Source organism: Coregonus clupeaformis, chromosome 14 (genome assembly GCF_020615455.1).
Source record: "Coregonus clupeaformis isolate EN_2021a chromosome 14, ASM2061545v1, whole genome shotgun sequence".
NCBI classification, from domain to species: Eukaryota; Metazoa; Chordata; class Actinopteri; order Salmoniformes; family Salmonidae; genus Coregonus; species Coregonus clupeaformis.
Window position 1 is genome coordinate 26,898,715 of NC_059205.1, and position 71,667 is coordinate 26,970,381.

General features: G+C 43.7%; 3 protein-coding genes and 2 pseudogenes across 5 annotated transcripts; 2 read left to right on the forward strand and 3 right to left on the reverse strand.

Moving 5' to 3' along the window:
* Positions 1–4,096: 4,096 nt before the first annotated feature.
* LOC121581083 (angiopoietin-related protein 1-like) lies at positions 4,097–21,302 on the reverse strand. Of its 2 annotated transcripts, none has more exons than XM_041896457.2 (5): positions 21,220–21,302; positions 10,896–11,762; positions 7,217–7,410; positions 5,342–5,612; positions 4,097–5,212 (listed from the first exon to the last, which is right to left on the reverse strand). In XM_041896457.2, exons 2-5 carry the CDS (start codon positions 11,695–11,697, stop codon positions 5,025–5,027), a joined length of 1,455 nt encoding a protein of 484 aa, XP_041752391.1. In that variant the 5' UTR covers positions 11,698–11,762; positions 21,220–21,302; the 3' UTR covers positions 4,097–5,024. The 2 variants fall into 2 exon arrangements, with proteins under 2 accessions (XP_041752391.1, XP_041752392.1); XM_041896458.2 differs by lacking the exon at positions 21,220–21,302 and adding an exon at positions 12,526–13,223.
* A 10,356-nt stretch (positions 21,303–31,658) lies between these two features.
* LOC121581082 (transcriptional adapter 1-like) lies at positions 31,659–42,214 on the forward strand. 2 transcript variants are annotated; one of them, XM_041896455.2, is made up of 8 exons: positions 31,659–31,774; positions 34,625–34,716; positions 37,804–37,869; positions 37,969–38,066; positions 38,197–38,409; positions 38,650–38,801; positions 39,360–39,516; positions 39,732–42,213. In XM_041896455.2, exons 1-8 carry the CDS (start codon positions 31,701–31,703, stop codon positions 39,882–39,884), a joined length of 1,005 nt encoding a protein of 334 aa, XP_041752389.1. In that variant the 5' UTR covers positions 31,659–31,700; the 3' UTR covers positions 39,885–42,213. The 2 variants fall into 2 exon arrangements, with proteins under 2 accessions (XP_041752389.1, XP_041752390.1); XM_041896456.2 differs by lacking the exon at positions 34,625–34,716 and having other exon boundaries at positions 31,690–31,774; positions 39,732–42,214.
* Positions 42,215–46,346: 4,132 nt separating this feature from the next.
* Positions 46,347–48,223, reverse strand: LOC121581081 (transcription factor AP-1). The gene has a single exon (XM_041896454.2). The coding sequence runs from the start codon at positions 47,825–47,827 to the stop codon at positions 46,877–46,879; it is 951 nt and encodes a 316-aa protein (XP_041752388.1). The 5' UTR covers positions 47,828–48,223; the 3' UTR covers positions 46,347–46,876.
* A 4,415-nt stretch (positions 48,224–52,638) lies between these two features.
* Positions 52,639–58,187, forward strand: LOC121581080 (annotated as a pseudogene).
* Positions 58,188–70,336: 12,149 nt separating this feature from the next.
* LOC121581332 overlaps positions 70,337–71,667 on the reverse strand; it is a 5,271-nt pseudogene continuing 3,940 nt past the window's right edge.

Here is a 71,667-nt window from a genome sequence, read left to right on the forward strand (position 1 = left end):
GGGGTGGCAGGTAGCCTAGTGGTTAAGAGTAAGAGCGTTGGGCCAGTAACCCATAAATTGCTGGTTTGAATCCCTGAGCTGACAAATCTGTCAATATGCCCTTGAGCAAGGCACTTGCAGTGACTAGTGTTCCATTTCTTAAAGTGGCCAGTGATTTCAATAGGCAGCAGCAGCCTCTAATGTGCAAGTGATGGCTATTTAACAGTCTGATGGCCTTGAGATAGAAGCTGTTTTTCATTCTCTCGGTTCCTGCTTTGATGCACCAGTACTGACCTCGCCTTCTGGATGATAGCGGGGTGAACATGCAGTGGCTCGGGTGGTTGATGTCCTTGATTATGTTTTTGGCCTTCCTGTGACATCGGGTGCTGTAGGGGTCCTGGAGGGCGGGTAGTTTTTCCACCATTGGGGTGCCAGAGCAGCGAACAGTTTTGACTGGGCTGAGCGGGAACTGTGCTTCCGCAGAGGTAGGTGGGCCAGCAGGCCAGAGGTGGATGAACGCAATGCCCTCGTTTGGGTGTATGGACTGATCAGAGCCTGAAGGTACGGAGGTGCCGTTCCCCTCACAGCTCCGTAGGCAAGCACCATGGTCTTGTAGCAGATGCGAGCTTCAACTGGAAGCCAGTGGAGTGTGCGGAGGAGCAGGGTGATGTGAGAGAACTTGGGAAGGTTGAACACCAGACGGGCTGCAGCATTCTGGATGAGTTGTAGGGGTTTAATGGCACAGGCAGGGAGCCCAGCCAACAGCGCGTTGCAGTAATCCAGACGGGAGATGACAAGTGCCTGGATTAGGACCTGTGCCGCTTCCTGTGTAAGGCAGGGTCGTACTCTCTGAATGTTGTAGAGCATGAACCTACAGGATCGGGTCACCGCCTTGATGTTAGCGGAGAACGACAGGGTGTTGTCCAGGGTCACGCCAAGGCTCTTCGCACTCTGGGAGGAGGACACAACGGAGTTGTCAACCGTGATGGCGAGATCATGGAACGGGCAGTCCTTCCCCGGGAGGAAGAGCAGCTCCGTCTTGCCGAGGTTCAGCTTGAGGTGGTGATCCGTCATCCACACTGATATGTCTGCCAGACATGCAGAGATGCGATTCGCCACCTGGTTATCAGAAGGGGGAAAGGAGAAGATTAGCTGTGTGTCGTCAGCGTAGCAATGATAGAAGAGGCCATGTGAGGATATGACAGAGCCAAGTGACTTGGTGTATAGCGAGAATAGGAGAGGGCCTAGAACTGAGCCCTGGGGGACACCAGTGGAGAGAGCTCGTGGTGTGGAGACAGATTCTCGCCACGCCACTTGGTAGGAGCGACCGGTCAGGTAGGACGCAATCCAAGAGTGAGCCGCGCCGTAGATGCCCAACTCGGAGAGGGTGGAGAGGAGGATCTGATGGTTCACAGTATCAAAGGCAGCAGACAGGTCTAGAAGGACAAGAGCAGAGGAGAGAGAGTTAGCTTTAGCAGTGCGGAGAGCCTCCGTGACACAGAGAAGAGCAGTCTCAGTTGAATGACCAGTCTTGAAACCTGACTGGTTTGATCAAGAAGGTAATTCTGAGAGAGATAGCAAGAGAGTTGGCTAAAGACGGCACGCTCAAGAGTTTTGGAGAGAAAAGAAAGAAGGGATACTGGTCTGTAGTTGTTGACATCGGAGGGATCGAGTGTTGGTTTTTTGAGAAGGGGTGCAACTCTCGCTCTCTTGAAGACGGAAGGGACATAGCCAGCGGTCAATGATGAGTTGATGAGTGAGCTGAGGTAAGGGAGAAGGTCACCGGAGATGGTCTGGAGAAGAGAGGAGGGGATAGGGTCAAGCGGGCAGGTTGTTGGGCGCCCGGCCGTCACAAGTCGCAAGATTTCATCTGGAGAGAGAGGGGAGAAAGAAGTCAAAGCATAGGGTAGGGCAGTGTGAGCAGGACCAGCAGTGTCATTTGACTTAACAAACGAGGATCGGATGTCGTCAACCTTCTTTTCAAAATGGTTGACGAAGTCATCCACAGAGAGGGAGGAGGGGGGAGGGGGAGGAGGATTCAGCAGGGAGGAGAAGATGGCAAAGAGCTTCCTAGGGTTAGAGGCAGATGCTTGGAATTTAGAGTGGTAGAAAGTGGCTTTAGCACCAGAAACAGATGAAGAAAATGCAGAGAGGAGGTAGTGAAAAGATGCCAGATCCGCAGGGAGTCTAGTTTTCCTCCATTTCCGCTCGGCTGCCCGGAGCCCTGTTCTGTGAGCTCGCAATGAGTCGTCAAGCCACGGAGCAGGAGGGGAGGACCGAGCCGGCCGGGAGGATAGGGGACATAGAGAGTCAAAGGATGCAGAAAGGGAGGAGAGGAGGTTTGAAGAGGCAGAATCAGGAGATTGGAGGGAGAAGGATTGAGCAGAGGGAAGAGATGATAGGATGCGATAGTTTGCCGCCGGTAATGCGTTCGGCAGACCGCACCACCCTCTGGAGAGCCCTGCAGTTGCGGGCGGTGCAGTTACCGTACCAGGCAGTGATACAGCCCTACAGGATGCTCTCAATTGTGCATCTGTAAAGTTTGTAAGGGTTTTAGGTGGCAAGCCAAATTTCTTCAGCCTCCTGAGGTTGAAGAGGCTCTGTTGGGCCTTCTTTACCATACTGTCTGCGTGGGTGGACCATTTCAGTTTGTCAGTGAAGTGTACGCCAAGGAACTTGAAGCTGTCCACCTTTTCCACTGCGGTTCCGTCGATGTGGATAGGGGGGTGCACGATCATCTCCTTTGTTTTGTTGACGTTGAGTGAGAGGTTATTTTCTTGGCACCACACTCCCAGAGCCCTCACCTCCTCCCTGTAGGCTGTCTCGTCATTGTTGGTAATCAAGCCTACTACTGTTGTGTCGTCTGCAAACTTGATGATTGAGTTGGAGGCGTGCTTGGCAACGCAGTCATGGATGAACAGGGAGTACAGGAGGGGGCTGAGCACGCACCCTTGTGGGACCCCAGTGTTGAGGATCAGCGAAGTGGAGATGCTGTTTCCTACCTTCACCACCTGGGGGCGGCCCGTCAGGAAGTCCAGGACCCAGTTGCACAGGGCGGGGTTCAGGCCCAGGGCCTCAAGCTTAATGATGAGATTGGAGGTTACTATGGTGTTGAATGCTATAGCTATAGTCAATGAACAGCATTCTTACATAGGTATTCCTCTTGTCCAGATGGGATAGGGCAGTGTGCAGTGTGATGGTTATTGCATCGTCTGTGGATCTATTGGGGCAGTAAGCAAATTGAAATGGGTCTAGGGTGACAGGTAAGGCAGAGATGATATGATCCTTGACTAGTCTCTCAAAGCACTTCATGATGACAGAGGTGAGTGCTACGGGGCGATAGTCATTTAGTTCAGTTACCTTTCCTTTCTTGGGTACAGGAACAATGGTGGCCATCTTGAAGCATGTGGGGACAGCAGACTGGGATAGGGAGAGATTGAATATGTCCGTAAAAATGATTTTCGCAAGCTACCTGGAACATATCCCAGTCCGCGTGATCAAAACAATCTTGAAGCGTGGATTCTGATTGGTCAGACCAGCATTGAATAGTCCTTAGCACAGGTACTTCCTGTTTGAGTTTCTGCCTATAGGAAGGGAGGAGCAAAATGGAGAGATTTGCCGAAAGGAGTGCGGGGGAGGGCCTTGTATTAATCTCTGCCTTAATCTTTGGATCGAGTTTTCCACAACAGCATGTTTAATTGTCTTTTTGGACGTCTGAAAATATGTCTATAAAACAGTACAAAGAGCCTGTTTGGTTTATTCTGACTGGTTTATATTAAAGTCAGATGACTTAAACTCGAATATTACCCTTCATCTTCTGTCCATGTGTGTCAAATATGCAGCAAAGCTCATTATAATAGGATGTTTTATTTAAGTTTATGGATGTCCCTTTCCCATTGACTTTAATGTGTGATACGGTATGTGTTTTGTAGTATGCCGTGTGCTGCAGACCCATCAGTCAGAGGAACCCGCTGGTCTCTCCTTTGGGGTCAGTTTCCCTCCAGATCCAGCCTGTTCTACCGATGATTACAGACCACAGGGAGTCGTGACTTTTTCTATATATTTTTTTTTTTAAACATACAGCCAAAGCACTTTTGTATGGAAATAATGTGCATTTCTCTGTATTTAAAAGGAAGAAAAAAAAGACAACTTAGAAATGTGGACATATTCCATCCCAGTTCCCCCCCTCTTCCTTTTCCTTTCCTTTCTCTTTCCCTCTCCCCCTCTCTCCCTTCTTCCCTTCACTCTATCCTGTGGCTTTCAGCAATGTGTTTCTCGTTGTCTGTTCCGATACCTCTCACTAACTCTATGCTTCGTCTGCATTTTTTAAGTCTCCAAAAACCACACAAAACAAACCGTAATTCCTTTTCTTTTTTTTCGTAATGCTTGTTTTGAATATGGCTCGTATTGAGATTGAATCAACTGCAAAATGAGAAAAACGTTAACACAGGCTACAGTACATAAGTCAGCTGTGAAAGCACAATACATGATGCATGATCCACAAATATAGACAGTGAGTAGAAAACCCAATGTTTGCTATAGGATAATATACAGCTTCTCCATGGCGCCTGGTTTATTAAGGGACGTAAATCATAAAGCATCACAAGATGGAGAAGTTGAAACAAAGTAGATTGAATGCTTACATAAGATGTTATTATTACATCTAAAGATATTTACACACCTCTAAAATAGGCAAGCTTTTACCTCTAGCGACATACACAGATTCAATTCCATACCATGTGGTAAGTTGTTTTGTTCTCCATGGTAACTCCTGGCTCTAAGTCTGGTGCTGCCAGTGAGGCCCAGACATTAGTAGTCTCTAAAGGAAGAGCTGAGGGTCTCGAGACCTGCAGGAAACATATTTTGTTTGCCTGCAAATTAGCTTCACATGTAAAATACTTTACCACCTCACAATACTTTACCATCCCACAATGAGGTAAGAAAATGTTTGTACTCAATGTCTGTGAGTGAGTAGGTTTGAGATAGGCAGTACTGTACATGTGTTGTTTGAGGGATAGTATGGTCATGTCTCTCCCTCTGTAGTCTCAGTCTATAGGTCTAATCATCATGCGGACTCCCTTCATAGAGTAGAATCCTCCACCGTAGTCTGCCCAGAAGATTCCGTCCTTGAACTTGCTGCGGTACACCCCGCCGGTGTACCATACACCGTTCAGATTGGCCTGGCCACAGGAGTTGTACCACCAGCCTCCCTTATGGACGTGTGCACAGTTACCTGCATGGAGATAAAGTAAACAGCCCATTAGTTTGGCTCATATGCTTTCTTTAGGACCTACTGTATATCTTAGGTATTTAGCCAACGGTATATCCATTGATTGATTGATCAATCGGTTGATTGACCCACCTGAGAAGGCATCCTTGTCTCTGTCCAGTGTGGTGAACTGCTTGCCGTTGTGGCTGCTGAGTGAGTCGCCAGCGTTTCCCTGGTAGGTGCCCAGCCTCAGGCGGTAGCCCTCGTTCTCATGCTCCAGGTGGAAGCTGCTGTACTCAGCATACACCTTCTTCCCCACCCAGTCCTCCAGCTCCACTAGAAGTCTGTAGTCTCCCTGCTTCCCTAAGTTGTAGATCCCCAGCAGCCCCAGCCAGTACTCCCCATCTATGTTGCCAAATCCATTCTAAGAAAGAGAAATAAAAAGTTAGTTGTTGGTTTTGTATAGTCTTGAGTGGTTCAAAAATAGGAACGTTAAAAAAAGTAATACTATAATTACATTTTTGTCAGAAAGTACATTTGGAAGACACGTGCATCTAAATCACTTTTTGGTCTGTCCAAGTGAACAATTTTAATCTTCTTTGGCCATGATAATATATACAAGACAATCAATAATTTGATATTCAAATCAGAGAGATTGAATTACTGCGCTGTAATTAAAGTAGACTACAGATGAAACTGAGGACATTGTGGGATCCATACTGGAAAATAATAATTAAGCTTCTGTCTTAGAAATGCTTCCAAGGTTCATCTTTCAATCCCAAACAACTGTTGGAATCTCTGCTAATGGTGATGATGCTGGCCCCTGCATGTGTGTTGAATAACAATGACCAATCTGTATCTGGCTGTTTTCCTCAGAGCACTCCAACACTAAATAGCTGTGGTCTGGCTTGGTTTCTGATTGCGGATTAACTAGTCCAGCCGGGAATGATCATGAACGATCTGGAGGGGTTTTGTCCTGGGCCTCCTAAATCAAATCAAATCAAATTGTATTTGCCACATGCGCCGAATACAACAGGTGTAGACCTTACAGTGAAATGCTTACTTACAAGCCCTTAACTAACAATGCAGTTTAAATTTAAAAAATATGTATAAAAAAATATATAAGTCAAAAATAATAAATAACTAATAATTAAAGAGCAGCAGTAAAATAAAAGAACAGTAGGGAGGCTATATACAGGGGGTACCGGTACAGAGTCAATGTGCGGGGGCACCGGTTAGTCCACTGGTGCTGTGTGTATGTATGTATGTGTGTGTGTGTGTGTGTGTGTGTGTGTGTGTGTGTGTGTGTGTGTGTGTGTGTGTGTGTGTGTGTGTGTGTGTGTGTGTGTGTGTGTGTGTGTTTGCGTGTGTGTGTGTGTTTGCGTGTGTGTGTGTTTGCGTGTGTGTGTGTGTGTGTGTGTGTGTGTGTGTGTGTGTGTGTGTGTGTGTGTGTGTGTGTGTGTGTGTGTGTGTGTGTGTGTGTGTGTGTGTGTGTGTGTGCGTGTGTGTGTGTATTTGTGGTGGATTGGTGGTGGGAGATAAATGTGTGGTGGTGAAGCAAATCAATGTCGAGGAGAGTGATTAATCTCCAGCTAAACATACGTTAGCTTGCCTAGCAGAGCTACAGTATATGGAACACTGAATCACCAACCAAGAAGCAAGGCCAACGCCGATACAGTTAATCTCCTCACAGTAAGACGTGCAGTAAGATGTGCTGGATGGATGTAGCTAGCAGAGCTGTGGTGGTTTGGAAAGTAAACGTTAGAGATTGAGCGGTGGAATATATCGTCTTGCTGGGTCTTCTTATCTTTCATGATGGCAATCTCAAACGAAATCACTTCAGCAATAATACGCTGACACACACACACACAATACATTATATTATAAGTGAAAACACAAGGGGTTCAGGCCTTGGAAAGGATCCTGAGGCACCAGACCAGACGAGTTCCTTTGGATAGGTCATATAACGGCACCATTGTTGTCTCTGGCTTAATGGTTTTCGATGTCTTTTGCATTTTTCATCATTACCTTGTAGGCGTCCCAGTTCCTGAAAAAGTTGATAGAGCCGTCCCTCCTGCTCTGGATGATGGTCCAGCCTCCGTTGTCCAGGCCCTGCTCACACCACACCTGCATGGGCTTCTCCGCCTCGCCAGGTTTCAAAAGGTACATACCACTGGTGCCATGGCCAGCTTCCTGGGCCTGGAGACAGTCCCTGAAAGGACCTGGGGAAGGATGGAGGGAGGGAGGGATGGGGGGAGAGATGGAGGGAGAGATGGAGGCATAAAGGGAGAGATGGAGGGATGAAGAGAAATGGAGGGATGGGGAAGAAATGAAAGGACAGAGGTAGAGACAGGAATTTGTCAGTTACAGACTGCTAATCACAGACCAGATGTAGGCAGTTAAACCAGTGATTTGTTTAGAACCCATTGAGTATTAGGATTTATCTCTATCTACCATTAATTTGTTATAAATTTGTCTTAGAGCAGATGTGAACAGTTAAACTATTGCGTTTGTTTAATGTGAGATGAATCTTTGCCTAGTTTATAGGTGAGGATCGCTATTAGTCTCAGCAAGTGGTGGTAAAGTAAACCAGATGTGCTGACACTGTGGTCAGGGGAAACCATGTCATTCCAGCCTCGTTTCTGTCCATGCTTAGCATGAGAGGGAGCAGTCCTGGAGAGGGTTCACTTTCATACACAGTTGCCTTCAAATCCCACACGCTTTATTATTCTTGGGTCGGGACAATCTAAATGTATCAGGAATTAGGGTTGATGTAAAATCACATAGGCTGTTTCTTTTTCTTTTTCTTTTTCTTTTTTCTCTTTTCAGAATGTTACAAAAAATTTATTTCCATCGAGGTCTGTGTTCTTTCTGGTGAGCAGCACCAAACCTAGTTCTAGCTGAATATGCAAATGTTACATAATAAAAAATCTGACTAAGAAGAAAATGAACACACGTCTATGTTTTATCCTTGGTACCAAACAACCAACCAATTATACAACCCACCCACCCCCTCACCAACCACCTCACCCACCAACCTACATTACATGACCAAAAGTATGTGGACACCTGCTTGTCGAAAATCTCATTCCAAAATCATGGGCATTAATATGGAGTTGGTCCCGCCTTTGCTGCTATAACAGCCTCCACTCTTCTGGGAAGGCTTTCCACTAGATGTTGCTGCGGGGACTTGCTTCCATTCAGCCACAAGAGCATTAGTGAGGTCGGGCATTGATGTTGGGCGATTAGGCCTGGCTCGCAGTCAGCGTTCCAATTCATCCCAAAGGTGTTCGATGGGGTTGAGGTCAGGGCTCTGTGCAGGCCAATCAAGTTCTTCCACACTGATCTCGACAAAACATTACTGTATGGACCTCGCTTTGTGCACGGGGGCATTGTCATGCTGAAACAGGAAAGGGCCTTCCCCAAACTGTTGTCACAAAGTTGGAAGCACAGAATCGTCTAGAATGTCATTGTATGCTGTAGCATTTCCTTTCAACGGAACCATGAAAAACAGCCCCACCATTATTCCTCCTCCACCAAACTTTACAGTTGCACTATGCATTGGGGCAGGTTGCGTTCTCCTGGCATCCGCCAAACCCAGATTCGTCGGACTGCCAGATGGTGAAGCGTGATTCATCACTCCAGAGAACGCGTTTCCACTGCTCCAGAGTCCAATGGCGGCGAGCATTACACCACTCCGGCCGACGCTTGGCATTGCGCATGGTGATCTTAGGCTTGTGTGCGGCTGCCTGGCCATGGAAACCCATTTCATGAAGCTCACGACGAACAGCTATTGTGCTGACGTTGCTTCCAGAGGTAGTTTAGAACTCGGTAGTGAGTGTTGCAACCGAGGACAGACGATTTTTACGCACTACAAGCTTCAGCACTCAGCAGTCCCGTTCTGTGAGCTTGTGTGGCCTACCACTTCATGGCTGAGCCGTTGTTGCTCCTAGACATTTCCACTTCACAATAACAGCATTTACAGTTGACTGGGGCAGCTCTAGTAGGGCAGACATTTGATTAAATGACTTGTTGGAAAAGTGGGATTCTATGACGGTGCCACGTTGAAAGTCACTGAGCTCTTCAGTAAGGCCATTCTACTGCCAATGTTTGTCTATGGACATTGCATGGCTGTGTGCTCGATTTTATACACCTGTCGGCAATGGGTGTGGGTGAAATAGACAAATCCACTAATTTGAAGGGGTGTCCACATACTTTTGTATATACAGTGCATTAGGAAAGTATTCAGACCACTTGACCTTTTCCACATTTTCTTATCTACAGCCTTATTCTAAAATGGATTAAATAGATTTATTTCCTCATCAATCTACACACAATACCCCATAATGGTTTTTAGAAACTTTTGCAAATGTACTACATATAAAAAACGGAAATATCACATTTACATAAGTATTCAGATCCTTTACTCAGTACTTTGTTGAAGCACCTTTGGCAGCGATTACAGCCTCGAGTCTTCTTGGGTATGACGCTACAAGCTTGGCACACCTGTATTTGGGGAGTTTCTCCCATTCTTCTCTGCAGATCCTCTCAAGCTCTGTCAGGTTGAATTGGGAGGGTTGCTGCAAGGCTATTTTCAGGTCTCTCCAGAGATGTTAGATCGGGTTCAAGTACGGGCTCTGTCTGGGCCACTCATGGACATTCGGAGACTTGTCCCGAAGCCACTCCTGCGATGTCTTGGCTGTGTGCTTAGGGTTGTTGCCCTGTTGGAAGGTGAACCTTCGCCCCAGTCTGAGGTCTTGAGCACATCCCCACAGCATGATGCTGCCACCACCATGATTCACCGTAGGGATGGTGCCAGGTTTCCTCCAGACGTGACGCTTGGCATTCAGGCCAAAGAGTTCAATCTTGGTTTCATTAGACTAGAGAATCTTGTTTCTCATGGTCTGAGAGTCCTTTAGGTGTCTTGTGGCAAACTCCAAGCGGGCTGTCATGTGCCTTTTACTGAGGAGTGGCTTCCGTATGGCCACTCTACCATAAAGGCCTGATTGGTGGTGCTGCAGAGATGGTTGTCCTTTTGGAAGGTTCTCCCATCTCCACAGTGGAACTCTGTAAGAGTGACCATCAGGTTCTTGAACACCTCCCTGACCAAGGCCCTTCTCCCCTGATCACTCAGTTTGGCCGGGCGACCAGCTCTAGGAAGAGTCTTGGTGGTTCCAAACTTCTTCCATGTAAGAATGATGGAGGCCACTGTGTTCTTGGGGACCTTCAATGCTGCAGACATTTTTTGGTACCCTTCCCCAGATCTGTGCCTCGACACAATCCTGTCTCGGAGCTCTACGTACAATTCCTTCGACCTCATGGCTTGGTTTTTGCTCTGACATGCACTGTCAACTGTGGGAATTATATAGACAGGTGTGTGCCTTTCCAAATCATGTTCGATCAATTGAATTTACCACAGGTGGACTCCAATCAAGTTGTAGAAACATCTCAAGGATGATCAATGGAAACAGGATGCACCTGAGCTCAATTTCGAGTCTCATAGCAAAGGGTCTGAATACTTATGTAAATAAGGTGTAAACATTAATTTTTTTTTATTATGGGGTATTGGGTGTAGATTGATGAGGGAAAAATTTAATTTAACCAATTTTAGAATAAGGCTGTAACGTAAGAAAATGTGGAAAAAGTGAAGGGGTCTGAATACTTTCCAAATGCACTGTATAGTGTATCTAACAATCAGTTGCCTCACCCTCTGTACTGAAGTTGCCCTGCTGATCCTTCTGGAGATCCAGGGTGCTTCCTGTGGGTGCTGGCCCCGCTCGGGAGCCCCTGTCGCTGGGGAACGCCCGGCTGTGGTCCCTCTGGATCTCGTTGGTGAATCTCGGGATGCTAACCGGTATGTTTTCCGGCACCACCTGCACCAACGGTGGGCCCTGAGGAGACTGCTCCTGCCGCTGGCCGTACACCTGCAGACAGCGCTCCTCTAGGGCAGCAATCAGAACCGACTGGTTGTTGACCACGGCGGATAGTGCGGCGTATCGGACCTCTATGTCACGGTAGCGGGCAGCCAGACGTAGGGACTCTGCTGTGGCGTTCAGAATGCGTCCCTCCAGCTGAGCCAGCTCCAGAGAGTTGTCTCTCTTCCTGATGATCTCGTGCAGCAGCTGCATGTAGAGCTGGGTTACCCTGGAGTTCATGTTCCTGCTCTCCTTCCTCAGCAACTTCATCTCGTTCACCATGTTCCCATCCACGTCCACCACCAGCTTCAGGGTATCCATCTCCCTTCTCTGTTTGGAGAGCAGGTCCCTCACCTCCGCCACGTCCAGGCGGGTCACGCGGTCCTTGTCCATGTGTAGGCCCTGGCTGGTGCAGATGGCCCCTGTGATCTTCTGCTCAGGGACCAGGAAGGTATACGAGCACTTTTTGGGTGGTTCTCCTTTGTCCTCCAGGTACCTCCGTCTCCGGGTCAGGATGGGGGATCTGAGGCCCTCACTGCTGCCCCAGATGGACAGCCCAAGCAGGACAAACAGGCACCAAATTCTGGGCCCCATGGCTAGTGGTTCCTCTTTTCTTCTTCTGCTCCTCTATAACCAGGCTGACTGTGTCACTAGTGCACCTAAAACATAGGCAGGGGAGAGCGAGTCAACATGTGGTTGAATTCTTAGCAGTGGTGTGTGCACTGCAGAGCAGACATGCAGAAATACGTTATCACAACTCCAATTCTGGCTTCAGTTCATTCTCTCTTGGATGTTTCTTCATGCTACTGCCCCTAACCAGGCTATATCATATTTCTGGGTGTGTTTGGTTAGCCCTGGTTGTCATATTCCTAGATCTCCCCTGCTTACTCAAGCTTCTCCAAACCTTCCAGATCATGTCTTTAGGTTTTAGAAAAGGGCTATACAGGACCTATGTATTATTATAAGTGGAGGGATACTGTTAAAAAATCTGTACTCTTTCATAATAAAAGTCTGAAGATCAAGTAGGATTGTTTCAGACTGAACCATTTTACTTCCAACCTATTTCTCCTGGCTGGCCTAAATATGGCACTGGCTGAATTTGGTATCGAATGAAAGAGCTGGATGTGTAGGACTAGCTTGTGAGTAATGTTTTCTGAGAATCTATTTTAGGAGGAGAGGCTCATATTGTGATCGTATTGGTCTTGACAGCACAACAAATGGAGAGCAGGGAGGTGTGATGTTAAAAAATGCATGCTAAGTGAAAGATCCCTCCTATCATATTCAATAGATTGCTTGGCTTGGCACAGGGGAGTCAGAATGCTAACAGCAGAACAAACATTATACTCATGTTACACTTCAGCCAAATAATGGAGTCTGCAGAGGATGTGGACCAAAAAGATTAAATAACTAAAGGTTTCTTACATAACCCTGATTCTATTTCAGATACTCGTTTTGATGTCTCACAAGCTCGAAGTTACCAATCACGCAGCGTCTGAGACAGACAGTTCGAGTGGCGAATGAGGTGAGCCCCTCTCCTCCATACAGGGAGCCACTTGCCCGCCAAACTGATCATTCTCGCCTCTCTTCCTTGCGTAAGTGACTGCATTCACTAAAGCTCTCCTCAGCACGACTTGATTTCTGTTTTCCTACTGAACCGTTCTCAGGCAAACCGTAAGGTTAACGCTGCCGAATGAAGAACCTCATCTCCTGTCGATAGTGTTGAGTAGGCATACGCCGTCTTGAAGGAGAGATATTCCACGCTTTCCAGAGGCTCAAAGGGTTGCTGAGAAAATGCCTCAAGCACAATAGACAGGTCCAAAGACGGGGCTAAAGGTTTGGAGACTGGGCGTAAGCGACACGCTCCATTCATGAAACGACACAACAGAGGGTGTTACACTACCACTGTTGTCGAAGCCTATATGACAGGCAGAGAAAGCGGCTAGATGGACATAGACAGTGAACTGTTTTTGGTCACACCACTTCTCACAAACACGCCACTTGTTTCATACTGTGAGCGTGTAGAAGGGGCTCCTGCACTCTGGGTAGTCTAGAAGACTCAGAGAGACAAGTCACCTGTTAAATCCACTTCAGTCAGTGTAGATGAAGGGGAGGAGACAGGTTAAATAAGGATTTTACCCACAGGGGACCCATAGGGGAGGGAATGGCCGGCAGGGGATGTAGCTCAGTTGGTAGAGCATGGCGTTTGCAACGCCAGGGTTGTGGGTTCGATAAAAAATAATGTATGCACTAACTGTAAGTCGCTCTGGATAAGAGCGTCTGCTAAATGACGTAAATGTAAATGTAAATGTAATGTTAAAACTTTGAGACAATTGAGACATGGATTGTGTATGTGTGCCATTCAGAGGGTGAATGGGCAAGACAACAGATTTAAGTGCCTTTGAACGGGGTATGGTAGTAGGTGCCAGGCGCGCCGGATTGAGTGTGTCAAGAACTGCAACGCTGCTGGGTTTTTCACGCTCAACAGTTTCCCGTGTGTATCAAGAATGGTCCACCACCCAAAGGACATCCAGCCAACGGCAGGCCAGTGGTCGAAAATGGGTCATTGATGAAAGAGGACAAAGGAGGCTGGCACGAATTATGCGGAGCAACAGACGGGCTACAGTTAGTCAACTGACAGTTCAGTACAACATTGGTTCCCAAAGACGCATAAAATAATGCACAACTCGTCGTACCTTGGCACGAATGGGGTATGGCAGCCGATGACCTTACAGAGTTTCACTTCTTTCAGCAAAAAACAAGAAACTGCGGTTGCAGTGGGCTAAGGAACGAAAACACTGGACACTAGAGAATTGGAAAAACATTGCCTGGTCTGCTGAATCCCGGTTCCTGCTGTTTCACGTTGATTGGAGGACTAGGGTATGGTGACTTTAAAACAGTTACAGAGTTTAACTGAGGAGAAAACTGAGGATGGATCAACAACATTGTAGTTACTTCACAATACTAACCTAAATGACAGAGTGAAAAGAAGGAAGCCTGTACTGAATACAAATATTCCAAAACATGCATCCTGTTTGCAATAATGCACTAAAGTAAAACTGCAAAGAATGTGTCGAAGAAATTCACTTTATGTCCTGACTACAAAACGTTATGTTGGGGCAAATCTAATACAACACATCACTGAGAACCACTCTTCATATTTTAAAGCATGGTGATGGCTGCATCATGTTATGGGTATGCTTGTCATCTGCAAGGACTACAGAGTTTTTAGGATGAAAAGAAACGGACTAGAGCTGAGCACAGGAAAATCCTAGAGGAAAACCTGATTCAGTCTGCTTTCCAATAGACACTGGGAGACAAATTCACCTTACATTAGGACAATAACCTAAAACACAAGGCCAATATACACTGGAGTTGCTTACCAAGATTACATTGAATGTTCCTGAGTGGCATAGTTAGAGTTTTGATTTAAATCGTCTTGAAAATCTATGACAAGACTTGAAAATGTCTGTCAACCAATTGTTAATAGAATATTGTGCAAATATTGTACAATCCAGGTGTGCAAAGCTCTTAGAGACACCCAGAAAGACTTACAGCTGTAATCGCTGCCAAAGGTATTTCTAACATGTATTGACTCAGGGTGTGAATACTTATGTAAACGAGATATTTCTGTATTTCATTTTCCAAAAATTTGCTAAGGTTTCGAAAAATATGTTTTCACTGTGATTATGGGGTATTGTGTGTAAATGGGTGAGAGAAAAAAATCTATTGAATCCATTTTGAATTCAGGCTGTAACACAACAAATTGTGGAATAATTCAATGGATATGATACCTTTCTGAAGGCATATATTTACATATATGTCCAGAATAAATTCATGAAATATATACATTGAGCATATCAGAGAACATTAATGTAAATATATTTTAAGGAATTTGCATGTTAAGTACCAATTTGATGTTTATGAACATTAACCCCTAATTCTTCATCTTGTGTGGAATTTGTTTTTGACTCTGTCTCTGCATTATCCACAGGGTAACTGTCAACTTGTGATTCTGAAAATGGACATTGGAGGTTAAGAAATCTGCATGGTAAGTACAGTGGTGGAAAAATCACTGTTGTCATGCTTGAGTAAAATTAAACATAAAGTACCTTAATAGAAAATGACTCAAGTAAAAGTGAAAGTCACCCAGTAAAATCCTACTTGAGTAAAAGTCTAAAAGTATCTGGTTTTAAATGTACATAAGTACAGTGGTGGAAAAAGTACAAAGTAAAAGTCAATGCTTTACATTAAAATCTTTTTTTTTTTTTACGGACGGACAGGGGCACACTCCAACACTCAGACATAATTTACAAACGCAGTATTTGTGTTTAGTGAATCTACCAGATCAGAGGATGTAGGGATGAGAACGCATATATAGGTGCGTGAATTTGACCATATTGCTGTCCTGCCTGAACATTCTAAATGTAACGAGTACTTTTGGGTGTCAGGGAAAATGTATGGGAGTAAAAAGTTATTTTTTTATTTAGAAATATATTGTAGTAAAAGTAAAAGTTGTCAAAAATATAAATAATAAAGTACAGATACCCCCAAAAACTACTTTAAAATATTTTTTCTTAAGAACTTTACACCACTAGGTAAGTATCAATTATCAATCAATCAATCAAATGTATTTATAAAGCCCTTTTTACATCAGCAGATGTCACAAAGTGCTATACAGAAACCCAGCCTAAAACCCCAAACAGCAAGCAATGCAGATGTAGAAGCACGGTGGCTAGGAAAAACTCCCTAGAAATACAGAAACCTAGGAAGAAACGTAGAGAGGAACCAGGCTCTGAGGGGTGGCCAGTCCCCTTCTGGCTGTGCCGGGTGGAGATTATAACAGTACCAGGCCATTAAGGCCAGATTTTTCTCCACGATGTTCAAACGTTCATAGATGACCAGCAGGGTCAAATAATAATCACAGTGGTTGTAGAGGTTGCAACAGGTCAGTACATCAGGAGTAAATGTCACTTGGCAGGTGGACTGGGGACAGCAAGGAGTCATCAGGCTAGGTAGTCCTGAGGCATGGTCCTAGGGCTCAGGTTCTCCGGGAGGGGAGGGAGAGAGAGATGTTCATGAACAGAATTACAGTTGAAGTCGGAAGTTTACATACACCTTAGCCAAATGCATTTAAACTCAGTTTTTCACAATTCCTGACATTTAATCAGAGGAAAAATTCCCTGTCATAGGTCAGTGAGGATCACCACTTTATTTTAAGAATGTGAAATGTCAGAATAATAGTAGAGAGAATGATTTATTTCAGCTTTTATTTCTTTCATCACATTCCCAGTGGGTCAGAAGTTTACATAAACTCAATTAGTATTTGGTAGCATTGCCTTTAAATTGTTTATCTTGGGTCAAACGTTTCGGGTAGCCTTCCACAAGCTTCCCACAATAAGTTGGGTAAATTTAGGCCAAATCCTACTGACAGAGCTGGTGTAACTGAATCAGGTTTGTAGGCCTCCTTGCTCGCACACGCTTTTTCAGTTCTGCCCACAAATGTTCTATAGGATTGAGGTCAGGGCTTTGTGATGGCCACTCCAATACCTTGACTTTGTTGTTCTTAAGCCATTTTGGCACAACTTTGGAAGTATGCTTGGGGTCACTGTCCATTTGGAAGACCCATTTGCGACCAAGCTTTAACTTCCTGACTGATGTCTTGAGATGTTGCTTCAATATAGCCACATAATTTTCCTTCCTCGATGCCATCTATTTTGTGAAGTGCACCAGTCCCTCCTGCATCAAAGCACCCCCACAGCATGATGCTGCCACCCATGTGCTTCACGGTTGGGATGGTGTTCTTCGGCTTGCAAGCAACCCCCTTTTTCCTCCAAACATAACGATGGTCATTATGGCCAAACAGTTCTATTTTTGTTTCATCAGACCAGAGGACATTTCTCCAAAAAGTACGATCTTTGTCCCCATGTGCAGTTACAAACTGTAGTCTGGCTTTTTTATGGCGGTTTTGGAGCAGTGGCTTCTTCCCTGCTGAGCGGCCTTTCAGGTTATGTTGATATAGGACTCGTTTTACTGTGGATATAGATACCTCTTTCCTCCAGCATCTTCACAAGGTCCTTTGCTGTTGTTCTGGGATTGATTTTCACTTTTCGCACCAAAGTACGTTCATCTCTAGGAGACAGAACGCGTCTCTTTCCTGAGCGGTATGATGGCTGCGTGGTCCCATGGTGTCACGTTCGTTTAAGGATGGGTCAGACCAAGGCACAGCGTGAAATGCGTACATGTTTATTTCAACGATAAACACACAAACAAAACAACAAACCAACGTAACGTGAAGTCCTCAGGCTAAACACAACACAAGCCTCTACATGGAACAAGATCCCACAACTAATGATGCAAACAGGCTGCCTAAGTATGATCCCCAATCAGAGACAACGAGCGACAGCTGTCTCTGATTGGGAATCACACCCGGCCAAACACAGAAACACAACACCTAGAACGAGAACATAGAAAATACAACATAGAACTCCACACCCTGACTCAACATACTAGAGTCCCATAAGTCAAATTATGTCAATTAGCCTATCAGAAGCTTCTAAAGCCATGACATCATCTACTGGAATTTTCCAAGCTATTTAAAGGCACAGTCAACTTAGTGTATGTAAACTTCTGACTCACTGGAATTGTGATACAGTGAATTATAAGTGAAATAATATGTCTGTAAACAATTGTTGGAAAAATTACTTGTGTCATGCACAAAGTAGATGTTCTAACCGGCTTGCCAAAACTATAGTATGTTAAAAAGAAATTTGTGGAGTGTTTGAAAAACGACTTTTAATGACTCCAACCTAAGTGTATGTAAACTTCCAACTTCAACTGTAGATGTTCATGAACATTAACACCCAATTCTTACTCATATGTGGAATGTTTTCACTGACTCTCTACATTATCTACAGGGTAACTGTCAACTTAGTCTGACAATTTGCCTTCTGAGTGGCGCAGCGGTCTAAGGCACTGCATCGCAGTGCTTGAGGCGTCACTACAGATCCGGGTTTGATCCCGGGCTGTGTCGCAGCCGGCCCAATGTCGTCCAGGTTAGGGGAGGGTTTGGCCGGCCGAGATGTCCTTGTCCCATCGCGCTCTAGCGGGCCGGGCACATGCACGCTGACACAGTCGCCAGATGTACAGTGTTTCCTCCGACACATTGGTGCGGCTGGCTTCCGGATTAAGCTAGCAGTGTGTCAAGAAGCAGTGCGGCTTGGCAGGGTCACGTTTCGGAGGACACATGGCTCTTGACCTTCACCTCTCCCGAGTCCGTACAGGAGTTGCAGTGATGGGACAAGACTGTAACTACCAATTGGGGAGAAAAAGGGGTAAAAAAAATACAACTTTCTCTGAAAATAGACAAGGTGACATAAATTTAAAAACCTTATTTTCAAAAACAGATAATTGCACAGAAGTAATTTGTACGTTATATTTTGTTTTTTCAGATGCCACCTTGCAGTGACTCCTATGCCACAATTCAACAATGGACCAAGTTATTTGAGTATATCTTTTTTTAAATTAAAAGCTTTAGTTGTCAGTTATGAGTAATTCATTCAAACGTTTCTAAGTATAATAGAGCATGCTATATTGTAATAGTGCTGAACTTTGTAGTATTATGCATTGCGCTTGAATGTAGCCTAGCTACTGTATGTAAGGTAAATAGCTCAATCTTGCATTCATTAAAATAAATGGCAACATTTATATTTTGGAATGTATTTTGCTAGCTACCACAGCATGCTGTCATATATTTACATATATGTTCAATAAATATATGAATAGCACATATAACATGCATACTACCACATGTGGATAAGTAATACATGTAAATATAATTACATATATCTTAAAAATATTTTCAAATATAAAACAATACGGCCAAAATCGAATGTTAATATATTTATGAAATATATGTGACATATATGGTCATATATGAGTAAGACATGTATTTACATATATGTATTTTAAACCCTTTGTAGTGTTGTTAGATGAGAGACGGGAGCTAGCAACACTACCGTTGTTGTAGGTAGTAGAGCTGGTGTGGTTAGCTTGCATTACAGCAAGATAGCCAGGTTAGCTTAAGCCTTGTGGCGAACGCTAGTCCTTTGTTATTGTGGTTCGCTAGCCTTGCAGCTAGTTAGTCAAGTTAGCTAAAGCCTTGCGTCGATGGCTAACCAAATCTTGATAGCTAGCCGTGTGGCGCTAGCTAAACGGAGACTGACGAGTAGAAAATGAATTCTACTCTAAGCAAAACCTTTCGTTCTGTACTCAACACTATCAACAGGAGCTGAGGTTCTACATTCGGCAGTGTTAACCTCACGGTTTGCCTGAGAACGGTTCAGTAGGAAAACAGAAATCCAGTCGTGATGAGGAGAGCTTCATTGAACGCGGTCACTTCTACAAGGAAGAGAGGTTAGAATAACTCGTTTGGCGGGCGACTGGCTCCCTTTATGGAGGAGAGGCGCTCACCTCATTCGCCCCTTGACCTGTCTGTCTCCAACAGACGCTGTGTGATTGGTTACTTTGAGCTTGTGGCCACGCCCAGGCATATCCCATAGTGAAACGTCGAAACAAGTATTTTAAATAGAACCCTCATCCATACAACACTTTTGAAAGGCGCAAAATTTGACCTACTTCACATCAATAGGCTACCCATCAAAACAAATCCCCTGGATTCAAACATACTGAGGACGCAAGGACTCAATACGTCTTGGATGGAAAAAGTAGTGGGGGCACGCAATCATTTCTGCCTGCGATCTTCTCTGAAATGCTGAGATGCATTGAAGGGTCCCGTCCTAACCATACTTAATGGGAGGGGTCCAGTAGTATTACCTTAACCAAAACCAATATGGTGGCAACATTGTTCCCTTAATCACTGTTAAAAGAGAGAAACATTGTATTACTGCCTGACGTCAAGCAGAAGGCAACGTCAAATGTTATTTATTTATGTATGTACTATTGATTGAGTGTTATTTATCTTTACCAGTCCAACCCTGGAAATCCATGTATTTCCTTTGTGTCAGGCTTTCAGGCAAATCAAATCAAAAACACCCAAAAACATACTTACAGATGGAGAATAGTTTTGAGGAAAATTGGAGAAGGAGAGATTTAGAAAGGGATATATTAGAACTCTCTCTCTCTCTCTCTCTCTCTCTCTCTCTCTCTCTCTCTCTCTCTCTCTCTCTCTCTTTCTTTTATCAAAACCCTTATTCATCATCACTATCAATAATTTAGATTCAGCGATTAACCCTTCTTAAAAGTTTGTCCCAAACCCCAATTTAGATAAGTGACAGTGTTTACACAAAAGGCTCAGTATGAGAATAGCAGGACTATTAATCTAATAGTGCGTTATTACTGCTGTACAGTATGTCTCTGTTGCTAACACCCTAGGCCTGCTGCTCGTCATCAAGTCAGCCACATTCAGAGCATTATATTTTTGATTGACTTATAAAAAACAAAACAAAGTCTCCTAAGTACATTTTCCTCCTCAGGCAGAGCCAAACCGATTGCTCATTTATATTAATGGGGCGGTTTGCAACCAAACAGGTCATACTTTGCGGTGACTGTCCTCCGATAGGCTGGCAGAGGACAGTCTTTGGGGTGACTGCCATTGAGTGCCAGTGGGTCACTGGATGTTCTGCTGTGACTGAAGTGTGTCTGTCCATTCACTGGCAGACCCAGGGGGGATGTTACTCAGTCTTTTCTCCTTACCCAGTGTTTGTCTAATGGCTCACGTTTGTAAGTTAATAAACCATTGATAACAGTTAATAAAACCTTTAACAGCTAACAAAGTGTTAATAAACAGCAGGAGTGTATTAAAATAGATTAACTATTCATTGTGGTTAATGGTTTAAGTTCTGGAAGGCTTCTATTAGAATACAAGCCCTTTGTAATGACATTTCTACAAAATAAATGACTTACATAATGATAATAGAACCCAATTTGGCAACTATGTTACTCTTGAGGATGACAGATACGATCTACAAACTTGTTGTTATCTCTCGTCTAAACAATACCGTAACTGGAATTTGCCATTGAGGATAACTCTGTTTAACTTAGTTGAAGAAAAGACAGACAGGACAAGATGGGCTACAGGAAAGCGGAGTGTGTACGCACCTGTAGCTGTGTGAAGACAGTCTATGCGTCTCACCGTTGTTTGTTTCGTCTGCTGGTCCTTGTCAGAGGCTTGTGGGGGCCGATGTCTCAGTATCAGTTGTGGCTCCTGTATAGCTGCATGCTCTTCACTCTCATGCCTTCTCCTTAGTACTGGTCTCTCTCTCTCTCTCTGGCTGGTCCAGAAAGATTGAGCTAGCCTGGGGTGATGGTATGTTTTTCACTGTAGAGTGGGAGGTTGTCCTGCCTACTACCTATGATGTCATAGTGCTTCTAAAAAAATAACAAAACTCCTCCTAACATATGGTTTCAACTGCTAATGGAAGGAAGGAAGGTATTTTGTTATTTTATTAGGATCCCCATTAGCTGTTGCGAAAGCAGCAGCTACTCTTCCTGGGTTCCACACAAAACATGAAACATGACATAATACAGAACATTAATAGACAAGTACAGCTCAAGGACAGAACTACATCAATAGAAAAATGGCACACGTAGCCTACATATCAATACATGCGGACAAACTATCTAGGTCAAATAGCGGCGAGGCGTTGTGAGGTGTAAAGGAAGGAAGGAAAGAAGGAAGGATAGAGGGAAGGAAAGAAGGAAGGAAAGAAAAAAGAAAATACCAAAATCCACTAAGCCTTGTTGCCTGGAATTGGTGTGTTGTGATGACACTTACACCCGCTCTGGATCACACATGCATACTCACACTTGCCGTTGCAGCTTAGTGCTTGGTATTTGTTTCAGTCACACTCACTCTCAATCACTTTCAACATTTCTCTCTCATACATACTCTGTTTCTATTTCTAGAAGTCCTCTTAGAAGAACTTGAAGAAGAATAATAATTATTATAACTTGTGATCTTGATTATCCAGTGGTTTTGCTGCTATAAAAGAGGTTTCTGGGAGGGATGGGTGTGTGTTTATGTGTGTTTGTCCCACAAGGCAGGGTGTGTATATTGTGGCCATCTCAGAGCTATTGGCAGCTGTGTTCATTTGATTATGGACACAATATGTGGTCTTAGCAGACAAAGAGGGCTTTAGGCAAAATGTTTGGGACATAAAACCCAAGGGAGGAAATACTTGTGAGTGTGGGAGAAGGGTCACTTGGAAGATACTGGGATAGGGACTTTCTTAAACTTTCTTGACTGCCGTGTGTGTGCTTGGGTGTTTTAGTGTCTCTCAAAGGTGGTCGTTTGTATGTAAAAATATGTAACTGTCACGGTTTCGGCCGAGGCGGCTCCTCCTCCTTGTTCGGGCAGGTTTCGCCGGTCGTCGTCTCCGGAGTTCTAGCTGCCACCGCTCTATGTTTCGTGTTTGTTTGGTTTTGTCTGATTAGTCACACCTGTTTTGTGTTAGGTCTCATTTAGCACCCTATTTAGTTTCCTTGTTGTTAGGTTAGTGTTGTGTGTAATTGTTCATGTCGTGGTTGCGCTACCAGTGTCGGTACGCTATTTTCCGTAGCTTCCTCCTTGTTGTTAGGAGAGATTTACGCACCTGTGTGTGCGCTTGTTTACGCCTGTGTGCGTCTTTTTGCCTCCGGGCTGTTTGGATTATTTTTGTGCTGAGTAAAGTCTTATTGGACTTACCCTCTGCTGCCTGCGCCTGATTCTACACCACACCTATACACAGCACCTTGACAGAATTACACACCACATAATGGAATCAGCAGGAGCACCCGTCGACACCATGGAGGAGCGTCTCCTTGGACAAGAGCACCGGATCCACCGTATCGGGCACGCCCTGGAGGGCGTCATGGACACCCTTCGTCGATGGGAGACCAGCGGGGTTCCCACCGCCGCACCATCACCTTCACCACCGGACAGCCAGCCCGTCCATCGACCGGAACCCAGTGGGATTCGGCTCTCGCTCCCGAGGGCGTACGACGGCACCGCTGCCGGGTGTCAGGGGTTCCTTCTACAAGTGGAGCTCTACCTTGCCACCATACACCCGGCGCCCTCAGGATACGAGAGCGTTTCCGCCCTCATCTCCTGTCTCACCGGCAAGGCGTTGGAGTGGGCCAACGCCGAATGGAGGGGAATAGACGCCGCCACAGTCACCTACGCGGAGTTCTCCCGTCGCTTCCGTGCGGTCTTCGACCATCCACCAGAGGGGAGAGCGGCGGGGAACGTCTATTCCACCTCCGACAGGGGGATGAGGAGCGCTCAGGCGTTTGCGCTGGAGTTCCGGACTCTAGCGGCTGATGCGGGGTGGAATGAGAGGGCTCTCATAGACCACTTCAGATGCAGCCTTCGGGAGGACGTCCGCAGGGAGTTAGCCTGCAGGGACACAACACTCACCTTTGACCAGCTGGTGGACATGGCCATTCGCCTGGACAACCTGCTGGCGACCCGCGGACGTCCCAGGTGGGGGCCTCCCATTCCACCCTCCAGCGCCTCCGAGCAGTGTCCGATGGAGCTTGGAGGTGCTGGCGCTAGAGGGAGCAGTGGTAGGAGCCCGAGGGGGGCAGTCTCCTGCACCAAGTGTGGGCGCGGAGGGCACACCGCGGCTAGGTGCTGGGGAGGGTCCCCTGGTGAGGGAGAGAGCAGGTCATACAGTGGGGAGTCCACCCAGGTGAGTAGGCGCCCTACTTACCCAGAGCTTTCTGTCGTTCACTTTACCTTACCTGTTTGTTTCCCACAGGTTGCACCTCGGTCCCAGCATAAGGCGCTAGTCGATTCAGGCGCAGCTGGGAATTTTGTAGACCGGAGATTCTGTGTTAAGTTAGGGATTCCCCTCCTTCCAGTCGAAAAACCCTTTCCTGTACATGCCCTAGATAGTCGTCCGTTAGGATCTGGGTTGATTGGGGAGGTCACAGCGCCACTTAGGATGATGACGCAGGGGGGTCATTGGGAGACGATTCAACTCTATCTTATCGACTCTCCTGCGTATCCGGTGGTACTGGGGCTTCCCTGGTTGATGACCCATGATCCTACTATTTCGTGGCGAGAGAAAGCTCTTAAAGGGTGGTCTGCTCAGTGTGAGGGGTTATGTCTGGGTGTTTCCGTCGGGGCGACCTCGGTGGAGAGTCCGAACCAGATGCCAGCACTGCACATTCCTCCTGAGTATGAGGATTTGGCGCTCGTGTTCAGTAAGACCAGAGCGGCACAGTTGCCACCTCATAGACAGGGGGATTGTGCGATAAACCTCCAGACAGGAGCAGCGCTTCCGCGGAGCCATGTGTATCCTTTGTCACAGGAGGAGAAAAAGGCAATGGAGACTTACATTGCCGAGTCTCTGAGACAGGGATACATACGGGTCTCCACTTCTCCCGCGTCCTCGAGCTTCTTTTTCGTGAAGAAAAAGGATGGAGGTTTGCGTCCGTGTATTGATTACCGCGGTCTCAATCAGGTGACAGTGAAGTACAGCTATCCACTTCCTCTGATTGGGACCATGACGGAGTCCTTACACGGGGCAAGGTTCTTCACGAAATTGGATCTCAGGAGCGCATATAACTTGGTGCGCATTAGGGAGGGCGATGAGTGGAAGACAGCATTTAGTACTACCTCCGGCCATTACGAGTATCTCGTCATGCCATATGGGTTAATGAATGCTCCATCCGTCTTCCAATCGTTTGTAGACGAACTTTTCCGGGACATGCAGGCGCAGGGAGTAGTGGTGTACATAGATGATATTCTTGTGTACAGTGCTACTCGGGCCGAGCATGTAGCCCTGGTGCGCAGGGTATTGAGGAGACTGTTGGAGCATGACCTGTATGTCAAAGCTGAGAAATGTCTGTTCTTCCAGGAGTCAGTTTCCTTTTTTGGGTTACCAGTTGTCTGCGTCAGGGGTGAGAATGGAGGTGGACCGAGTGTCCGCCGTGCGTAATTGGCAAACCCCAACTACGGTTAAAGAGGTGCAGCGGTTCTTGGGTTTTGCGAATTACTACCGGAGGTATATCCGGGGGTTTTGGACAGGTGGCAGCTCCCATAACGTCTCTTCTGAAGGGGGGTCCGTGCGCTTGCAGTGGTCAGCTGAGGCGGACAGGGCTTTTGGGAGACTGAAGGACCTGTTTACCTCGGCTCCGGTGTTGGCGCACCCGGATCCCACTTTACCCTTCCAAGTTGAGGTGGACGCGTCTGAGGCCGGTATCGGGGCAGTTCTTTCTCAACGATCCGGCACACCACCTAAGCTCCGCCCCTGTGCTTTTTATTCTAAGAAGCTCAGTCCGGCGGAGCGGAATTATGACGTAGGGGACAGGGAGCTGTTAGCCGTAGTACAGGCCCTAAAGGTGTGGAGGCATTGGCTTGAGGGGGCTCAGCACCCTTTCCTCATTCTGACCGACCATCGTAACCTGGAATACATTCGGGCAGCTAGGAGACTGAATCCTCGCCAGGCTCGATGGACTATGTTTCTCGCCCGGTTTGTGTTCAAGATCACTTACATCCCTGGGTCCCAGAACGGGAAGGCAGATGCTCTGTCCCGTCGGTATGACACGGAGGAGAGGTGCGTGGAGTCCATTCCCATACTACCGGAGTCTTGTCTGGTGGCACCGGTGGTGTGGGAGGTCGATGCGGAGATCGAGCGGGCGTTACGCACCGAGCCTAGTCCTCCACAGTGTCCGGTGGGTCGGGTGTACGTCCCGCTCGAGGTCCGGGATCGGCTGATTTATTGGGCTCACACGTCCCCCTCCTCTGGACATCCGGGTATTGGCCGGACAGTGCACTGCCTTAGTACGAAGTACTGGTGGCCAACGTTAGCCAGGGATGTGAGGGTTTATGTCTCCTCCTGCTCAGTGTGTGCCCAGTGTAAGGCGCCCAGACACTTGCCCAGGGGTAAATTACAGCCCCTGCCCGTTCCACAACGACCCTGGTCTCACCTCTCGGTGGATTTTGTTACCGATCTTCCCTCCTCACAGGGGAATACCACCATCCTGGTCGTTGTGGATCGGTTCTCGAAGGCCTGTCGTCTCCTTCCCATGCCGGGTCTTCCCTACGGCCCTACAGACCGCTGAGGCTCTCTTTACTCACGTCTTCCGGCATTACGGGGTGCCCGAGGATATAGTGTCCGATCGAGGCCCCCAGTTTACCTCCAGAGTATGGAGAGCATTTATGGAACGTTTGGGGGTCTCGGTGAGCCTCACCTCGGGTTACCACCCGGAGAGTAATGGGCAGGTTGAACGAGTCAACCAGGATGTGGGTAGGTTTCTGAGGTCATATTGTCAGGGCCGGCCGGAGGAGTGGGCGAGATATGTGCCCTGGGCCGAGATGGCACAGAACTCTCTCCGCCACTCCTCCACCCAACTAACCCCTTTCCAGTGTGTATTAGGGTACCAGCCGGTTCTGGCACCATGGCATGAGAGCCAGATCGAGGCCCCCGCTGTGGATGAGTGGGTGCGGCGCTCGGAGGAGACGTGGGGACGCTGCACACGTCCATCTGCAGCGTGCCATACGTCGACAGAAGACGAGCGCCGACCTACACCGCAGTGAGGGGCCAGTGTACGCACCTGGAGATCGAGTCTGGCTCTCAACCAGGAACCTGCCCCTCCGCCTGCCCTGCCGGGAAGCTGGGTCGGCGGTTTGTGGGGCCTTTTAAAGTCCTGAGGAGATTGAACGAGGTGAGTTACAGGTTAGAACTACCTGTTGATTACAAGAATATTAACCCCTCGTTCCATGTGTCTCTCCTCAGGCCGGGTGGTAGCTGGTCCACTCCAGGACTTTGAGATTGAGGAGACTCCCTCCGCCCCCGTTGGACATCGAGGGGCTCCGGCGCATACTGGTTCGGACCATCCTGGATTCGAGACGCCGGATGGGGGTCTCCAATATCTCGTGGAGTGGGAGGGGTACGGTCCGGAGGAGCGGTGCTGGGTGCCAAGGAGGGACATTCTGGATCCGTCCCTGATGACCGAATTCCATCGTGGTCATCCTACGCGCCCTGCTCCGCGTCCCCCTGGTCGTCCCCGAGCCCCGGGTCGGCGCACGGCTGGGGCCGCGCGTCAAGGGGGGGGTACTGTCACGGTTTCGGCCGAGGCGGCTCCTCCTCCTTGTTCGGGCAGGTTTCGCCGGTCGTCGTCTCCGGAGTTCTAGCTGCCACCGCTCTATGTTTCGTGTTTGTTTGGTTTTGTCTGATTAGTCACACCTGTTTTGTGTTAGGTCTCATTTAGCACCCTATTTAGTTTCCTTGTTGTTAGGTTAGTGTTGTGTGTAATTGTTCATGTCGTGGTTGCGCTACCAGTGTCGGTACGCTATTTTCCGTAGCTTCCTTCTTGTTGTTAGGAGAGATTTACGCACCTGTGTGTGCGCTTGTTTACGCCTGTGTGCGTCTTTTTGCCTCCGGGCTGTTTGGATTATTTTTGTGCTGAGTAAAGTCTTGTTGGACTTACCCTCTGCTGCCTGCGCCTGATTCTACACCACACCTATACACAGCACCTTGACAGTAACTCTAGAGAAAAATTCCCTTATGACAGTGATGAAAACACACAAAGCATGTAGCATCCGTTGTCTGGAATTAATTTGCATTTAAATTAATATGTTCTCTGTACCCCTCAACACTCTTTAAGTAACCTGTTACACATCACACACACACACATTTATGTTATTATTAAGTGTCATAGTCTTCAATAGAAAAGTAAAGACAAGACAAAATTGTTTTTCTTGCCCTATTAATAATTGTTTTGCTTTGTTGGATTTGGACACTGTAGGCCAGTGCTCCAAATGTACATTTCATTTAGCTTTTTTATAGATCCTTTTCCTGCAGTCTATACAAGTATGGATCATCCACAAGGAAAGTATTGATTGCCAAAGTTTTACATCATTATAAGTGATTTTAATTTCCATGAAACAGCAAGCAACAGCCTTCGACAGAATGAGTGATCTTCTATGAGTGCAAGAATGGGTATTATCATGTCTCGTCTCTAGATTTTCATAAAGTTTGTGGTGAAATGATGGTCTCTCCCCAAGGCAACTTGTACATCTATACACTGGATTGAAAAACGGTATATCTGATAGGCATACATTGAATCACAAAGTGTCATATTTAACCCAATAACAACCAATCAATAGAGAATGAGGAAATTGTCCCAGACACTGGGAGAGTTTGTGCTGCAAGTCGACAACACAACAATAGTGATGGGAGAAAATATGTAATACAGTTACCTATCGGGGTATTATTTTTGACAATATATCGTATCGTATCGCATATATTGAATCACAAAATGTCACATTTAACGCAATAACAACCAATTCATAGAGAATGAGGAAATTGTCCCACATTAAAATAAAGTCTGTTTTGCTGATCCTAGATCTGTGCCTAATGACAACTTGCACCTGGGTCCAGACCTATATCAAAGATCTTTATAACCCAGGATAGACCACAGCCTGTCGTTTCCAATGGGAACAAATCATAGTGGGCAGAACAAGCAAGGAGGTGGGCAAAGCCAAGCACGAGCTAGCAAGGTCCTATCGGCACGTTCTAGCATGTATTTGCATATTTCTGTTAGGGAACGCCTACTCTGTGAAGTGCGCATGTGCAATAACTCAATTAGCCCTTGCACTCCTTCAAAACTTAGTCCACTCTGTTCATAACAGATTATAGTTTTGGGAACAGAAAACTGTATTGAGATCAAATGTTCGATGAGAAAATGTGCAGAATGTCGGCCAAAATCCTTATCACTCCATCTTCTCCCGCTGCCGGCCACTGGGCTTCCTCTCATCACCATAGTTGGTGGTGAGTGGAAATGCCAACCGGATGCTTCAGATTTATACATCTGGTGGAACATCTGGCTCATTGTTCTATCTGTGCCTATATGCTATGTTCATTGGGAGTCGTGTAAAGCTAAATCAGGAATGGGTAACTTTGATGGGGGTGCGGGCCCACAAAAAAACAGAACTCATCATGAGGGGCCTTAGTGGCTTGCAAGCAAAAAAATTTTTTGCAGTTTTACAGCTAATTTCCTGCAATGCTACACATTTTTTCCATAGGGTGGAGGCAAATGTTTGCAATTTTTAATATGATAACTGATGATCAATGGGCCCCAACCCGGTCAGTAAATCGACCATGCTTACTACAAGTTTAGATAGCTGGTCGCTAGACTATATAAAATAAAATCCAGTCAAATTGGGGGGCCAGTATGAAAATGTATGCACTCACTAACTCTAAGTCGCTGTGGATAAGAGCATCTGCTAAATGACTAAAATGTAAATGTAAATGTAAATTGTATTGTTCGCATACACATATTTAGCAGATGTTATTGCAGGTGTAGTGAAATGCTTGTGTTCCTAGCTCCAACAGTGCAGTAATATCTAACAATACACAAAAATACACATGAATCTAAAAGTAAAAGAATGGAATTAAGAAATATAGAAATATTAGGACGAGCAATGTCGGAGTCCAGAGTATAAATATATACTGAACAAAAATATAAACACAACATGTAAAGTGTTGATCCCATGTTTCATGAGCTGAAATAAAAGATCCCAGAAATGTTCAATATGCACAAAAAGCTTATTTCTCTCAAATGTTGTGCACAAATTTGTTTACGTCCCTGTTAGTGAGTATTTCTCCTTTTAAAAAAAAATGCATCCACCTGACAGGTGTGGCATATCAAGAAGTTGATTAAACAGCATGATCATTACACAGGTGCACCTTGTGCTGGGGACAATAAAAGGCCACTCTAAAATGTGCAGTTTTGTCACACAACACAATGCCACAGATGTCTCAAGTTTTGAAGGAGCCTGCAATTGGCATGCTGACTGCAGGAATGTCCACCAAAGCTGTTGCCAGAGAATTTAATGTTAATTTCTCTACAATAAGCCACCTCCAACGTCGTTTTAGAGAATTTGGCAGTACGTCTAACCGGCCTCATAACCACAGATCACGTGTAACCACGCCAACCCAGGACCTCCTCATCCGGCTTCTTCACCTGCAGAATTGTCTGAGACCAGCCCACCGGACAACTGATGAAACTGAGGAGTATTTCTGTCTGTAATAAAGCCCTTTTGTGGGGAAAAACTCATTCTGATTGGCTGGGCCTGGCTCCCCAGTGGGTGGGCCTGGCTCCCAAGTGGATGGGCCTATGCCCTCCCCACCCATGGCTGTGCCCCAGCCCAGTCATGTGAAATCCATAGATTAGGGCCTAATGAATTTATTTCAATTGACTGATTTTCTTATATGAACTGCAACTCATTAAAATTGTAGAAATTGTTGCGTTTATATTTTTGTTCTGTATATATACTGTATATGTCATGGGATGTATAGACATTATGGACAGTATGTGGATAGAATATGTAGTATATCTGTAGAATACGTAGGATAGAATAGTATATGTACAGCAATAGTTGAATAGGATGGTCTTGACTAGAATACAGTATTGTACATATGAAATGAGAAAAACAGTATGTACAGTGGATTCGGAAAGTATTCAGACCCCTTGACTTTTCCCAAATGTTGTTACCTTACAGCCTTATTCTAAAATTGATTAAATAGTTTTTTTCCCTCATCAATCTACACACAATACCCCATAATGACGAAGCAAAAACAGGTTGCTATACATTTTTGCTCATTTATCACCACATTTACATAAGTATTCAGACCCTTTACTCAGTACTTTGTTGAAGCACCTTTGGCAGCGATTAAAGCCTCAAGTCTTCTTGGGTATGACGCTACAAGCTTGCACACCTGTATTTGGGGAGTTTCTCCCATTCCTCTCTGCAGATCCTCTCAAGCTCTGTCAGGTTGGATGGGGAGCTTCGCTGCACAGCTATTTTCAGGTCTCTCCAGAGATGTTCGATCACGTTCAAGTCCGGGCTCTGGCTGGGCCACTCAAGGACATTCAGAGACTATGTAAATGTAATCCATTTTAGAATAAGGCTGTAACTTAACAAAATGTGGAAAAAGTCAAGGGGTCTGAATACTTTCCGAATGCACTGTAATTAATAATACACAGCACTATCTCTTGAGGCATGTGTGCTCTCTGCTGGCAAGAAATGGTAATTGCAAGTAAGTGTGTGTGTGTGTGTGTGTGTGTGTTTGTGTGTGTGTGTGTGTGTGTGTGTGTGTACGTTTTTAACTATACTTGTGGGGACCAAAAGTTTTTTGTTTTTTTACCAACTGGGGACATTTTTTTGGTCCCCACAAGGTCAAATGTTATTTCTAGGGGGTTTAGGGTTAAGGTTAGAATTAGTGCTAGGGTTATAATTAGGTTTAGGGTTAGGAGCTAGGGTAAGTTTTAGGGTTAGGAGCTAGGGTTAGATTTAGGGTTAGGATTAGATTTTAAGGTTAAGGTTAGGGTTAAGTCTAGGGTTAAGGTTAGGGTTAGGGGTAAGGGAAAATAGGATTTTGAATGGGATTGAATTGTGTGTCCCCACAAAGTTAGTTGTACAAGACTGTGTGTGTGTGTGTGTGTGTGTGTATGCGCGTGTTTGCTTATATTCCAAGTTCATAGGTGGCGCTGTTACACTTTTTGCTGATGCACACACTTCCGACTACAGAAGAAGAAGATGCAGTGCAGGCGCGGAATGATTACGTCACACCCTTGTAGACGTCGCTATGGCAGACCATGTTAATGAGCTAGAAATTGCCAAGAAACATTTAACTGAAGCAATTGGTGAAAATGTCAAACAGTAAGTACGCAACCGGTGGTTGATTTGATGTTGTCCTACACTAAGTTGTTTTACTTTCCTATTTAGCAAGTTGGTTTAAACGTCCACATAAATGGATAGCTAAACTAGCTCTCTGCTAACGGTTATGCAGTGTCTAGCTAGCTAAAGCCTGTAGCATCCTTCCCAGTCGGTATTATGGGTGCGTTCGTAAACTCACTCTGGCTATCTACTCCGATTTCAGAGCACTCTTGTCTGAGTGTGCTAGAGTGCAGAATAACGGATGAATTTACGAACCCGCAACACCCGTTGAATATGACCGGTGTTAGTAAATGTCGACAACAAAAGTAATTAATTGTTGCCAGCAGCACAGTTACCAGCGCTCTAGATAACATGAAAGCAGCCTAACCAGCTCTGCTAGGGCGAGTAAAATGGTCAGTGAGGTGTTCTCTTATTTGTGTCTGGAAGTAACTATCAAACTAGCCAGCTTTATTTAGCCAGTTAGCTTGGATGCTTGACTGCCGTTTTGAGGTCAGAACGCTCGGATCAACTCTACTCCTCGGCCAGAGCGTCCAGTGTGCCCTCTGAACGCTCCGAGAGCGAAACTCTGAATTTACTAACGGACAAACTGACAACGTTATGAATTTACGAACGACCAGAGGTCACTCTGGCACTCCAGAGTGAATTTACGAACACACCCATAGATAGAACGTCGCGGCCCCGCCCACCTGTGGGGAAAACGACATGTGGTTACCTAGGTTACCCTATTGGCTCTTTTTCAAAAGCAATTTTCTTGTTGTTTGCTTGTTTTAGCCAAGTACTGTACAAAACTACGTTTAAAAATGCTATATGTAACGACTTTCTGTCATTCTCATTGAAAGCAAGTCTAAAAGTCTGGTTTACACTCCGTCTATCAACGACATATCTGTAGACAATTGTCATAGTTACATCATGAACATTCTTTGTCGCCCAACATCAAACTTGTCTTGTCGTTATGAAAAAGTATTAACACCAAACGACAGCCCGGTGCTCCAAATAGCATACTTTCTCTATTTTAACACCAATAAAAAATCGACGCCAAAGTTGGCTCTTTTACACTGGAGGTCAATGGGAAATAATGTTTGTTTTCACCAATTTGTGGTCGATGGGAATTCCTTATTATTACGTGAATATCGACTCGGAGTATACAGTAAGTATATAAACAAACAAAAAAGGTTGGGTGTTCAGCAGGGTTTTTTTCGGCTGTTCCGAGTACACAATATTTTTTCTTGAGGCAAGCCGAAGTTCGGTAGTCGAAGTCTACGCCCCTTCGTCAGTGATTGGTCAACATTAGGGATTTTTCAATGAAATGTTCTTTATTCCACGACAGATGACTGTTTTCATGCACATTTCTTCACTTGAGAAATACTGCACCAAACATTTTAAGTAGAAAATTGTAAAATTGTGCGACTAAAGGCGTCCGCATGCTTCCCATCCGGAACAGTTCGTGCATATATTATGATGACATATTGTGGCGTTTTTGTTCGTCTGCTGTTGTTTACGCAATCCAAAAACGGTCCATTATAAATCGCAATCTGGGTCAGGTGGGTATAATTTGAAAGCTTGTTTTATTGCGAACATGACTAGCTAAATTATAAAATACGATCTTACAGTGTTAAGCTTTCACGAGGCAATTCAGAGAAGCAGATCTTAATTTTGGTGCGCATAGAATGGAGTCATAATTGCATTCTGAAACGTGGTCCACAGCTAATTTTCTTTACAAGACAACAAGCAGGCTCATTCTGTTCAGGACAACCCAGGGTATAATGCCATGTCATCTTGTAATTACATAAAACATAGTGATCATAAACGTTGACACTGTATATTACATGACTTTTATGATATAGAAATGTGAAGTGCACATTTGGACTCACAGGTGTCCTCGTAATTTACAGCATTTCCCTCACTCAGAAAACAAAAAATGTGCAGAAGTCTCAATTAGCAGGAGGGATGGGGGCAACTTCTTGTTGGGCTCGGGTCTCAAGTTCAGAACGGCTGTCAGTCAAAACCCATACAGAGCTATGAAGCGGAGACCCTGAGCTCTGATGTCATGTAAAGCATGTTACACTGCCACTGCGTTCCAATTTAGGAGCTTATCAGTGTCTAAATCGGTAATATGACGTATACAGGTACGAGTGTAAAGGGTAGGAAAAATAACAATTACTCCGATTTAAAACGGAATGATTCTGAACAGTCCCAAGACCCAACTTCAGCAGACAAGTTTCAAAATCTCGCTGAAGTTTCTAGCCACAAGCATAAACTAGCTAGCTGGGAAGGGCTCATCAGGACGACTGACAAAACTGGACTGACATAAGTGAGTCCGTTCATCTCCACTCAACTCTTGCTCCGCGACAAACGTCATCAATTTGGACACCAGGCCTCTCCCAAGTCGAAGTTCGGTCTACACCCCTTCGTAGGAGTGGTGACTATGGACGGGATTCTTCAATGAAGTCTTTGAGGTCATTCAATTTTTCACTTCAGAAATGCTGCACCAAACATCTTAGGTAGATGTAAAATTGCGCGACTAAGGCCTCTTCTGCAAAAACGTCAATTTATGACAATTTATTAATTAGTCTTATTTTAATTCTGACTATTTTGAGGAAGTGTATACTGGCTAGGTTGTTGCTATGGTGTCTCAAGAGGGACAAACCGTAATATCGCAATTTTTCAAGTGAAGGTCTTTTAAGAGAGTATGTGAGGCACAGACGTTCGCTTCGCCTAGCCAAGTTCTGCTAGGAGCAAACCTAGTATGCGGGCACTTTTACGTTAACGTTACTGAATGTTTAGCTAACGTTGCCATGAATGTTTATTTCCTCAATTGCATCTCTTTTATAGTTACTGGGCGAACTTGAAACTGTGGTTCAAACAGAAGATAAGCAAGGAAGAGTTTGACATCGAGGCTCGTCGCCTTTTGGCACAAGACAACGGTTAGTGGAGAAATTATTCAACGTTCTCTGTGACTGTTTCTGTGGGTTGGACTACAGGTCTTCACGGATCCACCTGTAACCGAATACCGAGACCAATGTTCCCTAAAAAAATTCTGGCACTGAGAAAATTTCAGGTCTGCTGAGCGCAAACTTGAACGTTTAGAAAATTCTGTGCACCCGGGCTGTGTTGCAGCCTGCCGCGACCGGGAGACCCATGAGGCGTCGCACAATTGGCCCAGCGTCGTCCGGGTTAGGGGCGGGTTTTGCCGGCTGGGATGTCCTTGTTCCATCACGCTCTAGCGACTCCTTGTGGTGGCCGGGCGCATGCATGCTGGCTTCGGTCGTGTTTCCTCTGACACATTGGTGCGGCTGGCTTCTGGGTTAAGCGAGCAGTGTGTCAAGAAGCAGTGCGGCTTGGCAGGGTCGTGTTTCGGAGCACGCATGGCTCTCAACCTTCGCCTCACCCGAGTCCGCACGGGAGTTGCAGCGATGGCATAAGACTCTAATTACCAATTAGATATCACAAAATTTGGGTAGAAAGTACAAAATAAATCAAAATGAAGAATATTCTGTGCAACTTCTAGCACGTGATTACTGTGAACACTGAGGCTGTAACCGCTGTAAGTTAGTTTTAACAGTGGTCAAGTAGGCTACTGTGGCTATTTGATCATAATGTAGGCCTCCTAGAGTGGCCTACCATAAAAAACAATGGAGAATGCATCCCATAACATTTTAACATGGAAATAGCTGTTCTGTTATTCAGCCTATGGTAGCAGCCAATGTGTGGTGTTCAATGTATGCCTACATTCCATGATACTTTTGAAAAAATACATACAGGGCTTGACATTAACCTGTTTATCCACTTGTTCTTCAGACAAGGATGTCAATTCAAATGTTATTGTGTTGTTTGATGCAACAAACCACTTTACATTATTCACATACCATTATTGGCTACTTGGCTTATTCAATCCTGTTTCAAAATACAACACTGCCCCTTTTAAGACAAAAAAATCTCTTTACTTGACTCGCTTTTCAAAAATGTCTGGAAATGCACATATTTTGTGCTCTTGTAGGAAGCAATCACTCCCCTGTTGCTGACTACAAATTATCTATGACTGGGCTAATAACTCACTAACTAGGATATGAATAAATGTGCACACGTGGCTACATGTACAGTGCATTCGGAAAGTATTCAAACCCTTTGACTTTTTCCACATTTTGTTACGTAACAGCCTTATTCTAAAATGGAATAAATAAAACATTTTCATCATCAAACTACACACAATACCCCATAATGACGAAGCGAAAAGAGGTTTTTAGAATTTTTTGCAAATGTATTCAAAATAAAAAAACAGATACCTTATTTACCACAGGTAAGACTCGAAATTGAGCTCCAGTGCATCCTATTTCCATTGATCATCCTTGAGATGTTTCTACAACTTGATTGGAGTTCACCTGTGGTAAATTACATTGATTGAACATGATTTGGAAAGGCACACACCTCTTTATATTAAGTCCCACAGTTGACAGTTCATGTCAGAGCAAAAACCAAGCCATGAGGTCGAAGGAATTGTCCGTAGAGCTCCGAGTCAGGATTGTGTCGAGGCACAGATCTGGGGAAGGATACCAAAATAGTTTTGCCGCATCGAAGGTCCCCAAGAACACAGTGGCCTCCATCATTCTTAAGTAGAAGAAGTTTGGAACCACCAAGACTGTACCTAGAGCTGGCCGACCCGGCCAAACTGAGCAATCGGGGGAGAAGAGCCTTTGTCAGGGAGGTGACCAAGAACCTGATGGTCACTCTGACAGAGCTCCAGAGTTCCTCTGTGGAGATGGGATAACCTTCCAGAAGGACAACCATCTCTGCAGATCTCCACCAATCAGGCCTTTATGGTAGAGTGGCCAGACGGAAGCCACTCCTCAGTAAAAGGCACATGACAGCCTGCTTGGAGTTTGCCAAAAGGCACCTAAAGGACTCTCAGACCATGAGAAACAAGATTTCCTGGTCTGATGAAACCAAGATTGAACTCTTTGGCCTGGCACCATCGCTACGGTGAAGCATGGAGGTGACAGCATCATACTGTGGGGATGTTTTTCAGCAGCAGGGACTGGGAGACTAGTCACGATTGAGGGAAAGATGAACGGAGCAAAGTACAAAGATATCCTTGATGAAAACCTGCTCCAGAGCGCTCAGGACCTCAGACTGGGGCGAAGGTTCACCTTCCAACAGGACTACGACCCTAAGCACACAGCCAAGACAACGCAGGAGTTGCTTCGGGACAAGTCTCTGAATGTCCTTGAGTGGCCCAGCCAGAGCCCAGACTTGAACCCGATCAAACATCTCTGGAGAGACCTGAAAATAGCTGTGCAGCGACGCTCCCCATCCAACCTGACAGAGCTTGAGAGGATCTGCAGAGAAGAATAGGAGAAACTCCCCAAATACAGGTGTGCCAAGCTTGTAGGGTCATACTGAAGAAGTCTTGAGGCTGTAATCGCTGCCAAAGGTGCTTCAACAAAGTAGTAAAGGGTCTGAATACTTATGTAAATGTCATATTTCAGTTTTTAATTGAATACTTTTGCAAAAATGTCTAAAAACCTGTTTTTGCATTGTCATTATGGGGTATTGTGTGTAGATTGAGGGGAAAAAACAATTTAATCCATTTTAGAATATGGCTGTAATGTAACAATGTGGAAAAAGTCAAGGGGTCTGAATACTTTCCGAATGCACTATAGCTCTCGCTTTGCTCTCAAAACAAGCGCATCTACTATTCACGACCGCTCATGCTGGTCCATGCTGGCGACATGCATCTTTCCATTCATCCCCCCCATCAACAATAAAAGAAAATGTGTGACTGGCTTCAATATACTTTCGTTACTCACCAAAGTAAAGATGTTACTAGAGTTCTGCTTAAGTTGCCTTTTCTCCAAAATACGAAATGAGAGCACTTTGTTTACTGCCACTAGCCATACACATGCGTCCGATTTGCACTACGAGCTGCACACCTGGCGCATGGACCAGAGCTAGTCTGTTCAGTGCAAAAAAAGAATGAATTTCAATCAAACTCTCCCTATTTTTACCCCTCTTAGTTCATGTCCACAATGACTTTCTCCTGGCCATTCTCACACGCTGTCAGATCATCGTCTCCACACCAGGTAGGTTTTCCATCGAATATATCAATATCTTCATTGATACCGTTTTCACACATCTGTATGTTGACCACAAACCTGACTGCAACCCATTCCCTTTTCCAGAGGGTGCTGGATCTTTGCAGTGGGCAGGTGGCTCAGCCTCCAAGCCTGGCAAGCCTGCCAAAGGAAAAAATAAGCTCTCCTCCAAACATAAATTTGATGTGAGTTGTTGTCCTTCAATAATGCGTAATGGGAGGTGGCAAAAATACATGATTTATAAACTTCAGACCTTTCCTGTTGTTGAAGTATAATGCTGTGCGTGCGTGCGTGCGTGACCCGTTGCGTCTCCAGCATCGTTTCCAGCCCCAGAACCCTCTGAGTGCGGTCCAGGCCTTCAGCCTGCGGGAGTTGGGGAGTGAGGAGGAGGAGCTGAGACTCAGTGCCCACACCCTGTTGCTGCCCACCCGGGGCCAGCTGGAGGCCCGCATGATGGTCACCGCTTTTGAGCTGGGCTTGGACAACGTCACGGAGGACACCGTCAGCACCATGGTCCACGCAGTGGAGGTATGTGTCGAGTGTGTGTTTTTATGGGATACTAGTACAAGATATGAGAAGGGTTGTAGATTTCATGTTTTCAGTCTAGCACAGATTACTTTGTTATGCTTTGAGACAGGCTTTGTACCCCTTCTAACAGCCAGTTTTATTAGTCCACTCAGGATCCACTAGGTTAGTGCCCCCCCCACACACACACACACACACACACACACACACTTCACTCACCTGTCGTTCCCTCCACTACCACAGAACCACCTGAAGGACATGCTGACTGCTGTGGTGTCCAGGAGGAAGGCCTACCGGCTGCGTGACGGACACTTCCCCTACGCCTTTGGCAGTGACGTCACCCCACAGCCCTACTTGAAGAACAGCCTGGCTGCCTACCACATCGTCACAGAGTGGTAATGAGGTCAACGATCTGTCTGCAGCGCTCAGCTGCTCATCTGCCTTAAATCAACTAGAAAAATGTTAAATGAAGTATCAACTACTTGTATCAATGAATTGCAAAGAAACCAAAACGTAATTACTATGCAATTATTAGGGTATTACCATTTCAATTAGCCATTATCTGGTAAGCAGCGGACTGTAGAATAAAGTGTAACCGTTCTGTTCAAATTTAACTTCAAGGGTCAACTTAAAGAGTAATTTATAGACTTCAGTATTAGCTTAAATGGTTGTTGCTCTCTGTCAGATAGTTCTAACAGTAGACTATACTTTAGGTACATGAAGCACCAGTAGTAGGAGACCGTACAGCACACTGCAAAAAAGATCACTTGGAGACTGGATAGAGGTCCATCTAAAATATATATATTTATTTTATTTATTTACAAAGGCAGAGTCCTTTGCAGTGTTAGGGCCAGGCAGAATTTCCCCTTACTAATAAATTACTTTTAGGCTCTTGTCATGCTCTTGTATGTATGTCTGTTGTGACCCTCTCTCTCTCCTCATCCGTACTCCAGCCCACCTCACAGTGCGTCTCTTCTGGCCGGCCCGCCCCCTCAGGTATTACCAGACGATGCTGAGCAGCAGGCTGCTCTCCTATTGGCCTGTTCCGGTGACCGTCTCCTTGCGCCCCTCCCTCCTATCAGTATGTTTGATCTCCTGGAAGCGTTACAGGTGAGAGAATCACAGCCTCAATCTGCCTTACCATCAAATGATATACCTATAACAAAAGACATTCTGACATTTTAATTGATTTGCTTTTTCAGCCACATTCAACAAACATTTTTCTCTAATCAAAAGTAAAGCTGAACAGAAGATATTTATGTAATTCTATGTGAAAGAGAAATTAACTCAAACAACTATATTGTTCATGTTTTTCCTTGACGTAGATCCACCGGGGTGTGATGCCCTCTCACACCATGTACGCCCTGAACATGGAACGTATCCTGTCCCGGCTGTGGCACCCCAGTCACGAGGAGCTGGAGCAGGACCATGTGCACCGCCAACGCCTCGCAGGGAAGGATGGCCTGCTCGTCAGCTGAGACGCACACAGACGGTCAGGTGGACAGACAGGCAGATTGTGGTGGGATAGGGCAGTGACAATGGAGACAAATGGAGAGTTTAACACACCCACAGTGTTGAGGCATCTATGTGGTCCCTAAACCCTGCCTTGAAGCTGAGAGCGAGGATGATGTCGAAGACTGGATTTACACTCCACTAGGGATACTCCGTAGAGGCTCTGCAACCGCTTAACCACGCACCACAACTTTACACTAGTGTCAATAGCGTTTTAGAACGCTTGGTGGAGTGTAAACCCAGCCTAAGATGCACACAGTATATCTGTGTTGAAGGCTCACAGAGCTGTGCTATAATGAAAAGGAAGGAATGAAGGCCCAGTGTGGTGTGGTCACAGACATAGCTTGTTATGGCATTAACATGTCTACACGCGCACACACAGCGATATCTCTCCCATAACCTCTCTGACCCTCCTTTAAATGCACCGTTAATAATGTTAATACGTTTAAGGAGGATGGGTGCATTTCTGACCTTTTGGTGAGTTTATTTTGTCAGTTCATTTGTCTCTTGATAGTGTTACTTTTGTTGTATTTCCCACGCGTCTGTGTACACATGTTGCGGCCCTATTATTGCGACATTGACATGCTCTGGAAGAATTATGCCTGGGTAGTACACTTGGGTCCTTGTTCACTGTACTTTGTCAGAGCAATGCATGCATCACAGTATGTATGCAAATATGTATATATGATTTTGTCTTTGTTTTTACCCAACAATCTTGTTTAATATCAATGAAAGTCTAAAATGGCAAAATGAAATAAACAAATATTACACTTCTGTTAAAACAAGTTTTATGAATTCATTTTTTCTACATTTTTATACCAATACTGGGGTGTAATTTGACTAATGGTTTATGTTAAGATTTGTGAAATATTTTCAGTGTTAGTGTTTTGGTATATTGCAGTCATCTTAGAATTCTGGGACTTTATGTTGTCAATCTGTTTATGTAAATGATTTAAATCTCGGTTGGTTCACTCCACATTAACATTCCAAAATACTTAAATAAACTCTCACAGCTGTAATACGCTGACTGTGCAAGTGGCAGGACTTCTGGTTTCTAATTTTCCCAAATAAAATATCCAGTTTTCACTACGTTCAGATCACATAATAGAGCAACAATATGTGATTATACAGATATACTAATCACGATATTTCACATTGTTCGTCTGCATAAATTAAATCTAACATTAATTTACATGAGACAAAGTCCACTTGATCAATAGTTATTGCTCTAGTATCATATGGTGCCAATTACATCAATAGTGCCACCAACTGGTCTGGTGCAGCCATCTAAGGTTGCAGTGACTTTATATTCACACAGCTTCTAAGGACATATACATTAGGTTTACATACCAAATTTCATGGCCCCATGTCCATCGGTTCAGTTCTTATAGCCCTGGTGTGATACGGTGCCATCTAGTTGTGTAGCGTGGCAGACTTTGAATGCAGCAACTAATCATTGTCAAATTCATTAGAGGCTAATTAATTGAGTCTATATACCAAATCTGGAGTCAATCTGACTTAAAGTTCATGAGAAAATGTTTTAAGTAGTATTAACAAATGTGCTAACATGCATCTATAGGTTCATCTTAAGGACGTCAATGATAGCGATGACAAGTTTCAAGTTGATAGGCCACTTTGGTGTGTCTTTAGGGGTTTAAATGGACACGTAAAATCAGATGTTTGATTTGTCAATAACTCTGCCATCTTTTGACCAATCCCTTTGCTTTTCTCAAACTAAGTTAAGACATAGCATGGGCCTATATTCCACATTTGGTATCATGGTTCATGAGAAGATTATTATGAGTATTTTTTTAAACATTTTAGCATATTAGCATATGTGCTAATATGCATCTACTGGTAGAGTGTGGCCATCTTTGAATTCATTCATGTTATTTTCTCAAACTGTTTAGGGACTATTTTGATGAGTCAAAATATCAAATTTGGAGTGAATCAGACTTTTAGTCCATGTGAAGATTTTTTTTGATTATTTTAAGTATTAGCGTTACATAGTCAAAAAAGTGAATTGTTAATAGTTTCCTAACTTTTTAAGATATCAAAGCCAAACTTAACATGGTTCATCATGGTAATGTATTTGATGACCCTACAAAGTTGATAGGCCATTGTGGAGTGGATTTACAAAGGATTTAAATGGACACGTAAAATCTGATTTCCTGATTTATCAATAACTCAGCCATCGCTTCAACAATCCCTTAACTTTTCTCAAACTAAATTAAGAGATGGTGTAATTTGGATTTAGAGTGGGGGAAAAAAGTATTTAGTCAGCCACCAATTGTGCAAGTTCTCCCACTTAAAAAGATGAGAGAGGCCTGTAATTTTCATCATAGGTACACGTCAACTATGACAGACAAATTGAGGAAAAAAAATCCAGAAAATCATATTGTAGGATTTTTTATGAATTTATTTGCAAATTATGGTGGAAAATAAGTATTTGGTCACCTACAAACAAGCAAGATTTCTGGCTCTCACAGACCTGTAACTTCTTCTTTAAGAGGCTCCTCTGTCCTCCACTCGTTACCTGTATTAATGGCACCTGTTTGAACTTGTTATCAGTATAAAAGACACCTGTCCACAACCTCAAACAGTCACACTCCAAACTCCACTATGGCCAAGACCAAAGAGCTGTCAAAGGACACCAGAAACAAAATTGTAGACCTGCACCAGGCTGGGAAGACTGAATCTGCAATAGGTAAGCAGCTTGGTTTGAAGAAATCAACTGTGGGAGCAATTATTAGGAAATGGAAGACATACAAGACCACTGATAATCTCCCTCGATCTGGGGCTCCACGCAAGATCTCACCCCGTGGGGTCAAAATGATCACAAGAACGGTGAGCAAAAAATCCCAGAACCACACGGGGGGACCTAGTGAATGACCTGCAGAGAGCTGGGACCAAAGTAACAAAGCCTACCATCAGTAACACACTACGCCGCCAGGGGACTCAAATCCTGCAGTGCCAGACGTGTCCCCCCTGCTTAAGCCAGTACATGTCCAGGCCCGTCTGAAGTTTGCTAGAGTGCATTTGGATGATCCAGAAGAGGATTGGGAGAATGTCATATGGTCAGATGAAACCAAAATAGAACTTTTTGGTAAAAACTCAACTCGTCGTGTTTGGAGGACAAAGAATGCTGAGTTGCATCCAAAGAACACCATACCTACTGTGAAGCATGGGGGGTGGAAACATCATGCTTTGGGGCTGTTTTTCTGCAAAGGGACCAGGACGACTGATCCGTGTAAAGGAAAGAATGAATGGGGCCATGTATCGTGAGATTTTGAGTGAAAACCTCCTTCCATCACCAAGGGCATTGAAGATGAAACGTGGCTGGGTCTTTCAGCATGACAATGATCCCAAACACACCGCCCGGGCAACGAAGGAGTGGCTTCGTAAGAAGCATTTCAAGGTCCTGGAGTGGCCTAGCCAGTCTCCAGATCTCAACCCCATAGAAAATCTTTGGAGGCAGTTGAAAGTCCGTGTTGCCCAACGACAGCCCCAAAACATCACTGCTCGAGGAGATCTGCATGGAGGAATGGGCCAAAATACCAGCAACAGTGTGTGAAAACCTTGTGAAGACTTACAGAAAACGTTTGACCTGTGTCATTGCCAACAAAGGGTATATAACAAAGTATTGAGAAACTTTTGTTATTGACCAAATACTTATTTTCCACCATCATTTGCAAATAATTTCATAAAAAATCCTACAATGTGATTTTCTGGAGAGAAAAAAAATCTCATTTTGTCTGTCATAGTTGACGTGTACATATGATGAAAATTACAGGCCTCTCTCATCTTTTTAAGTGGGAGAACATGCACAATTGGTGGCTGACTAAATACTTTTTTTCCCCACTGTATGGTTCATGAGAATACGTTTTCAAAGATTTTCCAAAATGTCCAAGATGGAGGAAAATGTATCCTGACGGGCCTTTTGGGTCCTTGAGGCAAATTTGTCCAGCATGAGGAAAGACCTACAAGACCTTTCAGGTCTCTAGGTCAAAAGGGGCAGCGGATATGGGGGTTTAAGTGAGACTGATTATAACAGCACCACCTATAGGCCAATCTGTGCCATTCTTTTTGACCAAGCTACTCATGGCCTCTAGTTTCTGTGTACCAAACAAATAAATAAATTACCAATTTATGCTTGAATTATTTGACCATGTCAAGAGGAAACAAATGTATCTAAGAATAACAATAGGTTTCATAGCTTCGCTGTGAACCCCTAATAATAATAGTAAACAGTATGGCAGCATCATAAGTGGTGGGTGGGTGTGTGCATGGTGGAATGTGTGTCTGTGTGTGTGTGTGGTGTGTGCAAGTGTCAGTGTAGGCGTGATAGGCAGATATACAGGTAAACAGGACTGAAACATGACTGGTAGCAGGAATATATAAATACTTATGGTAATATACTAATGGTATTATATACAGTGCATTCAGAAAGTATTCAGACCCCTCAACTTTTTCCACATTTTGTTACTTTACAGCCTTATTCTAAAATGGATTAAATAAATGAAACATCGTCATCAATCTACACACAATACCCCATAATGACAAAGCGAAAACAGGTTTTTAGAACATTTTGCTAATCTATTAAAAATTAAAAACAGAAATACCTTATTTACATAAGTATTCAGACCCTTTGCTATGAGACCCGAAATTGAGCTCAGGTGCATCCTGTTTCCATGAATCATCCTTGAGATGTTTCTACAACTTGATTGGAGTCCCCTGTGGTAAATTCAATTGATTAGACATGATTTGGAAAGGCACACACCTGTCTATATAAGGTCCCACAGTTGATAGTGCATGTCAGCATCTCCGCAGCACTCCATCAATCAGGCCTTTATGGTAGAGTGGCCAGGCGGAAGCCAGTCCTCAGTAAAAGGCACATGACAGCCTGCTTGGAGTTTGACAAAAGGCACCTAAAGGACTCAGACCATGAGAAACAAGATTCTCTGGTCTGATGAAACCAAGATTGAACTCTTTGGCCTGAATGCCAAGCGTCACATCTGGAGGAAACCTGGCACCATCCCTACGGTGAAGCATGGTGGTGGCAGCATCATGCTGTGTCGCTGAAAATGTATGTACTCACTACTGTAAGTCGCTCTGGATAAGAGTGTCTGCTAAATGACAAAAATGAAAATGAAATGAATGTTTTTCAGCGGCAGGGACTGGGAGACTAGTCAGGATTGAGGGATAGATGAACGGAGCTAAGTACAGAGAGATCCTTGATTAAAACCTGCTCCAGAGCGTTCAGGACCTCAGACTGGGGCGAAGGTTCACCTTCCACAGGACAACGACCCTAAGCACACAGCCAAGACAACGCAGGAGTGGCTTCGGGACAAGTCTCTGAATGTCCTTGAGTGGCCCAGCCAGAGCCCGGACTTGAACCTGATCGAACATCTCTGGAGAGACCTGAAAATAGTTTTGCAGCGACGCTCCCCATCCAACCTGACAGAGCTTGAGAGGATCTGCAGAGAAGAATGGGAGAAACTCCCCAAATACATGTGTGCCAAGCTTGTAGCGTCATACCCAAGAAGACTCGAGGCTGTAATCGCTGCAAAAGGTGCTGAGTAAAGGGTCTGAATACTTATGTAAATGTGATATTTCTGGGGGGTATTTATAAATTAGCAAAAATGTTAAAGACCTGTTTGTGCTTTGTCATTAAGGTCATGGGGTATTGTGTGTAGATTGATCGGGAACAACTAACAATTTAATCCATTTTAGAATAAGGCTGTAACGTAACAAAATGTGGAAAATGTCTAGGGGTATGAATACTTTCCAAATGCACTGTACATGTAAACAGGAGTAATAGTGACCAGTAGCAGGATGAATAGATACTAATGGAAATGTTAATCAATAATCAATTAATAGCAGCATAGTGGTAATCATTTAAGCAGCAGTGTAGGTGTGAGGGGGAGCAGTAGTTGACACTCGTGAACACATATACACATCTATTGAACACATTACACTATCTACACAAGACACTATTGAAGAATAATGTTTTTCTTTCTCAGTCATGTGAACTCGTTATCAAATATATTTTAATTTGTTATGTAGTACCTCAGCTCCTTAAAACTCAAGTCGTAAGACTACTACTACCAACCAGCATTTACAACAGGAGACAGTATTTTAGGGACACCCTGACCTACCCGTCATAGAAAACGTAGCTGCTCCCAGAGCTCTCTTGCCATATTTGGCTTGCTTGCTGCTCATTTCCGAGACGATGTCCAATCGTTGTCGAGGAACACGGTCCCCTACCAAGCGATTACACTTCACTGGAGTGACTCAATGGTCAGTCTGTCTGTCCCCATTTCACTGTAAACAAACATTATATTAATTCACTGTTCATCCCAGGATGAACTAGTAACCTTTTTTCTGTCCCAATAAAACCCCATTCTTAATAATTATAACAAAGACTATTCTCAATTCATGACTTTTATTCCACATTGTATTTGTCGTTTATACATAGTTTCTGAAGTGCTCAAAAGACAGGCATAAAAATAGTATTATGATAAAGTATTAATTCAGGTCTAACATTTGTTTGAACCTTTTCACAAAATTGTATTAATGTAAATGTTAAGAAAGTAAGGCAGTTTTGTGTCAGTCCTAGTACACAAACACCTCTGGGTCAGTCCTCGCACAAGGTGTGTCAATAAAGCAATGTCTCGTATAGTGTTACATTGTACAACTTGTCGCTGGTGAGAAAACTCAGTGCTAGACTTGGTCTATATACATACTAGACAATGTCAGAACTCGTCATCGAGCAACAGGCATTGCCACTGTTTTTTTTGTCCTTAGCCACCACTATTTATTCCACGAATACGTTTATTTTTCTTGTCGCCATTCTGTCAGGGCGCAAAGACGAAGAACTGTATCACGCCCCTATAGGAGCTGCGTTTGGTCCAATAATGAAAAGTATCTCACTCAAAGCGCAATGTATTTTGGCCGTTCAGAACGCCTGAAGCTGCTGCGTCAATATGAGTTGGCACCCGCTGTTAACATGGTCCATGACCTTCTGTTTGAGCAGTGCCAGTTCGTCCCGGAGCACGTTGGCAGAAGAGACCAACTCTGTGTGTTGGGTCTTCAGGTTTTTGACCCTGTCCTCCAGCCTCGAGATCCTCTCCAGCTTCCTTTTCCGGCATTTGGACGCGGCCACCCTGTTCCTCATGCGCTTTCTCTCGGCCTTTATCCGCTCCTGGCTCTCCATGTTGATAGGAGACATCGGAGGGGTATCGCCGCTCATCTCGGGCACCGTCTGGGGCTCCTCCTTGAATGGCTGTAGCCTTGGGTGCTGGGCTAGCAGCGGGGTCTCGATGTGGGTTTGGGACGGGACGGACGTGTAACTGGCGGAGGAGTGTCTGTCGCCGGTAGGTGCCGACGCAGAGCTGACAGCCCGACTGAAAGGGCCCAAGTTTGTGTATTCCGGTGGCTCCGGACGCACGGTGCAGCTGTAGGGTATAGGACTGTCCGACACAGTAGATGCCGATGCCATGTCGTTGGAAGCATTCGTCTGAGAGTCAGAGCTGCCATCGGGCATATGCTGTTGATAATGAAGCTCCGCGAGCGCCCGCACGAAACCCTCAGCAAAACCCTCTTGCTCGTCGGTGATGTTCTTGGGACAGAGGAACTGAGTTGGGGTCGGAGTTGTCAACCCATTGCAGGACTGGATGATGAGCCTTTCCAATTCCGGAGAGGCCAGTTTTAATAATCCCACATCAGGGGACGTCAGTATATCGAAAGCTTTCGCCCGCAGATGAGGTTTAAACATTTTAGGGTCGTTGAGGTTCAGTGTCATACTCTGCTTCATACTTTTCGGGTTAAACCCATGATATCCACCCACTGCGCCTTGCTGACCATTTACCGATTCGTCATAGAATGTAGCTTCCATCTTGGTGGGCATCAATTGACGGGTCTTTATCTCGAAGATAGTTGTTGGAAAAAAAATAAAAGCATCAAATGTTGAAATTGCAATAAACAATTTGGACTGATAAATTGCAATCCGATGTCCCCAATCTTTTGACAGTTTCAGGACAAGTAGCCTAATGTTCGAACCTCAACTCGGAGGACAACTTTTGATGTCCGATGTGGAAACTTCTCTTGAGGCTTGATAAAATAAGAATAGTATCAAACAAAAAATATTCACTTCCTCAATCGATATGCGTCTTTGTTTCAATTAGGATTTTTGTAAAATTCGATTTGCCTATTGAAATAAGGCTTTTCTTTTCTAAGCAGATGTTGTATCTCACTCGATATAATGTACTTTCTACCACTTCCAACGTGGAGACGAACTTTATCCACTTCTATGCTGCTGCTATACTGAAAATAACAATGATGTAATTTCTAAGGCTTCCTATTGGTTTGAGATGATGTGATGGGCGTTACTTTTTGTAATGACATACACGTTGCGTTGACAACCAGCCATGTTCCCGCCTCCCGCAATGGTTGATGGGATTAGGTAATGCAGTAAAAGGAGCGGTGTCCTCTGGGATAACGTATTGTTTTTGAATATCTTGTTACCCGCTCAATTTTGTTACCCAATCTTAATCAGGTTGACCAGATTGCTGTTTGAATAACAGCTTTCACAATATTTGCTTTCTTTTGCTCTTTGATTTTGTAGGTGAAAGCGTGGCAATTTGGCACCACAGTCAACTCACAAATTATTGGCACCCTTGATAAAGATGAGCAAAAAAAAAACGGTATCATATAAATAATTCAAACACTGAGCTATATTGTATGCAAAAAAAAGTGGGGAAATTATATTATGTTATACTAACACAATTGCTCAGATGAAGATATGTTTTTTAACAAGTAATTTTAAAAAATCGTAAAAAGAGAGGTGTCAATTATTGTCACTCCTGTTTTCAATACTCCAGAACTTTTCCGAGGATAACGACACATCCTTTTTCTAAAATGTTCATGAGATTGGAGAACACATTGTGAGGGATTTTAGATTTTAGGTCAGATTACATGAAAATAGAGCTCTTTGGTCACACACACCAGTGATGCGTTTGGCTTAAATTAACGGAGGCATATGCAGAAAAGTACTTCATACCTACTGTAAAATATGGTGGTGGATCTTTCATGTTATGGGGCTATTTTGCTTCCACTGATACTGGGGCCCTCGTTAAGTCAACGGCATGATGTACCAGGACATTTTAGCCAAAAACCTGGTTGCCTCTGCAAGCAGTATATCTGACCCTGAAACTTGGCCGCAAGTGGATCTTTCAGCAAGACAATAACCCCAAGCACACATCAAAATCCACAAAGAAATGGTTCATTGACTATAAAATCAATATTTTACAATCTCAGTCTCCGCACTTGAACCCCATTGAAAACATGTGGTTTTAATTGAAGAGGACAGTCGAAGGATATCAAGGATCTGGAAAGATTCTGTATGGAGGAAAGTTCTATGATTCCTCCCAATGTGTTCTCTAATCTCATAAAACATTTGAGAAAAAGGCTCTGTCGTTATCCTCGCAAGGGGAGGGTGCTGGAGTATTGAAAGCCGGGGTGGCAATAATTTTGACAGCTATCTTTTTGAGAGAAAAAAAGTATTAGGCTACTTGTTAAACAAGATCTATTTCTATGAGCAATTGTGCTATTATAAAATCATATAATTTTCTCAATTTGTTGAGCATATGAAATAGCTCAGTATTTGAATTATTTATTTGATAGTCTTTTTTTGCCCATCTTTATCAAGGGTGTCTATAATTTTGGAGGTGACTCTACTTCTGGTGTGTGTGAGAGAGAGAGGGAGGAGAGAGAGAGGGGGGTCGAGGGAGGGGGGGGGCGAGGGAAGGGGGTGTCTCCCTCTATTCTTTTGTTTTGCTTTTTAGGTGATACTTTCTGCGTTGGTTATATAGGGGAATGATAATGTTCAAGTGAATATCAAATAGAACATTGTGCCTCATATTTTAAGAGGTGCTTCAAGTACAGGTATAACAAGTAGGCAACTGCCAAAATACAGGAAACACCAACATAAAGTGTCTTAATTGAACAGCTTCAATGCACCTTGGCATAGATTCTACAAGTGTCTGGAACTCTATCGGAGGGTTGCAACACCTGTTTTCAATATACTTTGTATCCCTCATTTACTGAAGTGCTTCCATTATTTTGGCATTTACCTGTTTGTAGCAACAATGTGTTTCTACACTGTAATTACATAGGTACTACCAAGCAAATTCATATCCTAGGTATTAGCATTACTGAATGTAAACTGGGGCCAACTCTCTAACTAGATTTTTCATTATTTACCTGAATAGATGGAAATATGTCTTATGATCTGACTGTAGTGTGCAATTTGTGGAGAAACTCCTTCCAGTTCCATTAGAGTTCAATGGGCCTCAGTGTTGCTCCTCAGTCTCAAGCAAACTCTCAGACTGATAGCTCTGGTATTGTCTCTGTGCTCTGTCCTTGCCGTGAGCTCTAACTATGTCTGCTCTCTCCTTGCATTATTCAACACATTCTATTCAACCGTGACTATAAATAAGTGAACAGGCCTCGGCCACAGGCCACAGACAGGGTGAGTGTCGATTGAGGTCAACCCTGAGATGACAAGCTTGTCTTCAGGTTGCCTTGACAGAAGAGCAACAACCACCATTTGGAGGTATTGACACCTTCAGTTGGAATTCCAGATTGGAATATTTGGGAATGTCTGTTCCTCCTGTCACAATAATGATACTAACAACAAATAGATTAAACAACAACGTTCCAATACCACAATCATGCACACAGTCACAGGGACAGACCAAACACACACAAGCCAAAAAAGAAAAACAAACACACACCTGCATTCTCTGTATGGAGCTAGTAGGACTTGAGACTGGTCTCTCAGCGGTCTCTTTGCAGAAGATAAAAGAGGTTTACACATATCCCCCAGCACACACCTGTATTTATTACTGTAGCTGGGAATTTTCCCATCAGCCTACAGCTGACCTGGCCATACTTCCTGTTCCTCTGTCCCTGCTTCCTGTCCAATGGCCTGATGGGTAATCTCTAGATAACACCACCTTCTTCCCCCTGGCTCAGCCAGCTGCTTCCACTGCATGGAGGTCTCTATTGCCCAATGTCCACCAGATGCATATGCGTTTTGTTTTGCCGGATGTCTAGCCCACATCTTCCGTACTTGACGCACATGTGCTTTGCTTTCAACTACAGTAGCTAAAAGCTAGCTAGTTGGAGTCTGTGACTGTACTTCAGTTTGTACCACCGCACCGTAAAGCAACGCACGAGTTGAAAATATTGAATGCATGCGGTACACAGAATGCACCACAGCCTATTGCGGCACCCCCAACATAGCGTTGCGGACTGCTCCATTGACAATTAATGACTTCCCCCGGAACGCAAAGAGTTTGATGCATCTGGTGGACATGAGGCGCAATGAAGAGTTTATACCCAGGCCCAGCTGCCACAAGCTGTCCTTTGTTGGAAATTGATGGACCCTTAGACCATGAAAACACACTCTTCCTGTCTGTGCTCTGCTCTGACCAAAATGTGGAGAGTGCCCTTTGCATTTGTTGATCATAAATAGAGGAAAGTTAGATTACCCATTCACTCACTCGTGTGTATGTTAAACATGTCTACAGTGTTTGTTAACGACCATCTGTTTTTTCCTGTCCTTCTGCTATGTTTTCCTCCATCCTCTCCCTCCTCTATTCTCTCTCCCCTCTATTCATGTATGGCCCAAACACAGCCTGCTAACTGCTTCCCTGTTTCCCCTGGGCTTTAAGTGTTTATACTTTCTATGAAAATAACACAATAGTAAGATACTGTATTCAGCCTTGTAGTCTTGGCAGGGTCAGTAGGATTGTCTTCCAATTTTGACTGAATGTTTTAAAAACAATCTGTGTTAGACTCTAATGACCTTAACTGATCTATGTTATCACCTAGTTCTAAGAAGTGTATGCCTTTTTTTCAATTGAGGTCAATACCATTTGAAGGTATAATCTTGGCAGAGCATTTTTTATACATATAGATTAAAGGTTTCCTGACATCCTCACTTTAAAACAAGGCAACAGTAAACATGTTGTCCCCCACGAATTATGCAGTGTCCCCCTTGGGCCAATCAGTGTACTTTTGTAAATGAGGGATCTCTATGGCAAGACGCTTCATTCACCCACGTTTTGTCAAAATCGGTCCAGTGGTGTCTGAGATATCATGTGGGCTAGCTAGACTCTTATCCCTGAGCATGTATGCCAAATTTCAGCACTCTTAGTCAAACAGATTAAGACATATTGAGTCTTGACAGTGTTTGCAACATGTGTACCAAATTGTGTTACAATATGAATATCCTTGATGGATTCATATGCATTTATGTGCCAGACCACGCCCACGTGAGTGTTTATTGGTCAACTGTGGCCATGTTGTTTTAGGTACTAGTCTGGAAAATATTGTGTTGAGAGACCTTTGTGCATAGATGACACATATCAAGTTTCGTGCAGATCAGTCATTTGGTGCCAGAAGAGTAGCGTTTTAAGTGTATTCCACAAAATTTAAAAATATGTATCATGGCGGACCTTATGGGTCCCTGTGGCAAATGTGTTCCTTGTGAGAAGAGGGAGCTATGTACTGAATTTCAAGACTTTAGGTCAAACGGGGTGAGGGGCATTACCTTTCAAAGTTTGCATTTTCAATCTCTTGTCATATCGCCACGATCTGGCCAATCAGTGTAATTTTGTAAAAGCCGGATATCTATGGCAAGACGCATCATTCACGCACGTTTCGTCAAAATCGGACAAGTGATGTCTGAGATATCGCGTGTGACTAACGTATGAATGAATGAATGTACAAACGAACGGAACGACGGCTGGAGACAATATCCACAGACCCCTCCCCGATTTCATCGTTGGGGACAATTAAACTAACATTGTAACGCTGATTTAGTGGGCTAATGTAATTTCAAATTTGTGTCTGTAGGATAATGAGCTTACAGTGTAGTAGACTCACTGTTGACGAAGCTGGCCAAATCAAAGAGAAACCTCTCTGGGCTGGGGTGTAACTAAAACGAGAGTTTCTATTGGACAAATACAGGTAAGTCTCTCCCCGTTTCGTTTCCTTTGCTTCCATTTAAAAAACGTTTCGCAACAGAATCGGCTGAATGAATACACACAACCCTTGGTATGCGAGACCACAACGGCTTACCCTTTTTGGTCACTAATGCGTTCGGTTGGAAATCAATATGTTTTCGTGGAAGTTATCAACATAAATTGTGGTCTTCGACGTAAGGTAATGTTTCAAAAAAGTTGTTAAAGTCTCCCGTCGTGTTGTCCCTGTTTAAATTAAATGTTTAGCGAGTCGCGTTTTGCACAATACATTGTCAAATGTTGCAGACTGAACGGAGACTGAAATAATGGTTGAAATTCCATACAAAAAATGTGATCACTCACCACAGTGCAATAGTTTTGGTATTTTTACACTCTATCAACGGGAAAGCAACATGATTCCATTGCGAATGAGTCTCTACATATGTTTGTATGTTTTAACCTATGAAAAACAGATCCAGACATACCATAGTAACCTTCTTCACCAGTGATCTCTTGCTAATGATCTCTTGCTAATGATATATTGTTAATGATTTCTCTCTCTCCTGCAGGTGTTGTTCATGGTTGGGTCAGGCCCAGTAGAGTCGTACTATGTGGGGGTGGACGTGGGGACAGCCAGAGTGAGAGCTGCTCTGGTCAACAGGGAGGGCCAGATGAAAACTACTGCAGAGGAGCCTGTCACCATCTGGGAGCCTCACTCAGACCATTATGTCCAGTCATCCACTGACATCTGGTCTAAGTGCTGTAGCACAGTCAGGGTAGGTGTTAGGATAGTCTGATTAATCAGATTGTAATACTCAATTAATTGGTATATACAGCCTGAGACATGTGTGTGCAAAATCGTGTAAATGTTCCATATAAGCCAGAATGTTGAATATAATTAAATTTGAACATACTGTACAGGTTGTCTGTGCGGTTTGTACTTTAGCTGGTTACCTTACTTTTTAGAGAGCTGGTAGGTATGATTAATCAGACTAGTGTTAGGCCTACTTGAGACTGTGTAGGTATGACTAAAGTGCTCTGCAAAGTGATGCATTCTCTAGGAATTTCTGTCATTATTGGTGTAGATTAGTATGACTCTTAACTCCAAGGCCTTTATGAATACTTATTGCCGTTTTGCTAAATGTTCTCCTTATATTCAGCAGCAATACAAAACGTAAGCATAAACAACATGTTACCAACACCATATTCCTGTGACAGAGGGTGACCCAGGGAATGCAGATGAGCCAGGTCCGAGGGGTGGGTTTTGATGCCACCTGTTCTATTGTGGTCCTGGATCAGAACTTCCACCCTGTAGCCGTCAACCAGGATGGTGAGTGAGAGAGTGGTGAAAAGTAGATGTAACCCGCACTAACACTGTTGAATGCTCATGCAGTTTTATTGAGTGCATTGTTTCAACTTGAAAGTCTTGGTCAAAATGTCTCTTCTCTGTTGCCCTGTGTGTAGGTGAGGCTGAGAGGAACGTGGTGATGTGGATGGACACATCACCAGCACCAGCCGCAGGGTTGGAGGGGTGATGTCACCAGAGATGCAGCCTCCCAAGCTGCTCTGGCTGAAAGCGGTCAGAGGTCACCCATTATAAGTCAACAGACAGTTTTATTGGCCTAAGTACTGTTTGTTTATTGCCCTGAAGTTTTAATGTAATTTCCTCCTACCCTTAATTCTTTGGTCAGAACTTGAGAGAGACCTGCTGGAGGGATGCCACTCACTTTCTGGACCTTCTTGACTTCCTGTCCTGGAAGGCCACAGGTTCTCTGGCCAGGTGAGCTATAGAACAGGAGGAGAGAGGGGTAGGAGGGGTTTTGGCAGTGGGTTTGGTTGATTATTGGGGAAGGTATACTCTGTATGTGTGTCTAAATGAGGGTGTGGGTGCGTGCGTGCGAGTGTGTGTGTGTGTGTGTGTATTTTGACCAGACAGTGTAGGGCAATTCCACCGTAATGCAATTACACTTTGACTCAGTTTTTTCACTTTAAAATATATGCCAAACAAAAATCATTGATTTCAAAGTTTAACAAACCATGCAACTCTATGCACAATGACTACTTTTAACAATTTCCTCAGAAAATTTACAAAAACGAATTTAGTGGAAGAACTGTGCAGATGCAAACTTTGGTAACAGAATTACGGTAAAATCTCCCTCAGGTTTTTATGCGACCAAGTTTTCCCACAAATCTTAAATATCTGCTCCGAATTAAGATTCAAAGATGTCTGCAGAAAGAATGGGGTGTCGGCTATGACATGGCACCTTGAGTTTTATTATTTTTTATTTTGGGGTTATTGAACTACAGTAAGTAAAGTGGATTTACACCCGGTAACGAAATTATGGTAACAAAATTACATCATGGGTCCTTGATCTGTACTACACAGAAATGCATAATTATGGATATGTTTCACAAGTTTGGACATCACAGTAGTGTACAGTGCAGTACAATAGAGCAGAGTAGAATTCAGTACAGTGCAGTAGAGTACACGACTGTAGAGTATAGTTCTGTACAGTACAATATACTCTACTGTACTACACTGTACTTTTCTTTACTGTACCACTGTATTGTATTGGACTGTACTCTACTGTGCTCTACTCACTGTACTGTGCTATCCAAACTTGTGAAACATACGTCTATGGTAGGTTCAGATTTGGTCCGGTCCATATGTGGACCTTAACATCAAGGCCAGGGTGAACGGACCAAATTGTAACTACTTTTCAACGTCCATGGACGTCCGGTGTTGGTCGGTGATAAATGGGTGAGGATGTTGGTTACAGTAAATGGAAGAGAGGGGGTATCATGGGTAGGTGTCATGGAGAGGTGACATTAACTGGAGAGTGAGAGAAAAAGGCAGAGAGACAGACTGGAAAATAGGGAGGGAGGGGTTGTCAAGACTCAGACTGTTTTAACACTCTTGCTTTGACCTCCAGACGACAGGAAGAGAAAGAAAACAGTTTTCAGCTGAACATAACAGTATGCCAGTGGAAGGGAGGACAAGTAGCAGGTGACCCAACTGTGGTTTGTGACCAAGGATTGAAACTGGTTCAGGGAACAGAACCAAAAACAGGAACATAACTACATTATTTGAGTAACAGAACCTGAACTGGAAACAAAATTGATCTGTACTGTTCCGGAATATAATTGTTATTTTAGAAGCATGGGAACCGGTTAATAACATAAATTGGCGTTCCAGGCATTTTTTTCCAATCCCACAAAAATCCTAACAAAGTGCCTGGGTGATCTGAAAGGTCATAGTCAATCGATCAATAATATAATAATACTCTTAGCAAAAATGTTTCTTTCATTTACAATCTGTAGAAACTATGAGAATAGAAAGGTTCAGAACTTTTGTGGAACATCACAGCACAGTTGAAAAATATAGTCCCCTGTAGCTCAGTTGGTAGAGCATGGCGCTTGCAACGCCAGGGTTGTGGGTTCGTTTCCCACGGGGGGCCAGTATGAAAATGTATGCACTCACTAACTGTAAGTCGCTCTGGATAAGAGTGTCTGCTAAATGACTAAAATGTAAAAATGCAAATAGACATCGCCCATTATTCTCTGCAGATCCTCTCAAGCTCTGTCAGGTTGGATGGGGAGCGTCGCTGCACAGCTATTTTCAGGTCTCTCCAGAGATGTTCGATCAGGTTCAAGTCTGGGCTCTGGCTGGGCCACTCAAGGACTTTCAGAGACTTGTCCCGAAGCCATTCCTGCATTGTCTTGGCTGTGTGCTTAGGGTCGTTGTCCTGTTGGAAGGTGAACCTTCGCCGCAGTCTGAGGTCTTGAGTGCTCTGGAGCAGGTTTTCATCAAGGGTCTCTCTGTACTTACTCCATTCATCTTATGTGGCACTTAGCAGATTTGATACAAAGCGACTTACAGAACATTTTTATAGCGCTTTTCATAGAATATCAAAGCACTTCAAGAGCAAAAAACAAAGAAGCAATATATCATGACAGGTCAACAAATACAGGCCAAGTCTTTGAAAGCTGCATCCTCTGAAGATGGAGAGGGTCAGTACATGGCTTGAGCGGAGAGAGCTGGTCAGGATGGTAGATGATGGTGATGGAGTCTGTTAATAATCTTGTAGAGGGCACGTCTGGGAACCAGCCTGACTCTTCTAGCCACTGGACTTCTCCTCGTCCACTCTGTGTAGCACCCACTTGGGTGATTCCTCAGCAGCTCTGGGCGCCAGAATGCTCACCACACAAAGTTCAGAATAGTAGACAGTTGTCCTCACTACCAGCCCTCTGCCTCAGCACTCCTCAAATTATGTTCTCAGAAGATCAGGAATTGGCAGACAGGTGAAACAAAAAAGCTAGTACTGTGTCCAGATGCATTTTTCAAACAAAAATATTAGCCAGCTAGTTAGCCAAGCCAATAAGTGTTAACATGTCAGTCAATCTGTAAATCTGTGGCTCAAAAACACAAGATATATGCAATAAAAACTCAATATTATCAAAACCAAAAGAGTTGATTTAAAAATCAACAAAATACTGTGTTGTTTAGGGGGCCTGTACAAGCTATGTTGAAGCACATAGCTCAGTGCTTCCCCTATGTGTTCTTCTGTCACCCGGTTGTTTCAAATCAGTCAGGGGCCCCTGTTTGTCCCGGGGGTGTGGGGACCCTACCTGTCCGCCATGGTGCCTGACCTGTGGCTCAACGAGGGTGGACAGAGTGCTACTGGAAGACTGGTCAGTTCAGCTCCCCCTGGGTCCTGCTAGACCAGGCCTATTCAACTACAGGCCCTTGGTCCTGCAGAGCTGCTGTTTTGCTGTTTTTTTTCTCTATACCTGGTAGTTAATTGATCAACTCATGTCACTGATTGGCCTGAGAACCCACACACCTGGTGTGCCAGTCTCCTGTTTAGAGAGAAATAAATCCCTATAGTTGTGACTTTAATTGTGACCTGAAGTAATCAGCTACATATTCATTATACACTGAATAAGCCTTGATGACTAGGGTTGCTCAACCCAGATCCACAAAACCATACACTTTCATTTTTTTTCTTCTACCTCAGATTGACCATGTGGTGAAAGGTCATGCAGCCTACCCCAAGCTGCAGGAGCAGGCTGTGAAAAAGTCAGCTATTTACAGCAAAGTCATATCCATCAAAACAACAACAACATACCTTTCACATGGAATAGTCACAATTAGGGATGTGGGGGTCACAAAATTTCGTCAGCCAGTGATTGTCAAGCAAATAACTGTCGGTCTCACGGAAATTGACCGTTAATTAACATAAACACATTTAGCATCTCCTGGCTTCCACACATAGCCTACAGGCCGCTGATGCAGACCTTTGGAACATCTACATTTAAAAAAGTCTAATAAATCCATGTCAGGTCTAAAGAAGCATGATATGAAGGAAATTTTGCTTATTTCAGAAGAACAGAATAGCATACTCTTAGTTGTCCTTATGTTATGTCCTGATCTGGCTATGCCAAATGGCTGTGGGCTATACTAGTTCATTTAGCAGACAAGATTTGCTTAGAATTCCGTGGCATTATTTTATAGTATGAAGAATACAATTGAACAAAGCTGAATAAAATAGAAAGGATATTTTCTCCAAACAATTTGAATGCGCACATGCGGCTATTCTGTGTTGAGCGGTTAACAAAGAAATAGGTATTCCTATATGCTTAATTTAGAGTAATTAATGTAAATGTAGTTGTTCTACAAACTTTGGGCTATATGTTTTGATTTTTAAAGTAAGGCTGCATGATGCGACTAATGATGATTTGAAAAAAGTTGCTTGAAAGGCATGAACTCTGCATTGTTTTTTGCGCAGTACATCAGTCACATCAGTCACTCATCAATTTCACGGCGGCATCCCCTTTGTGTGGCCGTAATGCACCCTAAAAAAATCCATACCGTTTGCGGCCGTTGTGCCCTTCTCCCTGAGTGCTGCGCGCTCCATCATGTGATCGGGTCTTTCTCACAGGCTACAAGTGAAGACAGACACATCGGGGACGCAACTGCGCGCGTCCTTATCCGATTCGGAGGTGCATATTGAAGATATTGGAAGAACTGTCCACATTTACTTTTCGTCAGCCAACAAGATGAGTATGCCTAACGAACAGCAAAAGCACTAGCCTATGTCAATCTACTATCCCCCATAGTACAAAGGTCGACCTATTCTGTGTGAGAAAGAAATATTCCAAACATAGTCTGGGACAGTTGTGGGATGCGATAGATCCCAAATTAATACAACCACTAGCATTGTAGCTGACGCAACAGATGAGAACGTTTAGCTTAAAATGTTGATAAACTATTAGGCTATTTCTTCACATTAAAAGCGCAGCAATGCGCACATGGTAGTAGGCTATAAGCGCGAATGTTCCATTAGTGGAAAACACCATTATCAAAAGTGACCGCAAATGCAATTATGCATGTAATGCTTTTATTATAAAGCTGCATTTTTATGGTGAAAATTATCTTCCCCAAACTTGAAACTCACGTGTTGCTTATGTATGCCAGTTAGGCTCTACACCTGTTGTAAAGCGGATGAATGTGCTTAATTTTAAGAAGTTATTTGGCCACTTTAGTTGTGATACAAACCTTATTAAAACATATAGGCCTATGGGCTAGGCTACATGAGAAGTGCGACTATGATTAGAAAAAGTAGCAAAAAAAAGGTATTGTTTCTTATGCTGGGCATCATTCACAAGTGATAATATATAATTCACAAGTGTTAGGCAAATATTGTCACCCATCAGACTATTCTTCATTTAATCTTGACTTTACATATACTAAATAATATATGTGTGAAATTTGTTTTGATTTAGAATGGTCCATTATCATGCACCTGTATCGAAACAGGGTCAGCAGGAAAAAATACATGTCATCTATGCACTTAAATAGCGAATGGAGGACACTTTTCCCTGTGGTTTATTTTCATGCCAGCCAGGTAGGCTATACTCCTGTTGTAAATATAAGCAATGTGCTTAATATTATGAAAGTTGAGAATTAAATATAGAAGGCCTAGCCTATAGAAAGCTGATGGGATCCTCCTCATTTTAATAGAGGCCATCACTCTGTTTTCTCACGCAATTGCATAGCCTATTGAAATGTTGCGCAACATGAGCTCATGGGCTCTCATGAAGTGTTTGATTAGATTTTCAAAGACATTTGCATTGATGTCAGAGTGATTAGAGGGACAATAGTGCTGAGTACCAGGCAGTTAGCAAGTTTGGTAGGCTATGAATGACCATCAGCAGCATCAGAGCTTGGAGAAGCCTAATTACCGTGACTAAACGGTCACGTGGAATTTGACTGCCTTCATGACTCGTGACCGCCGGTGTGGCGGTAATACGGTCACCGCAACAGCCCTAGCCACAATACACATTTCACATGAACCACATATAATCTGTCCAGATATGTGAGTTGAAGGACAATTCCACCCCAAAGCTATCTTTTGGTATTTGTTTCATTAGTCCATTGTTGATATAGTCCCTTTTTATGTTTTGCATGTCAGCAGTCAAGTTTTCAAGACATATAACTTTCAAAATGCAGAAATACTGCTGATATGATGCAAAACACAGAATCATATGATGCAAAATGCATCATACCGGCTGTATTTCTGTATTTTGAAAGTTACAGTGCCTTCAGAAAGTATTCATACCCTTTGACTTATTCCATATTTTGTTGTGTTACAGCCTGAATTCAAAATGGATTAAATTGATTATTTTTCTCATCCATCTACACACAATACCCCATAATGATGAAGTGAAAACATGTTTTTATTAAAGTTTGCAATTGTATTGAAAATGAAATACAGAAATATCTAATTTATTCACACCCCTAAGTCAATGTTAGAATCACCTTTGGCAGCGAATTCCAGCTGTGAGTCTTATCTGGGTAAGGCTCTTAAGAGCTTTGCACACCTGGATCGTACAATATTTGCACATTTATTCTTTAAAAAATTCTTCAAGCTCTGTCAAGTTGGTTGTTGATCATTGCTAGACAGTTATTTTCATCAATATCATCTTGGTAAGCAACTCCAGTGTATATTTGGCCTTGTGTTTTAGATTATTGTCCTGCTGAAAGGTGAATTTGTCTCCCAGTGTCTGTTGGAAAGCAGACAACCAGGTTTTCCTCTAGGATTTTGCCTGTGCTTAGCTATATAGTTTTTTTTTTTTATCAAAAAAAAAAACTCCCTAGTCATTGCTGATGACAAGCATACCCATAACATGATGCAGCCACCACCATGCTTGAAATTAAGTGGTACTCAGTGATGTGATGTGATGGATTTTCCTCAAACATAACATTTTGTATTCAGGACATAAAGTTAACTTCTTTGACAAATCTTTTGCAGTTTTGCTTTACTGCAAACAGGATGCATGTTTTGGAATATTTTTATTCTGTACAGGCTTCTTTCTTTTCACTCTGTCACTTACATTTTTGTCATTTAGCAGACATGCTTATCCAGAGCTACTTACAGGAGCAATTAGGGTTAAGTGCCTTGCTCAAGGGCACAACGACATATTTTCACCTAGCCGGCTCAAGGAGTCGAACCAGCGACCTTTCGATTACTGGCGCAACACTTTTAACCACTAGGCTACCTGCCACCCTCCATTTAGTTTTGTATTGTGGAGTAACTACAATGTTGTTGATCCATCCCCAGTTTTCTCCTATCACAGCCAATAAAGTCTAACTGTTTTAAAGTCACCATTGACGTCCTTCCTCTCCAGCAACTGAGTTAGGAAGGATGCCTGTATCTTTGTAGTGACTGGGTGTATTGATACACCATCCAAAGTGTAATTAATAACTTCACCATGCTCAAAGGGATATTCAATGTCTGCGTTTTTTATTTTTACCCATCTACCAATAGGTGCCCTTCTTTGTGAAGCATTGGAAAACCTCCCTGGTCTTTGTGATTGAATCTGTGTTTGAAATTCACTGCTCGACCTTACAGATAATTGTATGTGTGGGGTACAGAGATGTGGTAGTCATTCAAAAATTATGTTAAATGCCATTATTGCACACAGAGAGAGTCCATGCAACTTATTATATGACTTGTTAAGCAAATTTGTACTCCTGAAGTTATAAAAAAAAATATATATATATATATAGTTTTCCTTTAAGTCATAAGTACTCTGTGGCCTGGTGCCTGCAGGCGCCTGAACCCACTAACCTAGTAAGAGCACGGGGCTACCTGTCATCATCTGTCCTAGTTCCAACAAACCCCTTAGGCAATGGGAAAACCAGGTTTTCTACCTTAGGCAATGGGAAAACCAGGTTTTCTACCTTAGGCAATGGGAAAACCAGGTTTTCTAGCTGGTAAACATTTTTACTTGAAAACAATGTCTGTCCACATGTGTCTTCTGTTACGAGATACATTTTGATGTATTAATGATCAGAGGCATTACATGGTTCCATTAGCAGCTAAGAAGCTGAATTACTTGATACACTTTACAAATATATTGCTAATGAAAAAGCACCATGCTACACAAATAATTGACAATCAACAACATACACTCCCGTACATATGTATTTGGACAGTGATGCTAAAATGTTACATTTGGCTCTATACTCCAGCATTTTGGATTTGAGATCAAATGTTGCATATGAGGTGACAGAATGTCACCTTTTATTTTAGGGTATTTTCACACATCTACTTTACCATTTAGAAATGGAAGCACTTTATAGATCTAGTCCCCCCATTTGAAGATGTCATAAGTATTTGGACAAATTTCACTTATAATAATATAATATAAAATTTAGCAGACGCTTTTATCCAAAGCGACTAACAGTCATGCGTGCATAATTTTTTTTGTGTATGGGTGGTCCCGGGAATCGAACCCACTACCTTGGCGTTACAAGCGCCGTGCTCTACCAGCTGAGCTACAGAGGACCACTACACTTATAGTGTAGTAGTAAAAAGTGTAGTATTTGGTCCCATATTCCTAGCACAATGACAACATCAAGCTTGTGACTCTACAAACTCATTGGATGCATGTGAAGTTTGTTTTGGGTAATGTTTTTCCCAATAGGAACTGAATGGTGAATGAGTATCAAAGTGAGTATATAAGATGTTTCTGAATGCTTCTAAGTCAATCCTGATAATGCCATGATTAAGAAAAATCATTAATGAACCATGAATAATGAGGAGTGAGAAAGTTACAGAGGCTACATCAAAGCATGCTAATCTCTCATCACCAATAATGGGGAAGATTAGTGTTTTTTGGGGGGGGATGACTTTTCCCTCTGACTTTCTTACTCATCATTCACGATTCATTCATGATTATCCATAATCATGGTAGCATCCACATTCATGTAGAAGTGTTCACAAACATCTATTCTTACTTACAATAAAAGTGACTCCAAAATGACAATACATTATTCACCATTCACTTCCTATTGGACAAAACATAATCCGAAACACAACCAAAACAAGCTGTAAATGCATCCAACAAGTTTGCAGAGTCACAAGCTTGACGTAGTCACTGTGTGCTGTGTGCAAGGAATATGTGACCAAATACTAAACTCTTGACTACACTATGGGCTCTATTTTCGACTGGCATTGAGGTGTCAAACGCACGTTAGTTTGCAATTTCGTCATCTAAAAACTTGCGCCCTGGCATTTTCCAGCCCTAACACCAGGTTAAGCAATTTACCTGTCTAACACCAGCTCGTTTGCCCTGAGGTGGAAGGGGTGGAAATATTTTAGGTGTGTCCTTAAAGCAGTAATCAGCAGTTGAAACAATAACAAAGCTCACTCCCCACCCCTGTTTCGGTAAAACGATGAGGAATGGGGCTGGAGAAATGTAACCACTCTCAAATACATACAGAGCTACGGATTCAAGGACTGATCATCCATGATATCAAAATTATAGTTTTAACCATGTTTTGAGGCTATATGGTGTTTGTTTACATTTACTTTGTTTACAAACAATGGAGTAAAACAAGATTATATTTTGGGTTCTGATGGGGTACGACAGTTGAACTAAGCTCATGAAGCATTTATGAGTTATATTCTTCAAGAATCAATGGGTTCATATGATACATTTATAAGTCCAAAAATTGATGTAGCATCTGCAGATTGTCCCTTTTTGTTTTTTACATTGCCAAAAGTGACAATTTCATGCAGTGCTAATGGGAAGTTTTAAGACCCACAAAAACCAGGTCTTAACAGTAACACGGTTGATATAATGGCATGGATTTTGTGAGCAGAAGCGCAGCCTATCCAGCCATGACATACAGTGCCAGTGATTCTCATATTTAGAAACATAAAAAAGATTGGTTTCCCCCCATTTCGTTGAATTTAATTAAAAACCAAGCATAGCCTACCCACCCCTTAATAAATACTGGTTTAGCAGCATCGCATATGTGCGTCTTTTTATGCTGGCCATTAGCCAAGTAGCATATGAATAAAGGGGTTTTAAATGGTCTACTGAGAGTGCTTAGAAATATTTTGGGGTTTTTTGTCCTCATGCATTTTCATTATTCACATACCTGCATATTTCATTTAGCTTGTACTAGTAGGCTACCCATCCCCATATTTTTAGAGCGCTCCTCGTCCGATTACCAAAGACACGCTCCCGTCCAAACTATTCAGTCCTCCTATAATGCCATATCAACTGCCGATTGTTTTGAGAATCTGCCTCTCGCATAGGCAACGATACAATTGACAGGAGCCTAGTATTTTGAATAGACATGCAAATGTTATGGGTAAAGACATTCAGGCCTACGTGTGCACACGGTGCCAGTGCCAAGGAATGAGAGAAGTGATTTGTAATATCATGCTTCTTACCTGATCCTATTTAGAAATAAACTTATTAGGAAGATTCACCGTCCATGGGTTTGTGGTGAGAACGTACATGGCTCGAATGCAATGCAATTTCATCTGCTATTCCTGGAGAAGTGCAAAAATGATCTGTAAGACGGTTCCATGATGTTTATAAAACATGACATTTGCGAGCAGTAAAATGGTGAGTGGACATCCCCCCTTTCTCTTTATATTGGATCTTTATCCAGCTCCTGTGAAAAGTTTGGATGTGCGTAAAATCCTCCTTAATCTTAATTTGCCTTGTCTGTATTTTATGCCAACGGGGAGCAATTATGGTACCTGTAACTGTATTTAGACAGCCTATTTAAAACAAGTTGTTGTTTAGTTTTCATTCAAATTTGATTAGAATTATACACTGTCTTTGAAGACCTTATCAATAGCCTAAACTTGCTTATTGACTACGTTTGGCATGTCCATATCCAGACTCTGATTTACAGTAAGCCCCTATATCAGTGTGAATGTTATAGCCTATATTTAACAATGTATTTCCATATTTAAGTAATGCAAATAGAACAATGTGGACTGCAAACATGTTCAACATACCAGTATTTAGCAAATATGGGGCAGGCTATTTAACGAACTCGGCTATTACGGATTAACATTCAAATTGGTTGATGACAACGCAATACATAAAAGACCCTAAATACACAACTTGAAGCAACCACATATTTAGCCATAGAACACGTTCTGATTGGCCAGTGAGGTGCCAAGCCTCGACACACCCACAACTTGTTTATTCATCAAAACCCAGCCCTTTTGTGCCACCGCCAGCTACTGCGCCCATAATTCCGGTTGTGAAAATAGCAAAAATATTTCTGACACACCCCTGAACCTATAATGCTACCCCCAGCGCTTAGATTTACCATTGCGTTTGTTCAAATAGAGCCATATAACTGAAATGTGTCCAAATCATTATGACATCTTCAAATGGGGGGACTAGATCTATAAAGTGCTTTAAGATATCTATGAAAATACCCTAAACTAAAAGGTGACATTCTGTACTGTCACCTCATATGAAACATTTGATCTGAAATCCAAAATGCGTGACTATAGAGACAAATTTAAAATGTTAGTATCACTGTCCAAATACATACGTAGAGGAGTGTAATACAAATATATATATATATATATATATATATATATATTATATATTTCCCTGCAGTGGGGAGCATGTCTACAATTACCTGAACAGAAACCTGTCCTCCATGGCTAAAGACCCGGGGGCTTCCCTGGACCTGCTGGCCTCCACGTCCGGCAAGACTTCCAACTTGGCCCAATCTACATGTCCAATTGCCCACCCTGACATACCAAGCTAGAACGGGCCCTGCATCTCAACCTATAACCAGTGTAGGCAACATTTTCCAAGCAAGGCTACAGCAACTTCCAGAGAGAGTCAGACTCCTTGGTCTTTGCGGTGGCCACTCTGGTTTGGGTGTCCTCGGCAGAACGGTGTCGCCGTAACCAAGTGGTCACATATCGTTCTGGGTTCCACTGCACAAGAGTAAAGTGGGGGTCCGTGGAGTTTTATGAACATCAAGGCAGACACACTGTGAATTTATGTTTTTTTTCCCAACAGTTCTGATTGCCCAAAGTGGTCAAGTGTCCGACGGGCTTCCACAGTGCACACACGTATATATAGTTCTTCATCATTCTCCCCACCGCCAGTGAGAAGACAGGGAAGAAACCACAATTTACCTACCTCTAGGCTGCTATACATATTTATTTGGTTTGTCATTCTATCGTTTTTCATGGTATTTTAGTGGTAATTAAATATATAATTTATTTTCCAGCGCAGTGTATTCTCAAATTGAAAAAAGTGAGGGAGTGCCACTCCTTCGCGCTCCGGCAGCACTTCACCCCTGTCCTGTCCATATTACCATCTACTGGATAGAAAATATAAAGTGAGAAATGCTCAGATTCCCTTGCTGTGTCTCAGGGAGGAGACTCGTATAAAGTTTGGTGAGATGACATGGAAATAGATATTTATATAAAGAGAGGACCTTGGGGCATTCAGCAGCATACCTCTGACCCCTGGGAGGGGACCACCCCGTAAGCCAGATGTGCTAAAAATAAGAATATGCGCTATTGTTTGAACTAGGTCGCACCTGCCCCCCCATTTTGAGTCATAACTGCACATGCAGTTGCTGCTGTCTGAGGATTTGAGCTAGGGACGGCAGACTAGGGATGACAGGACAGTGAAGCGTAGCATTAATGTACAATGACAATGATGAGGCCAGGAAAGAAGCATTCTACTGCGGCTGCCTACATACTGTTTGTCACAACCAACACAGACCATGGGCCTTTCCTTTTCAAACCAGGTCATGGGCTGTTCCCTACCTCAACCTCTCCAGATTAAAACTGAATGTGTATGATTTATTGAGCAGTGTTTGATTTATTAATGCATGTTTTAGGAGGCGTTGAAGAAGATGATCAAATGGGAAAAGTTGTTCAGGTGGACCACGAGCTCCGGAGGTGAGGAGAGATACTGTCCTGCATCAGTGTTGGATTTCATTGGTCAAACGTTTACAGGCTGGGCTGGAGGCTTGTGCTGAGATACGATGATGTATTAACCTGAATATGGGAAACATTTATCACTACTGGTTTATGAAAGTGTATTCTCTATCAGGTCAGCTTGTAATGTTGTTCGAATACTGTTAGAATGTTGAAGTATCTGACGGGAGGAACTCTGTTCTCTCTCTCTTAGATTTTACAGGAAGAAGCACTCTGTGTTTATGCCGCTCCATTTCCACCAGAGGGAGTACACAGCCCTTATGAACGACTGACTGAGAAGTAAGAAGTGCTTAAAAGAAAGACTCTGTTCCAGCATCCTGAAATAGCAGACTGTAATACTAACACTGAGGCTTGATTAGACTGAATGGGATCAGGTACGCTGTTGATACTGATATGATTTCAGACACTCAAACTAGTTGACTCCGGAAATCAGATGGATACCAGATAATGTACTGTATCAACCTTTTCTGAGACCCAGATACCCAATACCCCTATAGAAGTGTCAGGGGAGAAAAGGCTCTATACTCAAATGGGATTTGGGAAATGACTGAGTGGGGAAGATGCTTCCAGTATTACAGTCCTGGCCTGAAAATATAATAAGGCCTAGTGTACCATCGACAGCACACTGATAATAGTTGAAGAGGCACTGACAGAAAAGAAAGACCTGTGAAAAGCAATAATAAAGCCATCTTGAAATATATATTTTTAATGATTATTATTGTATAAGAATTTGATATTCTGTCACTTTTTCACACCTAGGGCTACTTGCTATAGTGAATCCCTATCTCACGACTACTCACACCCTCTCTTTGATCTCTGTATCTCTCTCACACACACACAGTGCATTCGGAAAGTATTCAGACCCCTTGACTTTTTCTACATTTTGTTACGTTTCAGCCTTATTCTAAAATTGATTAAATTGTTTTTTCCCCTCATCAATCTACACACAATACTCCATAAAAAACGGAAATATAACATTTACATAAGTATTCAGACCCTTTACTCAGTACTTTGTTGAAGCACCTTTGGCAGCGATTACAGCCTCAAGTCTTCTTCGGTATGACGCTACAACCTTGGCACACCTGTATTTGGGGAGTTTCTCCTATTCTTCTCTGCAGATCCTCTCAAGCTCTATCAGGTTGGATGGGGAGTGTCGCTGCACAGCTATTTTCAGGTCTCTCCAGAGATGTACGATCGGATTCAAGTCCGGGCTCTGGCTGGGCCACTCAAGGACATTCAGAGACTTGTCCCGAAGCCGCTCCTGCGTTGTCTTGGCTGTGTGCTTAGGGTTGTTGTCCTGTTAGAAGATTAACCTTTGCTCCAGTCTGAAGTCCTGAGCGCTCTGGAGGATGTTTTCATCAAGGATCTCTCTGTACTTTGCTCCGTTCATCTTTACCTCGATCCTGACTAGTCTCCCAGTCCCTGCCGCTAAAAATCATCCCCACAGCATGATGCTGCCAGGTTTCCTCCAGACGTGACGCTTGGCATTCAGGCCAAAGAGTTCAATCTTGGTTTCATCAGACCAGAGAATCTTGCCTTTTACTGAGGAGTGGCTTCCGTCTGGCCACTCTACCATAAAGTGCTGCAGAGATGGTTGTCCTTCTGGAAGGTTCTCCCATCTCAACAGAGGAACTCTGAAGCTCTGCCAGAGTGACCATCGGGTTCTTGGTCACCTCCCTGACCAAGGCCCTTCTCCCCCGATTGCTCAGTTTGGCCAGCTCTAGGAAGAGTCTCGGTGGTTCCAAACTTCTTCCATTTAAGAATGATGTAGGCCACTGTGTTCTTGGGGACCTTCAATGCTGCAGACATTTTTTGGTACCCTTCCCCAGATCTGTGCCTCAACACAATCCTCTGTCTGAGCTCTACGGACAATTCCTTCGACCTCATGGCTTGGTTTTTGCTCTGACATGCACTGTCAACTGGTGGGACCTTACATAGACAGGTGTGTGCCTTTCCAAATCATGTCCTTTCAATTGAATTTACCACAGGTGGACTCCAATCAAGTTGTAGAAACATCTCAAGGATGATCAATGGAAACAGGATGCACCTGAGCTCAATTTTAAGTCTCAAAGCAAAGGGTCTGAATACTTATGTAAATAAGATTTTTCTGTTTTTGTTTTCATACATTTGCAAACATTTCTAAAAACCTGTTTTCTCTTTGTCATTATGGGGTATTGTGTGTAGATTGATGAGTAAAAAACATATTTAATACATTTTAGAATAAGGCTGTAACGTAACAAAATGTGGAAAAAGGGAAGGGGTCTGAATACTTTCTGAATGCACTGTACGTGGCATGCCAATTTATGTTGGACTGAATGCCAATTGATATCGCTCTGACAATGGGTTCCAAGTATATGGAGAACAATACAAATAGTTGCAGTGATGAATGCTAATGTTAACTGATTGTCTATAGTGGTGATATCACCCTCACTGATACATATAAGAAGATTACGTCATCGTATCCAGCAAGGGGCTGAGGTAGTGTGTGTTTTTGCGAGACGGGGTGGTGGGGCCTGGGTGGGAGGGGTAGTTAACTCATATTAGCCAGTGAAGAGGGGCTGCTTGCATCAGCATGAATAAGTAACGTTTATGGGAAATAGAGCACAAGAAAGAGCAGGATGATCTCATGGTGGGCCAATGAGTCATAGCGGAAACTGAGGAACAGTGGAGAGAGACTGGCAGGAAGAAAGAAAGAGAGAGAGAGGCTGTCTGAGAGAGAGTGTGTGTGTGCCTGTAGGTGTGTATGCATGCATGCATGCGTGTGTGTGTTTTGACACTCACACAGTGACAGTAAGGGGCATGCCGTCCTTGTCCTTCTCATCAGGGTCCAGCATGCCCAGGGCCACTGCCAGCTTCCTGTGACTGTCTGCTATGATGGGGAAGAGGAATGCACAGCCAGACTCCTTCCTCATTATTGTAGGCCAGGATGTCTTACAGGTTCACAGAACAGCCCTCTATTACTAAATGCACTGGTCATTGGTATAGGCACTCAAAACTATGGGTGTGTCCCAAATGGTACCCTATTCCATGGGCCCTGATCAAAAGTAGTGCTCTATAAAGAGAATAGGGTGCCATTTGGGAAGCAGCCTAAACCTTGGTCCAGCCACGGTGGTCCTCCAGATTGTCGATGGACAGGGTGATCATCTTTATGTTGCTCCTGCTAAATTCACAGCTGAGTTTGGCGGCTCGGCCCAGCTCTGTGGTGCAGACGGGTGTAGTCATGGATACCCCAGCTACAGAGAGGGTGTAAGGGTTGGTGATGAAACTGGCTATCATGAGGACCGCCACAGGAAAGGAAGACCCAGAGTTAGCGCTGCTGCAGAGGATAAGTTCATTCGAGTTACCAGCCTCAGAAATCGGCAATTAACTGCACCTCAGATTGCAGCCCAAATAAATGCTTCACAGAGTTCAAGTAACAGACACATCTCAATATCAACTGTTCAGAGGAAACTGTGTGAATCAGGCCTTCATGGTTGAATTGCTGCAAATAAACCACTACTAAAGGACACCAATCAGAAGATGAGCCAAGAAACATGAGCAATGGACATTAGACTGGTGGAAATCTGTCCTTTGGTCTGATGAGTCCAAATTTGAGATTTTTGGTTCCAACCGCTGTGTCTTTGTGAGACGCAGAGTAGATGAACGGATGATCCCTGCATGTGTGGTTCCCACCATGAAGCATGGAGGAGGAGGTGTGATGGTGTGGGGGTGCTTTGCTGGTGACACTGTCTGTGATTTATTTAGAATTCAAGGCACACTTAACCAGCAGGGCTACCACAGCATTCTGCAGCGATACGCCATCCCATCTGGGTGGCGCTTAGTGGGACTATCATTTGTTGGAAAAGCATTCCAGGTGACTACCTTATGAAGCTGGTTGAGAGAATGCCAAGAGTGTGCAAAGCTGTCATCAAGGCAAAGGGTGGCTACTTTGAAGAATCTCAAATATAAAATATATTTTCATTTGTTTAACACTTTTTTGGTTACTACATGTGTGTTATTTCATAGTTTTGATATCTTCACTATTATTCTACAATGTAGAAAATAGTAAAAATAAAGAAAAACCCTTGAATGAGTATGTGTAAAGTTTTGACCGGTACTGTACATATTACCTAAATTACCTCAACTACCTTGTACCCCTGTACATTGACTTGGTACCGGTACTCCTTGTATATAGCCTCGTTAGTATTATTTTATTCTGTTACTATTTCATTTTTCCCCCATTAAAAAAAAAAACGTTTTGTTTTTACTCTGCATTTTTGTGAAATGCGTTTCACGGTAAAGTCTACACTGGTTGTATTCAGCGCATGTGACAAATAACATTTGATGTGATTTGATTTGACTTACTTTTGTCCTATTTTAGGATAGCCCGGTTTACTCCATGACTGTCGGTGCATCAAGAACCCAGCATTCTTACTGAC

Bases quoted from the DNA above. Each gene is read 5' to 3' on its own strand.
- LOC121581081 (XM_041896454.2), bottom strand. From the start codon at position 47,827: ATGCCCACCAAGATGGAAGCTACATTCTATGACGAATCGGTAAATGGT.
- LOC121581083 (XM_041896457.2), bottom strand. From the start codon at position 11,697: ATGGGGCCCAGAATTTGGTGCCTGTTTGTCCTGCTTGGGCTGTCCATC. The intron at 7,411-10,895 runs GTGAGGCAACTG...ATCCTTCCCCAG, and splicing joins GGGCAACTTCAGTACAGAGG to GTCCTTTCAGGGACTGTCTC. The intron at 5,613-7,216 runs GTAATGATGAAA...TCTCTTTCTTAG, and splicing joins GGAACTGGGACGCCTACAAG to AATGGATTTGGCAACATAGA.
- LOC121581082 (XM_041896455.2), top strand. From the start codon at position 31,701: ATGGCAGACCATGTTAATGAGCTAGAAATTGCCAAGAAACATTTAACT. The intron at 34,717-37,803 runs GTTAGTGGAGAA...TACCCCTCTTAG, and splicing joins CCTTTTGGCACAAGACAACG to TTCATGTCCACAATGACTTT. The intron at 39,517-39,731 runs GTGAGAGAATCA...TCCTTGACGTAG, and splicing joins ATCTCCTGGAAGCGTTACAG to ATCCACCGGGGTGTGATGCC.